The 72,089-nt window shown below is 40.1% G+C and overlaps 1 long non-coding RNA gene across 1 annotated transcript; it reads right to left on the bottom strand.

Annotated features, from left to right (window-relative positions):
* Positions 1-43,500: 43,500 nt before the first annotated feature.
* Gm34912 lies at positions 43,501-58,736 on the bottom strand. Its single transcript, XR_389314.2, has 4 exons — positions 58,414-58,736; positions 46,369-46,512; positions 44,726-44,852; positions 43,501-43,729 (listed from the first exon to the last, which is right to left on the bottom strand). It is a non-coding gene; the product is annotated as a predicted gene, 34912 (long non-coding RNA).
* Positions 58,737-72,089: the final 13,353 nt, after the last annotated feature.

Here is a 72,089-nt window from a genome sequence, read left to right as displayed (position 1 = left end):
CACTAAGGCTGATCTTCAATAACAAAAAAAAAATAACAGAAAGCCAACACTCACGTGGAAACTGAACAACACTCTTCTCAATGATACCTTGGTCAAGGAAGGAATAAAGAAAAGACTTTTTAGAGTTTAATGAAAATGAAGCCACAACGTACCCAAATCTTTGGGACACAATGAAAGCATTTCTAAGAGGGAAACTCATAGCTCTGAATGCCTCCATGAAGAAACGGGAGAGAGCACATACTAGCAGCTTGACAACACATCTAAAAGCTCTAGAAAAAAGGAAGCAAATTGACCCAAGAGGAGTAGACAGCAGGAAATAATCAAACTCAGGGGTGAAATCAACCAAGTGGAAACAAGAAGAACTATTCAAAGAATTAACCAAACGAGGAATTGGTTCTTTGAGAAAATCAACAAGATAGATAAACCCTTAGCTAGACTCACTAGAGGGCACAGAGACAAAATCCTAATTAACAAAATCAGAACTACAAAAGGCTATACTCAACAAAACTGGAAAACCTGGACGAAATGGACAAATTTCTGGACAGATACCAGGTACCAAAGTTGAATCAGGATCAAGTTGACCTTCTAAACAGTCCCATATCCCCTAAAGAAATAGAAGCAATTATAAATAGTCTCCCAGCCAAAAAAAGCCGAGGACCAGACGGGTTTAGTGTAGAGTTCTATCAGACCTTCAAAGAAGATCTAATTCCAGTTCTGCACAAACTTTTTCACAAGATAGAAGTAGAAAGTACTCTACCCAACTCATTTTATGAAGCCACTATTACTCTGATACCTAAATCACAGAAAGATCCAACAAAGATAGAGAACTTCAGACCAATTTCTCTTATGAATATCGATGCAAAAATCCTCAATAAAATTCTCGCTAACCAAATCCAAGAACACTTTAAAGCAATCATCCAACCTGACCAAGTAGGTTTTATTCCAGGGATGCAGGGATGGTTTAATATACGAAAATCCATCAATGTAATCCACTATATAAACAAACTCAAAGACAAAAACCACATGATCATCTCATTAGATGCAGAAAAAGCATTTGACAAGATCCAACACCCATTCATGATAAAAGTCCTGGAAAGATCAGGAATTCAAGGCCCATACCTAAACATGATAAAAGCAATCTACAGCAAACCAGGAGCCAACATCAAAGTAAATGGAGAGAAGCTGGAAGCAATCCCACTAAAATCAGGGACTAGACAAGGCTGCCCACTTTTCCCTACCTTTTCAACATAGTACTTGAAGTATTAGCCAGAGCAATTCGACAACAAAAGGAGATCAAGGGGATACAAATTGGAAAAGAGGAAGTCAAAATATCACTTTTTGCAGATGAATTGATAGTATATATAAGCGACCCTAAAAATTCCACCAGAGAACTCCTAAACCTGATAAACAGCTTCGGTGAAGTAGCTGGATATAAAATTAACTCAAACAAGTCAATGGCCTTTCTCTACACAAAGAATAAACAGGCTGAGAAAGAAATTAGGGAAACAACACCCTTCTCAATAGTCACAAATAATATAAAATATCTCGGCGTGACTCTAACTAAGGAAGTGAAAGATCTGTATGATAAAAACTTCAAGTCTCTGAAGAAAGAAATTAAAGAAGATCTCAGAAGATGGAAAGATCTCCCATGCTCATGGATTGGCAGGATCAACATTGTAAAAATGGCTATCTTGCCAAAAGCAATCTACAGATTCAATGCAATCCCCATCAAAATTCCAACTCAATTCTTCAACTAATTAGAAGGAGAAATTTGCAAATTCATCTGGAATAACAAAAAACCTAGGATGGCAAAAACTCTTCTCAAGGATAAAAGAACCTCTGGTGGAATCACCATGCCTGACCTAAAGCTTTACTACAGAGCAATTGTGGTAAAGAACTGCATGGTACTGGTATAGAGACAGACAAGTAGACCAATGGAATAGAATTGAAGACCCAGAAATGAACCCACACACCTATGGTCACTTGATCTTCGACAAGGGAGCTAAAACCATCCAGTGCAAGAAAGACAGCATTTTCAACAATTGGTGCTGGCACAACTGGTTGTTATCATGTAGAAGAATGCGAATCGATCCATACTTATCTCCTTGTACTAAGGTCAAATCTAAATGGATCAAAGAACTTCACATAAAACCAGAGACACTGAAACTTATAGAGGAGAAAGTGAGGAAAAGCCTTGAAGATATGGGCACAGGGGAAAAATTCCTGAACAGAACAGCAATGGCTTGTGCTGTAAGATCGAGAATTGACAAATGGGACCTAATGAAACTCCAAAGTTTCTGCAAGGCAAAAGACACCATCAATAAGGCAAAAAGACCACCAACAGATTGGGAAAGGATCTTTACCTATCCTAAATCAGATAGGGGACTAATATCCAACATATATAAAGAACTCAAGAAGGTGGACTTCAGAAAATCAAATAACCCCATTAAAAAATGGGGCTCAGAACTGAACAAAGAATTCTCACCTGAGGAATACCGAATGGCTGAGAAGCACCTGAAAAAATGTTCAACATCCTTAATCATCAGGGAAATGCAAATCAAAACAACCCTGAGATTCCACCTCACACCAGTCAGAATGTCTAAGATCAAAAATTCAGGTGACAGCAGATGCTGGCAAGGATGTGGAGAATGAGGAACACTCCTCCATTGTTGGTGGGATTGCAGGCTTGTACAACCACTCTGGAAATCCGTCTGGCGGTTCCTCAGAAAATTGGACATAGTACTACCGGAGGATCCCGCAATACCTCTCCTGGGCATATATCCAGAAGATGTCCCAACCGGTAAGAAGAACACATGCTCCACTATGTTCATAGCAGCCTTATTTATAATAGCCAGAAGCTGGAAAGAACCCAGATGCCCCTCAACAGAGGAATGGATACAGAAAATGTGGTACATCTATACAATGGAGTACTACTCAGCTATTAAAAAGAATGAATTTATGAAATTCCTAGCCAAATGGATGGACCTGGAGGGCATCATCCTGAGTGAGATAACACATTCACAAAGGAACTCACACAATATGTACTCACTGATAAGTGGATATTAGCCCAAAACCTAGGATACCCAAGATATAAGATACAATTTCCTAAACACATGAAACTCAAGAAAAATGAAGACTGAAGTGTGGACACTATACCCCTCCTTAGAAGTGGGAACAAAACACCCTTGGAAGGAGTTACAGAGACAAAGTTTGGAGCTGAGATGAAAGGATGGACCATGTAGAGACTGCCTTATCCAGGGATCCACCCCATAATCAGCATCCAAACGCTGACACCATTGCATACACTAGCAAGATTTTATCGAAAGGACCCAGATGTAGCTGTCTCTTGTGAGACTATGCCGGGGCCTAGCAAACACAGAAGTGGATGCCCACAGTCAGCTAATGGATGGATCACAGGGCTCCCAATGGAGGAGCTAGAGAAAGTACCCAAGGAGCTAAAGGGATCTGCAACCCTATAGGTGGATCAACATTATGAACTAACCAGTACCCCGGAGCTCTTGACTCTAGCTGCATATGTATCAAAGGATGGCCTAGTCGGCCATCACTGGAAAGAGAGGCCCATTGGACATACAAACTTTATATGCCCCAGAACAGGGGATCCCCAGGGCCAAAAAGGGGGAGCTGGTGGGTAGGGGAGCTGGGATGGGTGGGTATGGGGGACTTTTGGTATAGCATTGGAAATGTAAATGAGCTAAATACCTAATAAAAAATGGAAAGAAAAAAAAAAAGAGTACAGATCCAGTGAGAGAAGGCACCTGACATTACCTTCGGCCTCAATACACATATATATTCAGATTTCTACATATACACCTCCACTCTCACATTAATATATATGTATATATAATATGTAATTATATATATATATATATATTATGACATGTACACACACACACATACACATGTATTGGTGAAATTTATCATGAGCAGTCTGAATTGAGAGATAAAGTTTCCTTCACAACAACAATCACTTATATAAAGGTTGAAAATCCTCTTTGCCTGACCTGAAGTCTTGTTCAGAGAGAGTATTCAATAAATAGATAATGAAAGGAAAACCAAATGAGTCTCTGAACACACAGAGCCTTGTCCACTATAGCTAATCATTAAAACTCTGCAGAATGAGAACCTAGCTCTTATGTGATTATGCCATACCAGCTTTCTCCTGAGAGAACAAAGACTTTTCAAAAGAGACCTTTGCTCTCCTGTTGTATTTCATTTGACTCCTCTCTTCCATCCTATAGCTCATCCCAATGGCTTCTCCAGTTAGCATGCCTGTTTAGCCCATGAGTTCATTTGTTGAGCTTATACTGGTGTTTAAAAGCTCTCTAAGGGTCTCTGATGTTTTACTTTGAAATAGTATTCATATAGTGCCCAGGTGATCTTCAGACACCAGAATTCAAGCAGTCATCCTGTCTTAGCCTTCCCAGTAGATTCCACTCTATGCCACTGCCATGGTGAACTCTAATATTATTATATTTAATATGAAAAGCATGTTGTACTACATGTGTAGTGCTTAAGAAAGAAAACAATGTTTCTTGGCAGCACCAAAACTTAATACAATTTTAATAGTCCTGTTTGAAGTACTATATGTTTGGTTATAAATGTCAAATAGTTGCATCTTCTTTTTCTCTAAACAAAAATAGAACATCTGTAATGTTTTTATAAAGTTATGGTAACTTAACTGTTGTGAAATTTTTCATTGCTTTATCAAACATATTCTTGCATAAATCTTAAGCACAGCTTACAGACACATGGGTCCCATAGTCTGGAAATGTATATATTGCATTCTGCAAATGTGTTTCCTGCTAAGAATTTACAAACAATTTCTCATGGTAGAAGCAAACAATGAAATTTTTTCAGAGTAAAAGAAACATTCACAAAATTGTGATTAGGTACAAAATTTCTATCAGTAAAATGATACACATTAGATCTCCTTACTAGGCAAAACCCACAAATAATTATTTTCCATACCTGACCTCCAGAACTATGTAAACTTCATCTTGCATATTAAATGAATATAAACTTCTTGTTGTTACCCATGTGTGTTCATGTACTTTGTAGAATGTGGGGGTAACATCATATATTACATTACTTCTCAAATATAAGACTTACACAGAGTAGGTAAGACTTTTTTTTATAAGAAAGCATTCATCTTTGCAAATACACATCAATAAATTTTTAAAAACACATATACAGTTCTGAAACTGTAAAATCTGTTTTTAGATTTTTAAGGGAAACTTCCTTTTCTTACCAGGATCATTTACTGGTCTTATACATTTAGATTTCACACGTTATAAGGGGGAAAACATTTAATATTTAGATATCTTAAAATCAGCCATCTACATACTGATTAGACGATAATCACAGTTACAAGAAAAGTCCATGACAGGGCTCACTATATCAATAAAGATCCTCAGTTCTACAGTATCATTTACCAAGAAAACACCTTAATACCATGGAAATAATTAAAACTCTAAAGATGCTGGCCAAATTGTAGCTAAAGCATTTAGTGCAAATGCCACTAATTACTTATTTTCTTTGTTACAACATCCAGAACAATAGTGGAATGCACAAAGCAATTGTGCTGAAAATGGACCCATTGTCTCTGTAGTCAAAGCCACTGGGAGCACTGTCAATGCTGTATTTATGGTGGTGCAACTGGCGCTCAGGCGGAGGACAATGAGCCGAACTACGGACCCTCTTGTTCTCTTTGGGCATTAATTTTGCTCTTGCTTCTTGGTATGACAAAAACGGGTCGCTGGTCCTCTGCTTGAGAATAGTCAATGCTGTTAGAACCAATTCATCACAGAGGAGAGGCATCTTACACTAACAGAAATGGCAAGGGGCCAGGCCTAGGCGTCTAGTAACATGAGTAGCTACATTTTGTCAGCTACAAGGTGTTGAGCACGATAGCATTGTGTAGACTTGTTTGTTTTAATCGTGGCTCCTTCTCTATTGTGCTGATTGATGTACTGGGCGAGCTATTCTGGGGGAAAAAAGATTATTGTGAAAAGTTTTTGGGAAAATTGGGAAAAGGTTGAATGTGAGGTTTAAATACAGTATCAAGGGAAAGTGTATAAATGTAATAAGAATCGAAGAACCTAGTTACTACTTGAAAATAAATACTAAAATACCTTCAGTGTGTAAGATTTAAAAATTTCCTGAACCATGGTCACTTATCTGAATACAGAATAAACTATCTCTTAGTCCCTCTGAGGTTAAAGCTGTGTACCTTGACAGATTGTTTTTGTTGTTGTTTGTTTGTTTGTTTGTTTGTTTGTTTTTGGCTTTTGGGGGAGGGATTACGTCATAAGTGTCCTTTATGAAGTGAACAGACTTTTGTTCGTGTCTCTCCCGGAAGAATCACGCACCAATTTATCACTAATCAATTGGATATACCTGTCTATGCACTGTACCCATGAGCATATCTAGGCTCTAATACATAGTAAGAAAAAATTCTGTGAGTAAAATTACAGAGAATTTTCCACACTGTAAAATATTTTTCTACATGAAAGCCATTAGAAACAGCCAAAGCATGAAGGCTTTTCTGGTTCATCATGTACTCTGCAAAGTATGAAGAAAGTAGTGTATATAGAAGGAAGGGTATGTTTGTGAGAATAGAGAAGTTTCCAATGCTAGCCTGGTCCAGAAAGCAACCACCACACAGAAAAACTATAGTGTTTTCTGCTGAAACTGCAGAAATGACCGTATCAAACAAAATAAGCCACTGACCATACCACAAAGCTGGCCCTGTTTGCAAGTTGAGAATTGAATGAGTTGAAATCACATGCAGAGTGGTTTATGCGATTTCCCAGGGACTAACACTGACCGATATGGACTCCTCTTACTTTACAAATTACAGACCAGAAAATTGTACTTAGAGTGTTACTGTATGCAAATGAAGTCTCCTTTGAAATGGAGACACCTACAGCCCATCGTCACACTAAAGTGATTCATCTGATACTGCCATGTTCAGATCTTTCTTTACAGGGTAATAAATAAATTTGTCTATTCACTCTATTCTAAACAGTGAATGTGTTAATTAACCCACTTAACCCTCACCATACAATAGTGGCAACAACTCTCTGAACTACAGGGTGTGTGAGAAATTGAGTAGGGCTATAAAAGAGGTAAATGGTAGGAGGCTGAGGACCTTGACTTTGCTTAGAACTTCAACATAAATTTTAGAGCAAGAAATCATAGAAAGATATTCCAAAACTGAAGTCACAAAAGATGAAATATGATAGGAAAATATTTCATGTCCCCAAATAAGTAGAATTTATATTATGAAACTATCTATACTACAACAAGCAATATGCAATACCTATTAAGTTTCTCACATCGTACTTCACAGGTTTAAGAAAAAACAATGGAAGAATTTATGCAGAACCATACAAAGCTACAAATAGGCACAGTAATACTAAGGAATAAGAATAATGCTAGAGATGTTACAATCCTTGACACCAAATTGTGCTAAGAAGAGCACTGCTAAAGACAGTCTGGTGGTCACACACACACACACACACACACACACAGAGAGAGAGAGAGAGAGAGAGAGAGAGAGAGAGAGAGAGAGAGAGAGAGAGAGACTGGGAAAGCAGTGGAATAGAAAGAATACCAGAAACAAACATCAAAACCATGTACACTTAATTTTTGACATAGGAGACAAAAACATACTTTGGATAAGAGATGGCTTATTCAACAAATGATGCTAGCAAAGAAGACTTCTCTCTGCAGAAGAATAAAATTAGATTTATATCTTTTGCCATGTATAAAAATCAATCCAAAATGAATCAAAGACTTTAATTTAAATGCTGAAAACACTGCAACTTTTAGAAGTAAACACAGGGGTACACTTTGGGATATTGGGATGGGCAAAGACTTTTTAAGTAGGACAGCAAATACCGCAGGGACTAACCTCAGGTAACAACATATGAGAGACTACATAAAAATATAACGTTTCTGTACAATGGGCAAAACAATCAGAGAGGTTAAGAAGCAGTCCACAGACTGTGCAAAAATCTTCCTACCAGCTAGACTTCAATCCAAGGTTTAATATCTAGACTTTATAAATAATGGCTGAAATTAAATACCAAGGAAATAAAAAACTGTCAATTAACAAATAGGCAAATGAAATGCATACAGTTTGTTGAAAGAAAGAGAGAGAGAGAGAGAGAGAGAGAGAGAGAGAGAGAGAGGGAGGGAGGGAGGGAGGGAGGGAGGGAGGGAGGGAGGGAGGGAGGAAGGAAGGAAGGAAGGAAGGAAGGAAGGAAGGAAGGAAGGAAGGAAGGAAGGAAGGAAGGAAGGAAATGTAAATAGTCAAAAACTACTTCAAAAGGAGTTCAGTACCCAAAGCCATCAATGAAATGCAAATTAAAAACTACTTTGAAATACTGCCTTATCCTTCTCATTATTGCATATACCAGCAAGGTTTTGCTGACAGGACCCTGATATAGCTGTCTCTAGTGAGGCTATGCCAGTGCCTGGCAACTAGAGAAGTGGATGCTCACAGTCATCTATTGGATGGAACACAGGGCTCCTAATGAAGGAGCTGGAGAAAGTACCCAAGGAGCTGAAGGGGTCTGCAACCCTATAGATGGAACAACACTATGAACTAACCAGTACCCCCCAGAGCTCATGTCTCTAGCTGTGTATGTAGCAGAAGATGGCCTAGTCAGCCATCATTGGGAGGAGAGGCCCTTGGTCCTGTGAAGGTTCTATGCTCCAGTGCAGGGGAATGCCAGGGCCAGGAAGTGTGAGTGGGTGGGTTGGGGAGCCGGGCATGGGGAGTGTATAGGGGACTTTCAGGATAGTATTTGAAATGTAAATGAAGAAAATATCTAATAAAAAATTTTTTTTTAAAGAAAAAAAAAAAAGAAGTGTTACTTACCATCATAGAAATTAGGGGAATTGAGGGCGGGGAGGTGGAAGTGGGTAGGTGGGTGAAGGAACATCCTCATAGAAGCACTGGGGAGGAGGATGGAGTAGGGGGTTTCCGGGAGGGGGGAAATTGGGGAAGGGGTTAACATTTGAAATGTAAATAAAGAAAATATCCAAAAAAAAAAGAAAGAAAGAGAGAGAGAAAGAAAGAAAGAAAGAAAGAAAGAAAGAAAGAAAGAAAGAAAGAAAGAAAGAAAGAAAGAAAGAAAGAATTTGATTTCCAACGAAATCTAATTGTCAGAGCCTACTAAATACAGGTGTGTATGACTGCATGTGTGTGTGTGTGTGTGTGTGTGTGTGTGTGTGTGTGTGTGTGTGTGTTTGTATGCCTATGTGTATGTATACATATTTCTGTGTGTTTATGTGTGTGTGAATCTGTGTATGTCTATGTGCCTGTGTGTATATAAATATATGTGTGTGTTTGCATGAATCTGTATCTGTGTGTGTATATAAGTATGTGTTTGTGTATGTATCTGCGTGTGTCTGTGAGTGTTTGTATGTGTGTCTATGTCTGTGTGTGTCTGTGTTCTGCATGTATGTGTGTGTGTCTCTGTATGTCTGTTTCTCTGTGTGTGCCTAAGTGTGTGCCTGTGTGTGTCTGTGTGACTTTGTGTGTATCTATGTGTAGGTATGGGGTGTGAATTTGAGTGATAAGGAAATGGCATAGCGTATAAGTTACTTTTACTCACAAGAAGAGTGATAACATGCTTTGCTGACTGTTAGTTACTAAGCTACCATCTAAATAATATTTTAAGTGAATCGAAGAAAGAGGAATTATGTCATTCTGATGGAGCTTTGATAATTTTGAGGTTGAAAAGCCTTTTATAATCTACCACTGCTTACATCACATTGGTTTTAAAGTATTGTTTTGTTCTCTCCCTCTCTCTCTCTCTCTCTCTCTCTCTCTCTCTCTCTCTCTCTTTAACAAATCTTGAATGTGATGGCTATAGGAACATGAGTATGTATGTCAGGAAGTCTGTCTTTTGTCATGTTTATTCAGCCAACTCTGTGACAGTAAGTCTGTATTCCTAAAATCAAAGATGTTCAGTCATCCTGCAAGTAGCCAAGAAATGTGCACACTCTATAAGACCCAGGATCATCAGGAAAAAAAAAAGTCAACTCAAACCACAACTGTCTCATACCTCTAAAGTCCCTTCATGTCATAGGTGGCATTTCTCATTGTGCTAGGGAGCCCTTTAAAGATGCTGAATTAGCAGTACAATTTAATGAGGATTAGGCTAATTTGACAGAGGTAGTAGGACATGCTCTCCACACAGACTCACTTTAATTTCAATCTGCTGTCCAGTAACTAAAGGTGAAGGTATGTATGACCTTTGCCAGCAAATTGGAGTCTCCAACTTGACAGAGTAGAATTGCGCTACTTCAGATGTCAGGGTAACCACGATGCATGATGTTGATAGGGGTCAGATTGTCTGAGCTATATATTTTCATTCACCTCCTTAGAGATTGGAGCTGACAAAACTGTAATAGCTTATTGAGTTCAAAATGACAATGACATACTGGATACCTTCAAGCACTTTTATGAATCTGGCTTCCTGTGACTACTTAGGAAAAGAAGCCCTTTATTCCACAGAGTAATTATCATGCAACAAGTTCAAAATAAGTTTTTCACATGTAATTATGAAATGCAATTGTATACCTCACTCCATGCTATATGTACATAAAATACTAACGTCTACAAATGAAAGGCATTCACAGTTGCTCTCTCACTGGTTTAGCTACGAACTATGAGATCAGAAGGGATGGAGGACAACATGAAAATGTGGCCTGCTGAAGCAACTAAGAAGGGCTCACAAAGGCTCACAGAGATGGAAGCAGCAAGCACAGGGCCTGCATGTATCTACACCAGGTCCTCTGGGTATACGTTATGGCTGTTAGCTTGGTGGTTTGGTGTGACTCCTAATAATGGTAGTGGGTATATATCTGACTTTTTTTTTTCTGTTCTTGGGACTCTTTTCCTCTTATGGAGTTGCCTTCTCCATCCTTGGTCTGAGAGCTTTTGCCTTGTCTTGTTGTATCTTGTTTCATCCTATTTGACTGTTGTCTCTTGGGGACCTGCTCATTTCTGAAGAGGAAAAGGAAGGGAAATTGATTTGAGGAGAGGGGAAGGGCAGGTACTTAGGAGGAGATCAGGAGGAGAGAAGAATCTATTTGCAATAAAAAAGAAAATGAGAAGAGTTTCTTCCATATAAATGCCGTCTTGAATATAGATCAGAAACCAGAAGATATGTTCTGTGAAGAGTCAGGGAGTAAACGGTTCCAACTTTGCAGGTTGTAAGGTATGTTAGTGGCTGTGGTCTAAAAATCAAGTTGTAAAATACCATGTATGCTCTAACCTATCCATCTTTTGTTCCAAATTATTTAGGCTTTGAATAGTCTGTCAATGATATTTGCCTTGAAGGACCCTAGTTATGACTCCTGTGATATGTGTTTTTGGTCATCTGGAAAGCAACATTGGATGCAAGCTCTGACTTCACTGAGTAAAGACTCAAGGCCTCAATCTCAAATTCTAAGCATCTCTTCAGTGCTGAGTGTTGAACTCACAGCCTCGGGCAAGCTAGACAAATCCTCCACCACTGAATTGTATCCTCAGCCTGAGGTTCCGTCTTCTCACCAGCTCTCAGTGTGGCTGCTTTTCCAATCCATACTTTAGGTGGTAAGACTAGAGTATATATAATTAAAATCAACCTCGCATCACTATGAATAGCAACCAAACAGACAGTAAGAAATGAGGAACCTCCTTGTGTCCATTTTGCTAGGTGGCAAGGCAGATTCTCAAGATATATAGGATATAATCTTTTCCCACTGGAGCTTACAATCAAGATGAGCACACAAGAGTAAGTAATTGGGGGATAAATAAAGGAGATCTTAAGTGACAAGTGAGTTCAGAGAAACAGGAAAGTAGATGAAACTCAGGGGATGAAATAGAACCGATAAATTCCATCCTGAATCACAAAGGATGAACAGTAAAAAGAAGGAAGACTTAAAGCAGTGTTCACCCCGATGGTAGAAATGGGTAAGATAAGCAATGTGTCTGTAAATAAATGTGTAGCGATGAAGACCATTATTTTGTACCTTAATTAAAAAGGCAGGGGCACAGGGATACAGTGTGTCAGCTCCGGGATTATTTCACAACAATAAGTGTGAAAAGCCACCTGGTTATGTTTATTTTGGGGAGCTGTGGGAACTGCCCCTAGAATGGAGGGGAGATTTGTGGAACTCTGTTAGGAGACACCTCTTGGTACCACTCTGCAGATACCTCCCAGCAAGTCTTCTCTTGACTTCTTTCAGAGCAAGTTTCTTTAAGAACTCATTTCTTTATCCTTTATTATTGTTGCTGGGTGGGTCAGACGCCTGTGGTTTACACTGGGAAATTTATCTGCTCTGAGTACCCATGGCAAAGTACATTTATCGGGCCCGCCATTAGGGCTTAGGCATTGCTCTATCTCGCAAGAAAAATTCTGCCTGTAGCCCCACTTTCAGAGAATGCTTATTTTAGATTAAGACCACGTTTCTCAAGCATGGGAACACACAGTGTGCAGGGGTCCCAGACACTTCCAGGCCAAACAGTGGAGCATCTCCTAACATGCTAATTTTATTAATTCAGCAAAAATAAAATGTAAATAATTTAACTATGTTCTAAGATGTTATTTTGATACTAAAAAACATGAATGCACTGTGAAGGGATTGCAAAATCTACATGTTTTCTTTCTACAGCATAAATTAATCTTTTAAAAATAAGTATAGGGCTTGAGCCTAGAAGTTTGGACTCCCTTTTGAGAGTCAGAAGGCTGTGAAGTCCACAGTCCTTAGCCTTTATTGGTTCTTTGGTGAGAACTTTGCATAACTTTGGATGGATGCACACCTGCAAATACTGTGTAGCAGTTAAAGAGCCACTGTGAAGCTCATGACAACAATGTGCCTGTGAAGGCCACAGAAGAATGAGATTCAATACACAGCATCCTGTTCGCATCCATCCCGTTCACATCAAGGAACGTGCATACAAAGTAGAAATGCAGAGGCAGCAGGGATGGAGAGCAGGCATTGGAAGCATCAAACTAGTTGTACTCCGTGTGGAAAGAAATAGAGAAAATACAGGATATAGAGAAAGTGCTGAAGGAAGTGCTGCTATTATTCAAGTTGTCAGACAGTCTCAGAACCTTAAGAAAGGAATTTGGCAAAGTCACTCAGCAGAGAAGAGACAGCTTGCAGCCTTTGATCATCTGCTTGTTGACCCAAACTAATTATTATTACATACTGCTTGAGAAAGGAGACACTGGGAAGGGGACAGGGACACTGAGAAGCTTGAGGGAGGGGTAACATCAGAAAAAAGGGAATAAAAAGGATGTGGAGGGAGACTCCAGGAGGCAATGAACAGAATGACACCGTCTTCAGCTTTCTTCTTAGTCAGTCTTAAAGGGTATGCTTGTGATTTCCCAAATAAGCTGTAACTTATCTAGAGCTACCTGTAAATAACTAAAGCATCTCTCACTCTTTATTTTCAATTTTGTCTTGAACATATTTAAGCAATTTTCATAATAACCTTTATAAGAAAAAAAGGCAAATTGAGGCAAGATATGAAAAAAATAATCTGCTCTCTAATTGGCAGATTAGAGTGTTTTGTGGGGAATGTTTTAAGCAGAAGTCAGTGAACCTAAACCTAGAAGTCTCAGGTGCCTGGCCTACAGCTTAATGGTGTATAGTGGTTTCCTAAGAAGTCTTGCAAAAATGATTAGGTATCTACCGCTTAGTTACTCAACAGTCATGTTTATGGAGAAAGATCATAGAGATCAATGTCTTATTCCAATGTTACTAGAGAAGCTCCTTGCAGTAGATGGTAATAAACACAGAGAACCACAAGTAGACAATGTACTGAGAGTAAGAAACTTTGGTGCACTCAGCCTTAAATATGATACCTTCATCAAACCCCTTCTCTGGGGCCTAGGGATCTCTGTGGGAAAAGTGGTAGGAAAAATTTTAAGAGCTAGAGGTGATGTTTGACTCAAGTAAAGTGGTACTATCCAGACACAGAAGGACTGATGTAAATTTAACTCACAAAGACTGTGGCATACAAGAGTTGTCAGGAGCTGAAACCATATGAGGTCCCAGTGCTGAGAGGGAGAAGACATGGGCTCTGGCTCATAATCAAAAAGTTCTTTGCAGTTAACATCCACTGGCAAAGGAAAAAATAGTTTTCTCCAGTAGAGTCTCACTGGGTAGATTGACCACACTCTAGGGTAGGGCCCCTGTCCAGGAATAGTTGCCCAACACAAACTTGAAGGTATTTTTGTAGACATTTGTCTCATATTGCTTTGTTTTGCTTTTTTTTTTTTTTGTCTTAGTGGCCATTTGCTTGTGTATTTGGTTTCTTTTTGTTGTTGTTGTATGGAGGGAGTGTGTATATTTGTTTATTTCTCTTTACTGTTTGTTTTGATTTGCTTTTTAAAAGAGGGAAGGAATGCAAGGTGAACATGGAATTGGATGGGGGGCAAGCAGGAAGAATCAAGGAGGAGTTGGGGGAAGGAAAATTGAGATCTGAATATATTGTGTGAAATTTTTTTCAACTAAGAATAAATGAATAAATACCCTTACCAATAAAAGAAGAAAAAATCAAAGAGTGAAAGAGAGGGAAGGAGGAAGGAAGGAAGGAAGGAAGGAAGGAAGAAAGGAAGGAAGGAAGGAAGGAAGGAAGGAAGGAAGGAAGGAAGGAAGGAAGGAAGGAAGACAGGAAGACTAATTCCTTGTTGATGCTAGGAAAAGGTTCAGAGATGGAGAGTTTATGGTACATCAAAACACTGTGCCAGGATATTGTGCTTTTTCTCAGGCATTGTCTTCAGTTTTGCATTTTAAATGAGAGACCAAGACCTAAATGAGGAATTTCAGTTCCCAGTCAGGCTCACACACCCTTTCTTGGTTCTTCCTGAAAGATCACAGCTGAGTTCTCTAAGTTTTGAGAGAATGGATCCTGTTCAATGTGTTTGCTACAGTTCCCTTTCAGTTCAGCAGAGCACTTATTTGTTGAACAGGACATGAGTATCCCAGGGTGTGGACTTCTGCCTTGGAAATGTACTTTAATATCTACTATCATACTTTTATAAAAATTACTTTATTGAAATTTTTCTCGAGTGGATTCTCATGAGAGAATTTTGGCTCATGTGTGTGCTTGTTTTCTTTCTTATCTTCTTTTTGTCATTTTCCATGTATTTAATTATTGGAGAGATCTCTTTCTCTCTCTCTCTTTCTCTCCCATTCTCTCTCTCTCTCTCCCATTCTCTCTCGTGCACAAACACAGGGCTAACACATATAGCACAAGTCTAGAAGTCAAAAGACATCATCTTCTGTAGACTCCAGAGATCAATCTCAGGCGATTAACTTTGACAGCAAATGACTGTCCCTGCTGAGCCATTTACTGCTCCTCTGACCTTGTTAATTTTTGTTTTTCTGTTTAATTTTCAATGAACAGCCTCAAGCATTTAAAATGTTATGCACTGGGTTTTATGAATATTTTGAAACTTTGTCTTCTTTAATATTACAGGTTACCTTTAAAGACTCAAGAACTGGATATTTTTAACATATTTTAACATATTTCAACAGAACAACTAACTCCCTAAACTTCGTGAGGAGCAAGGTTAGTAGAATAGAATTTAGGCTGTAAGTGCTGTTTGCTATGAATTGTTATGTCTTCTGATCCTTGTCTTCTCAAATGAAAGAATTCATAGACACAAACAGTTTAAGTAGTTTATTTAACAAAGCAAGCCAAACAAACTAAAGAGAAATGTAATGATCTGTGACCACTCTATGAGCAGCCAAGTGGATTCTGTGCTCCATGATTTAAAGAAGTTTCATGAATACTTAGGAAATGGATAACATGGTATGCAGTAAGAGATCCAAATTTCCATTCTCAGATATGGTGGACCAGATCATCCTTTTAAAGTATTTCCTCCCCGATCCCCCACCAAACTACTAAATGGAAAATTTTTAAACTACAGAGTTAGTGACATCACAATGAAGTTGGGAACATTTGAGGCTATAGACCCTTCCTTTGTGCATATAAGGCAAGTGCAAAACAAAACAAAACAAAACAAAACAAAACAAAACAAAACAAAACAAAAAAGTACCTTGATTCAAGATCAGTAGAAATAATCTAAGTCCATCTGAAGGAAGTTTAACCACACTCTGAGCCCAGAGGCAAAGCTACCATGATGCTCTGCAGCTGACCTTAGCAGCCTCATAGCTGTCTTAGCTAAAACCTCTCCAAGTGCTAACATTATAACATAAATATCATGAAAGCATGTCTATTAGTATTTTTATTACAAAACATTGTAAGCATTTAAAACTTTTCAACAGACAACATTTTCATCACATTATGTCTGAGATGAAAGGAAGAAAACTCAGATGTATGACAATAATAATAATAAAAAAAGTGATCCAAGCATCAGGGGACAAACACAGGGAAGGCAGAAGTATGGGGAGAGAGGGGAAAATATATCAAAGTACACTGTACACAGCTCTGTGAATATTTTAGTAAATAAAGAATTAAGCAAACAAAAAAGATAACCCTATTCAGCAACACATTTAGCCAAATGTATCCCATGGATTAAAACATGTTTAATATGAACATAGAGCATTTTCTCAGAAAAAGAATCAAGGCAAATGGATTCTGGATTGATGTTTACAAAGCACGTGTTAATTCTGTTGAATGAGAAGAGAGCTGAGCTAATCATCTCCAAAGTCTCACACTTGGCTAATCTGGGAACCGCATTCTGAAACAGCAGATCAGTAGCTCATGCATCTATCTGTGGCTCCTCAACATGGCATACTTTTCAATATTGCAAAGGCTGCAGGAACAGAATGGAGGCGAGCTATTGGCGCCTGCATTTATGCACTAAACATCTGCACACATAAAATAATTCTCCCATTATTTTTTAGTGATTCAAACCTTCATGTCAATTTGCTTTCCTTAATTGCTTTTTTTTTATTTCATTACCAAGACTTTTTGAAGTAATTCATAGTAGGCAGCAGTGTTTGAAGATGTTTGTCATCTTAAGTAGCTTTTTCTTTCACATACCACTCAGAAGCAGAAAGACATTTCAACATATTAAGTAAAACACTAGGGTTTTAATAGATGTAATTAACAGAGAGATGGTGCTTGAGGACTTAACCATTCACTCATCCATCCATCTACCCATCTGTTCCACAAACTTTTTTAAGCAATTACTTGACACTATGCTAAGATAATAAAACGTCTCAGGGCTTTCCGGATCTAGGGGAAAAATACATGAACAATGATTACAATGAAGTCTAAGAAATGTTGGAAGGAAGATTGGGTGCATAGCATGGGAAATAAGAATGAAATTTCCCCATAGAAGCCACAGCTCACTCTCTACACATTATTCCTCTTATTCCAGTATAAAATTCTGTATCCCACCTATTGCTCAGTTATGACTTTGAAAATGAGATCCTAAGAGCAGTGTTTCTCAGGGTATGGATATTGACCCTTTCACAGGGGCCACCTAAGACCATTGGAAAAACACAGGTAATTACATTACAGTTCATAACAGTAGCAAATTTACACTTAAGAAGTAACAACAAAATTATTTCATACTTGGCATTCACCACGATTTAAGGATCTGTATTAAAGGGTCTCAGCATTAGAAAGTTTAAGAATTGCTGTACTAAAAGAAGTCATAAGGGCATTTGTACCATCTCACATGGCATTTCATGGGAGGCTACTCAGAATGGTTATTCTATTTTATAGTTTTGAGTGTCCAAAGTAGGATTTCTTTTCATCCATTTAAATATGTGAGATAGGAAGATATTTAATTCCTCTTTTATTTACTTAATTTTTATGTATACAGTGTTCTGCATAGATATATACCTGCAGGCCAGAAAACGGCACCAGGTCTCATTATAGATGGTTAAGAGCAAACATGTGCTTGCTGGAACTTGAACTCAGAAACTCTGGTAGAGCAGCAAATACTCTTTTTTTTCCACTTTTATTAGGTATTTAGCTCATTTACATTTCCAATGCTATACCAAAAGTCCCCCATACCCACCCACCCCCACTCCCCTACCCACCCACTTCCCCTTTTTGGCCCTGGCGTTCCCATGTGCTGGGGCATATAAAGTTTGCGTGTCCAATGGGCCTCTCTTTCCAGTGATGGCCTACTAGGCCATTTTTGATACATATGCAGCTAGAGTCAAGAGCTCCGGGGTACTGGTTAGTTCATAATGTTGTTCCACCTATAGGGTTGCAGATCCCGTTAGCTCCTTGGGTTCTTTCACTAGCTCCTCCATTGGGAGCCCTGTTATCCATCCATTAGCTGACTGTGAGCATCCACTTCTGTGTTTGCTAGGCCCCGGCATAGTCTCACAAGAGACAGCTACATCTGGGTCCTTTCGATAAAATCTTGCTAGTGTATGCAATGGTGTCAGCGTTTGGATGCTGATTATGGGGTGGATCCCTGGATATGGCAGTCTCAACATGGTCCATCCTTTCATCTCAGCTCCAAACTTTGTCTCTGTAACTCCTTCCATGGGTGTTTTGTTCCCACTTCTAAGGAGGGGCATAGTGTCCACACTTCAGTCTTCATTTTTCTTGAGTTTCATGTGTTTAGGAAATTGTATCTTATATCTTGGGTATCCTAGGTTTTGGGCTAATATCCACTTATCAGTGAATACATATTGTGTGAGTTCCTTTGTGAATGTGTTACCTCACTCAGGATGATGCCCTCCAGGACCATCCATTTGGCTAGGAATTTCATAAATTCATTCTTTTTAATAGCTGAGTAGTACTCCATTGTGTAGATGTACCACATTTTCTGTATCCATTCCTCTGTTGAGGGGCATCTAGGTTCTTTCCAGCTTCGGGCTATTATAAATAAGGCCGCTATGAACATAGTGGAGCATGTGTCCTTCTTACCAGTTGGGGCATCTTCTGGATATATGCCCAGGAGAGGTATTGCTGGATCCTCTGGTAGTACTATGTCCAATTTTCTGAGGAACCACCAGACTGATTTCCAGAGTGGTTGTACAAGCCTGCAATCCCACCAACAATGGAGGAGTGTTCCCCTTTCTCCACATCCTCGCCAGCATCTGCTGTCACCTGAATTTCTGATCTTAGCCATTCTGACTGGTGTGAGGTGGAATCTCAGGGTTCTTTTGATTTGCATTTCCCTGATGATTAAGGATGTTGAACATTTTTTCAGGTGCTTCTCTGCCATTCGGTATTCCTCAGGTGAGAATTCTTTGTTCAGTTCTGAGCCCCATTTTTTAATGGGGTTATTTGATTTTCTGAAGTCCACCTTCTTGAGTTCTTTATATATGTTGGATATTAGTCCCCTATCTGATTTAGGATAGGTAAAGATCCTTTCCCAATCTGTTGGTGGTCTTTTTGTCTAATTGACGATGTCTTTTGCCTTGCAGAAACTTTGGAGTTTCATTAGGTCCCATTTGTCAATTCTCGATCTTACAGCACAAGCCATTGCTGTTCTGTTCAGGAATTTTTCCCCTGTACCCATATCTTCAAGGCTTTTCCCCACTTTCTCCTCTATAAGTTTCAGTGTCTCTGGTTTTATGTGAAGTTCCTTGATCCACTTAGATTTGACCTTAGTACAAGGAGATAAGTATGGATCAATTCGCATTCTTCTACATGATAACAACCAGTTGTGCCAGCACCAATTGTTGAAAATGCTGTCTTTCTTCCACTGGATGGTTTTAGCTCCCTTGTCGAAGATCAAGTGACCATAGGTGTGTGGGTTCATTTCTGGGTCTTCAATTATGTTCCAACGGTCTACTTGTCTGTCTCTATACCAGAACCATGCAGATTTTATGACAACTCCTCTGTAGTAAAGCTTTAGGTCAGGCATGGTGATTCCACCAGAGGTTCTTTTATCCTTGAGAAGAGTTTTTGCTATCCTAGGTTTTTTGTTATTCCAGATGAATTTGCAAATTTCTCCTTCTAATTCGTTGAAGAATTGAGTTGGAATTTGATGGGGATTGCATTGAATCTGTAGATTGCTTTTGGCCAGATAGCCATTTTTACAATGTTGATCCTGCCAATCCATGAGCATGGGAGATCTTTCCATCTTCTGAGATCTTCTTTAATTTCTTTCTTCAGAGACTTGAAGTTTTTATCATACAGATCTTTCACTTCCTTAGTTAGAGTCACTCCGAGATATTTTATATTATTTGTGACTATTGAGAAGGGTGTTGTTTCCCTAATTTCTTTCTCAGCCTGTTTATTCTTTGTGTAGAGAAAGGCCATTGACTTGTTTGAGTTAATTTTATATCCAGCTACTTCACTGAAGCTGTTTATCAGGTTTAGGAGTTCTCTGGTGGAATTTTTAGGGTCGCTTATATATACTATCAATTCATCTGCAAAAAGTGATATTTTGACTTCCTCTTTTCCAATTTGTATCCCCTTGATCTCCTTTTGTTGTCGAATTGCTCTGGCTAATACTTCAAGTACTATGTTGAAAAGGTAGGGAGAAAGTAGGCAGCCTTGTCTAGTCCCTGATTTTAGTGGGATTGCTTCCAGCTTCTATCCATTTACTTTGATGTTGGCTACTGGTTTGCTGTAGATTGCTTTTATCATGTTAAGGTATGGGCCTTGAATTCCTGATCTTTCCAAGACTTTTATCATGAATGGGTGTTGGATCTTGTCAAATGCTTTTTCTGCATCTAACGAGATGATCATGTGGTTTTTGTCTTTGAGTTTGTCTATATAATGGATTACATTGACGGATTTTTGTATATTAAACCATCCCTGCATCCCTGGAATAAAACCTACTTGGTCAGGATGGATGATTGCTTTAATGTGTTCTTGGATTCAGTTAGCGAGAATTTTATTGAGGATTTTTGCATCAATATTCATAAGAGAAATTGGTCTGAAGTTCTCTATCTTTGTTGGATCTTTCTGTGGTTTAGGTATCAGAGTAATAGTGGCTTCATAAAAAGAGTTGGGTGGAGTACCTTCTACTTCTATTTTGTGAAATAGTTTGTGCAGAACTGGAATTAGATCTTCTTTGAAGGTCTGATAGAACTCTGCACTAAACCCGTCTGGTCCTGGGCTTTTTTTGGCTGGGAGACTATTAATAACTGCTTCTATTTTTTTAGGGGATATGGGACTGTTTAGATGGTCAACTTGATCCTGATTCAACTTTGGTACCTGGTATCTGTCCAGAACTTTGTCCATTTCGTCCAGGTTTTCCAGTTTTGTTGAGTATAGCCTTTTGTAGAAGGATCTGATGGTGTTTTGGATTTCTTCAGGATCTGTTGTTATGTCTCCCTTTTCATTTCTGATTTTGTTAATTAGGATTTTGTCCTTGTGCCCTCTAGTGAGTCTAGCTAAGGGTTTATCTATTTTGTTGATTTTCTCAAAGAACCAACTCCTTGTTTGGTTAATTCTTTGAATAGTTCTTCTTGTTTCCACTTGGTTGATTTCACCCCTGAGTTTGATTATTTCCTGCTGTCTACTCCTCTTGGGTGAATTTGCTTCCTTTTTTTCTAGACCTTTTAGGTGTGTTGTCAAGCTGCTAGTATGATTTCTCTCCCGTTTCTTCTTGGAGGCACTCAGAGCTATGAGTTTCCCTCTTAGAAATGCTTTCATTGTGTCCCATAGTTTTGGGTACGTTGTGGCTTCATTTTCATTAAACTCTAAAAAGTCTTTAATTTCTTTTTTTATTCCTTCCTTGACCAAGGTATCATTGAGAAGAGTGTTGTTCAGTTTCCACAAGAATGTTGGCTTTCCATTATTTATGTTGTTATTGAAGATCAGTCTTAGGCCATGGTGGTCTGATAGGATACATGGGACAATTTCAATATTTTTGTATCAGTTGAGGCCTGTTTTGTGACCAATTATATGGTCAATTTTGGAGAAGGTCCCATGAGGTGCTGAGAAGAAGGTATATCCTTTTGTTTTAGGATAAAATGTTCTGTAGATATCTGTCAGGTCCATTTGTTTCATAACTTCTGTTAGTTTCACTGTGTCCCTGTTTAGTTTCTGTTTCCACGATCTGTCCATTGATGAAAGTGGTATGTTGAAGTCTCCCACTATTATTGTGTGAGGTGCAATGTGTGCTTTGAGCTTTACTAAAGTGTCTTTAATGAATGTGGCTGCCCTTGCGTTTGGAGCTTAGATATTCAGAATTGAGAGTTCCTCTTGGAGGATTTTATTTTTGATGAGAAGGAAGTGCCCCTCCTTGTCTTTTTTGATGACTTTGGGTTGGAAGTCAATTTTATCCGATATTAAAATGGCTACTCCAGCTTGTTTCTTCAGTCCATTTGCTTGGAAAATTGTTTTCCAGCCTTTCACTCTGAGGTAGTGTCTGTCTTTTTCCCTGAGATGGGTTTCCTGTAAGCAGCAGAATGTAGGGTCCTGTTTGTGTAGCCAGTCTGTTAGTCTATGTCTTTTTATTGGGGAATTGAGTCCATTGATATTAAGAGATATTAAGGAAAAGTAATTGTTGCTGCCTTTTATTTTTGTTGTTAGGGTTGGCATTCTGTTCTTGTGGCTGTCTTCTTTTTGGTTTGTTGAGGGATTACTTTCTTGCTTGTTCTAGGGCATGATTTCTGTCCTTGTATTGCTTCTTTTCTGTTATTATCCTTTGAAGGGCTGGATTCGTGGAAAGATATTGTGTGAATTTGGTTTTGTCGTGGAATACTTTGGTTTCTCCATCTATGGTAATTGAGAGTTTGGCCGGGTATAGTAGCCTGGGCTGGCATTTGTGTTCTCTTAGTGTCTGTATAACATCTGTCCAGGCTCTTCTGGCTTTCATTGTCTCTGGTGAAAAGTCTGGTGTAATTCTGATAGGCCTTCCTTTATATGTTACTTGACCTTTCTCCCTTACTGCTTTTAATATTCTATCTTTATTTACTGCACTTGTTGTTCTGATTATTATGTGTCGGGAGGAATTTCTTTTCTGGTCCAGTCTATTTGGAGTTCTGTAGGCTTCTTGTATGATCATGGGCATTTCTTTCTTTATGTTTGGGAAGTTTTCTTCTATTATTTTGTTGAAGATATTAGCTGGCCCTTTAAGTTGAAAATCTTCATTCTCATCAATTCCTATTATCCGTAGGTTTGGTCTTCTCATTGTGTCCTGGATTTCCTGGATGTTTTGAGTTAGGATCCTTTTGCATTTTGTATTTTCTTTGACTGTTGTGTCGATGTTCTCTATGGAATCTTCTGCACCTGAGATTCTCTCTTCCATTTCTTGTATTATGTTGCTGATGCTCGCATCTATGGTTCCAGATCTCTTTCCTAGGGTTTCTATCTCCATTGTTGCCTAGCTTTGGGTTTTCTTTATTGTGTCTACTTCCCCTTTTAGTTCTAGTATGGTTTTGTTCATTTCCATCACCTGTTTGGATGTGTTTTCCTGTTTTTCTTTAAGGACTTCTACCTGTTTGGTTGTGTTTTCCTGCTTTTCTTTAAGGGCCTGTAACTCTTTAGCAGTGCTCTCCTGTAATTCTTTATGTGACTTATGAAAGTCCTTCTTGATGTCCTCTATCATCATCATGAGAAATGTTTTTAAATCTGGGTCTAGATTTTCGGTTGTGTTGGGGTGCCCAGGACTAGGTGGGGTGGGAGTGCTGCGTTCTGACGATGGTGAGTGGTCTTGATTTCTGTTAGTAGGATTCTTACATTTGCCTTTCACCATCTGGTAATCTCTGAAGCTAGCTGTTATAGTTGTCACTGTTAAAAGCTTGCTCTTCAGGTGACTCTGTTAGCCTCTATAAGCACACCTGGGAGGGTAGCTCTCTCCTTAATTTCAGTGGGCAGAGTATTCTCTGCAAGCAAGCTCTCTTCTTGCAGGGAGGGTACCCAGATATCTGGTGTTCGAACCAGACTCCTGCAGAAGTTGTGTTCCACTCACTATTGGTCTTAGGATCCCGTGTGGAATCCTGTGTGGGCCCTTGCGGGTGTCAGTCGACTCCGCTGGCAAGGTACCCTGGGGCTCGAGTGGAGCAAAAGGGCTTGTGCCCCAGGTCAGGCCTGGGTAGTCTGCTTCCCTATTTCCCGCAGTCTCAGGTTCCACACGATTGGATTGGGGCAGACGCTGTGTTCCACTCACCAGAGGACTTAGGATCCCATGGGGAAAACTGTGTGGGCCCTTTCGGGTGTCGGGCGAGTCCGCTGGCAAGGTACCCTGGGCCTCGAGTTGAGTGGAAGAGGCTTGTGCCCCAGGTCAGGCCCGGGTAGCCTGCTTCCCTATTTCCCACGGTCTCAGGTTCCGCGAGATTGGATTGGGGCAGGCGCTGTGTTCCACTCACCAGAGGTCTTAGGATCCCGTGGGGAATCCTGTGTGGGCCCGTGCGTGTGTTGGGCAAGTCTGCTGGCCGCAAATACTCTTAATTCTGAACCATCTTTCCAGCCCATGAATCTGTCATTTAAAGAATCTCATAATTTAGTTGGAAAGATTCCATTATAAATAGCCGTAATATGAATATGAAATAATATAATATGAATGTATTATATTAATATAAATACAAAATGCCAAATGTTAGTATTCTGATTGGACCATATATAGATTATATCAGTAGAACACAATAAGACAAACTTAGAGAAATTAGCTGTCTGAATGCCCAACTTAAAAATGTATACTTTGTCTGTAATAACCGAGGAATAGTTAAACATTTTTAAATTACTGAAGTAATATGACGATGTCAAATGAACATAATAATAAAATGTTAAGCTATATATTTTTGTAAGAAATATAATTTAGGAATGATGGGCTTTCCTTTGTCTATCTTAGCATGTCTACTGTTGGTATCATCCTTTGTAAGCTCAAAGTAGAGCCAACTAAGGAAAGCAAAGAGCAAAGTTCAACTGAATCAAATATAAATGGGCATCTGAGATAATGCTTTTAGATGAAATCTAATTCTATAGATACAAGATTGCCAGTTGTAACACTATTAAATAAATTCTACAAATAAGATCCAATTATAGCATGTTTAGGATACTAAAAAGAAAAAGAGACTAAATTTCCTGGGAAGTGGCAGCAACTGGACAACACATGAAGAAATAAAGTCCCCTATGTGTACCTTAAGCAATGTTGGTGTCTCTCTTCAGCCCTTCCCAGTGAAAGCTTCACTGCCTCGGGCAAACCATTCAGAGAAGGAAATGGGAAGAGGAAGCTTTTCCAGTGAGACACATTTGAAGAGCCTGTGTTATGACCCTCACCTTTCTCTTTACCCCTGAATTATCATCAAAGGCTCAGAAGAGGAGAGCTTGCAGAAGACTGAGAGGAAGACACAGTTTATAGCAAGTAAGAAGAGTTGTGGTCCTGCTTCCTCTATGACATTTCCTTGAAGTTGATGTCATAACACACCAACTTTATTTTTCCCATGGATTCTTCACATCAGGAATTTAAATGTGCATACTGAGCAGGACTAATTTCTTTTCCTGTGATATCAGCATCCTCCTCATAGAGGATAAACGACTGTACGGGACTTTGCCAAGTATTTGTGCTTAGGTGTTGCTGATGGCACTATCACAAATAGTCATACAAACACAACTAATTTTCTTTTATTAATAGAATTTTCATTTTAATAAATTGCTTAATGAACAAGGAATCTCATGAGATTTGCCACATTGGCAAAGGCTCCACACTGCAGGATCAACACTTTTAAAAGCATATACAGTAATTAAAAGAGAAAGGATGAAGAAGGTCAATGTTAGATTTGAATATCACACTTTCCTTGATGTTAAAAAAAAAGAAAACTCAGGTATAATACACACCTGCCGTGCTAGCACTGAGAAGGCTGAGGCAGAATTGAGAGTTCCAGAACTTCCTGGATTACAGTGTTAGCATGTCTCAAATAAAGAATAAGAGTAGAATAAAACAGAACAGAGGCCCGAACCGAGAGGTTTTTGCCTCAGGCCCCAGCGGGAGCCTCCTTGGCTCCAGGACTCCGCGGAGGGCAGGCTGCACAGGTGACGGTGTAGAATACAGAGGCCAGCCTTTTCTGGGACAGGCGAGAGCCATAGAGCTTCTGAGGCGGCGCCATCTTCGGCTCCAGACAACCGGCCACCTTCCTGGTGAGAGCACAGGGGTCCGCCCGGCCTGAGAGGTTTCTGCCTCAGGCCCCGGCAGGAGCCTTATTGGCTCCAGGACTCCGCGGAGGGCAGGCTTCGCGGGTGATGATGTGGAATACAGAGGCCAGCCGTTTCTGAGGCAGGCGAGAGCCAGAGAGCTTCTGAGGCGGCGCCATCTTCGGCTCCAGACAACCGACCACCTTCCTGGCCAAAGCAACACAGCTTCTGGGAAAGATCCTGTTTTGGGCCTTCATCTTCAGCCAGGAGGAGGTCCAAACACCAGATAACTGTGCACCTTTACTGAAAGAGGAGAGCTTGCTGCAAAGACTGCTCTGTCCACTGAAACTCAGAGGAGAGAGTTGTCTCCCACGTCTGCTGATAGAGGGTAACAAAATCAACAGAGGAACAATCTCTAAACAAAGACAACTATAACAACTAACTCCAGAGATTGCCAGATGGCGAAAGGTAAACGTAAGAATCCTACTAACAGGAACCAAGACCACTCACCATCATCAGAACCCAGCACTCCCACTTCGCCCAGTCCAGGACATCCTAATGCACCTGAAAAGGTAGACCTGGATTTAAAAGCATATCTCATGATGATGGTAGAGGACATAAAGAAGGAATTTAATAACTCACTTCAAGAAATACAGGAGAACACTGCTAAAGAGTTACAAGTCCTTAAAGAAAAACAGGAAAACACAACCAAACAGGTAGAAGTCCTTATAGAAAAACAGGAAAACACATCCAAACAGATGATGGAAATGAACAAAACCATACTAGACGTAAAAAGGGAAGTAGACACAATGAAGAAAACCCAAAGTGAGGCAACGCTGGAGATAGAAACCCTAGGAAAGAAATCTGGAACCATAGATGCCAGCATCAGCAACAGAATACAAGAAATGGAAGACAGAATCTCAGGATTCAAGATTCCATAGAGAACATTGGCACAACAATCAAAGAAAATGGAAAATGCAAAAAGATCCTAACTCAAAACATCCAGGAAATCCAGGACACAATGAGAAGACCAAACCTACGGATAATAGGAGTGGATGAGAATGAAGATTTTCAACTCAAAGGACCAGCAAACATCTTCAACAAAATTATTGAAGAAAACTTCCCAAATATAAAGAAAGAGATGCCCAAGAACATACAAGAAGCCTACAGAACTCCAAATAGACTGGACCAGAAAAGAAATTCCTCCTGAAACATAATAATCAGAACATCAAATGCACTAAATAAAGATAGAATACTAAAAGCAGTAAGGGAAAAAAGTCAAGTAACATATAAAGGCAAGCCTATCAGAATTACACCAGATTTTTCACCAGAGACTATGAAAGCCAGAAGAGCCTGGACAGATGTTATACAGACACTAAGAGAACACAAATTCCAGCCCAGGCTACTATACCCAGCCAAACTCTCAATTACCATAGATGGAGAAACCAAAGTATTCCACGACAAAACTAAATTCACCCATTATCTCTCCAGGAATCCAGCCCTTCAAAGGATAATAACAGAAAAAAACCAATACAAGGACGGGAACCACGCCCTAGAAAAAACAAGAAGATAATCCCTCAACAAAACTAAAAGAAGACAGCCACAAGAACAGAATGCCAACTTTAACAACAAAAATAACAGGAAGCAACAATTACTTTTCCTTAATATCTCTTAATATCAATGGTCTCAACTCCCCAATAAAAAGACATAGACTAACAAACTGGCTACACAAACAAGACCCAACATTTTGCTGCTTACAGGAAACTCATCTCAGAGAAAAAGATAGACACTACCTCAGAATGAAAGGCTGGAAAACAATTTTCCAAGCAAATGGTCTGAAGAAACAAGCTGGAGTAGCCATCCTAATATCTGATAAGATTGACTTCCAACCCAAAGTCATCAAAAAAGACAGGGAGGGGCACTTCATACTCATCAAAGGTAAAATCCTCCAAGAGGAACTCTCAATTCTGAATATCTATGCTCCAAATACAAGGGCAGCCACATTCATTAAAGAAACTTTAGTAAAGCTCAAAGCACACATTGCACCTCACACAATAATAGTGGGAGACTTCAACACACCACTTTCACCAATGGACAGATCATGGAAACAGAAACTAAACAGGGACACAGTGAAACTAACAGAAGTGATGAAACAAATGGACTTAACAGATATCTACAGAACATTTTATCCTAAAACAAAAGGATATACCTTCTTCTCAGCACCTCATGGTACCTTCTCTAAAATTGACCATATAATTGGTCACAAAACAGGCCTCAATAGATACAAAAATATTGAAATTGTCCCATGCATCCTATCAGATCACCATGGACTAAGGCTGATCTTCAATAACAAAATAAATAATAGAAAGCCAAAATTCACGTGGAAACTGAACAACACTCTTCTCAATGATACCTTGGTCAAGGAAGGAATAAAGAAAGAAATTAAGGACTTTTTGGAGTTTAATGAAAATGAAGCCACAACATACCCAAACTTATGGGACACAATGAAAGCATTCCTAAGAGGAAAACTCATAGCTCTGAGTGCCTCCAAAAAGAAACTAGAGAGAGCACACATTAGCAGCTTGACAACACACCTAAAAGGTCTAGAAAAAAAGGAAGCAAATTCACCCAAGAGGAGTAGACAGCAGGAAATAATCAAACTCAGGGGTGAAATCAACCAAGTGGAAACAAGAAGAACTGTTCAAAGAATCAACCAATCAAGGAGCTGGATCTTTGAGAAAATCAACAAGATAGATAAACCCTTAGCTAGACTCACTAGAGGGCACAGGGAAAGCATCCTAATTAACAAAATCAGAAATGAAAAGGGAGACATAACAACAGCTCCTGAAGAAATCCAAAACACCATCAGATACCTCTACAGAAGGCTATACTCAACAAAACTGGAAAACCTGGATGAAATGGACAAGTTTCTAGACAGATACCAGGTACCAAAGCTAAATCAAGATCACGTTAATGATCTCAACAGTCCTATATCCCCTAAAGAAATAGAAGCAGTCATTAATAGTCTCCCAGCCAAAAAAAGCCCAGGACCAGACGGGTTTAGTGCAGAGTTCTATCAGACCTTCAAAGAAGACCTAATTCCAGTTCTTCACAAACTATTCCACAAAATAGAAACGGAAGGTACTCTACCCAACTCATTCTATGAAGCCACAATTACTCTGATACCTAAACCACAAAAAGACCCAACAAAGATAGAGGACTTCAGACCAATTTCTCTTATGAACATCGATGCAAAAATCCTCAATAAAGTTCTTGCTAACCGAATCCAAGAACACATCAAAACAATCATCCATCCTGACCAAGTAGGTTTCATCCCAGGGATGCAGGGATGGTTCAATATACGGAAATCCATCAATGTAATCCAGTATATAAACAAACTCAAAGACAAAAACCACATGATCATCTCGTTAGATGCTGAGAAAGCATTTTTCAAAATCCAACATCCATTCATGATAAAAGTCTTGGAAAGATCAGGAATTTAAGGCCCATACCTAAACATGACAAAAGCAATCTACAGCAAACCAATAGCCAACATCAAAGTAAATGGATAGAAGCTGGAAGCAATCCCACTAAAATCAGGGACTAGACAAGGCTGTCCACTCTCGCCCTACCTATTCAACATTGTACTTGAAGTCCTAGCCAGAGCAATTAGACAACAAAAGGAGATCAAGGGGATACAAATTGGAAAGGAAGAAGTCAAAATATCACTTTTTGCAGATGATATGATAGTATATATAAGTGACCCTAAAAATTCCACCAGAGAACTCCTAAGCCTGATAAACAGCTTCAATAAAGTAGTTGGATATAAAATTAACTCAAACAAGTCAATGGCCTTTCTGTACACAAAGGATAAACAGGCTGAGAAAGAAATTAGGGAAACACCACCCTTCTCAATAGTCACAAATAATATAAAATACCTTGGCCTGACTCTAACTAAGGAAGTGAAAGATCTGTATGATAAAAACTTCAAGTCTCTAAAGAGAGAAATTAAAGAAAATCTCAGAAGATGGAAAGATCTCCCATACTCATGGAATAGCAGGATCAACATTGTAAAAATGGCCATCTTGCCAAAAGCAATCTACAGATTCAATGCAATCCCCATCAAAATTCCAACTCAATTCTTCAACGAATTAGAAAGGGCAATCGGCAGATTCATCTGGAATAACAAAAAACCGAGGATAGCAAAAACTCTTCTCAAGGATAAAAGAACCTCTGGTGGAATCACCATGCCGGACTTAAAACTGTACTACAGAGCAATTGTGATCAAAACTGCATGGTACTGGTATAGTGACAGACAAGTAGACCAATGGAACAGAATTGAGGACCCAGAGATGTATCCACACACCTATGGTCACTTGATCTTTGACAAGGGAGCTATAACCATCCAGTGGAAAAAAGACAGCATTTTCAACAAATGGTGCTGGCACAACTGGCGGTTATCATGTAGAAGAATGCAAATTGATCCATTTCTATCTCCTTGTACTAAGTTCAAATCTAAGTGGATTAAGGAACTCCACATAAAACCAGAGACACTGAAACTTATAGAGGAGAAAGTAGGGAAAAGCCTTGAAGATATGGGTACAGGGGAAAAATTCCTAAATAGAACAGCAGTGGCTTGTGCTGTAAGATCAAGAATCGATAAATGGGACCTCATAAAATTGCAAAGCTTCTGCAAAGAAAAAGACACCGTCAATAAGACAAAAAGGCCACCAACAGATGGGAAAGGATCTTTACCTATCCCAAAAAGATAGGGGACTAATATCCAATATATATAAAGAACTCAAGAAGGTGGACTCCAGAAAATCAAATAACCCCATTAAAAAATGGGGCTTAGAGCTGAACAAAGAATTCTCACCTGAGGAATACGAATGGCAGAGAAGCACCTGAAAAAATGTTCAACATCCTTAATCATCAGGGAAATGCAAATCAAAACAACACTGAGATTCCACTTCACTCCAGTCAGAATGGCTAAGATCAAAAACTCGGGTGACAGCAGATGCTGGCGAGGATGTGGAGAAAGGGGAACACTCCTCCATTGTTGGTGGGATTTCAAGCTTGTACAACCACTCTGGAAATCAGTCTGGCGGTTCCTCAGAAAATTGGACATAGTACTACCGGAGGATCCCGCAATACCTCTCCTGGGCATATATCCAGAAGATGTCCCAACCGGTAAGAAGAACACATGCTCCACTATGTTCATAGCAGCCTTATTTATAATAGCCAGAAGCTGGAAAGAACCCAGATGCCCCTCAACAGAGGAATGGATACAGAAAATGTGGTACATTTACACAATGGAATACTACTCAGCTATTAAAAAAATGAATTTATGAAATTCCTACACAAATGGATGGACCTGGAGGGTATCATCCTGAGTGAAGTAACCCAATCTCAAAGGCACTCGCATAATATGTACTCACTGATAAGTGGATATTAGCCCAGAAACTTAGGATACCCAAGAACAAAGATACAACTTGCCAAACGCATGAAATTCAAGAAGAACGAAGACCAAAGTGTGGACACTTTACCCTTTCTTAGAAATGGGAACAAAACACCCATAGAAGGAGTTACAGAGACAAAATTTGGAGCTGTGACAAAAGGATGGACCATCTAGTGATTGCCATATGCAGGGATCCATCCCATAATCAGCTTCCAAACTCTGACACCATTGCATACACTAGCAAGATTTTGCTGAAAGGACCCAGATATAGCTCTCTCTTGTGAGACTATGCCGGGGCCTAGCAAACACAGAAGTGGATGATCACAGTCAGCCATTGGATGGGTCACACGGCCCCTAATGGAGCAGCTAGAGAAATTACCCAAGGAGCTAAAGGGAACTGCAACCCTATAGGTGAAACAACAATATGAACTAACCAGTACCCGGGAGCTCTTGTCTTTAGCTGCATATGTATCAAAAGATGGCCTAGTCGGTCATCACTGCAAAGAGAGGCCCATTGGACTTGCAAACTTTATATGCCCCAGTACAGGGGAACGCCAGGGCCAAAAGGGGGCAGTGGGTGGTTAGGGGATTGGGGGGGTGGGTATGGGGGACCTTTGGGATAGCATTAAAAATGTAAACGAGGAAAATACCTAATTTAAAAAAAAAACAGAACAGAGCAGAACAGAAGAAAATCAAATCACGTGATATTTCTAGACCTTAATTTCCTAGATTTAAGATGGGTTGTAAACATAGTTTTCCTTTCTCCTGTTGACTCTACTATGCATCCAATGACTATCGTTCAGCTCTTAAATCACATCCATACAAGTGGCACTAAGTGGACTGAGCAAGTTATATTTTATATATTCTGATGGAGGAAAGAAAAGGGGACAATGCAAGGAACAGGATGCACACTAACTTAGATTTTTTGGTCCTCCCCCCCCCCATTTGTTGGTTGTTAACTTCTGGAACATTGGAAGCAATTGTGATTCTGACACTTGTCAGTGTCCCACTTTGGGAAGCCTGTCTAGTGCCTCCACACTTCAGGATGGATTTAATCTCTGTAAAAGAAGAAATGAAAGTCATGAGGTAATTGTTTTTCTAGGAGCAGCAACAGTATTAATCAAGAGCACAGCCAAATATTCGTGCTTGCTCTCCTCAGCATGTGCATGCCTCTATGTAACAAAGCTTAGAGTTCTATTTTTTTACTTTTCTTTCTTTTTTATTAGATATTTTCTTTATTTACATTTCAAATGTTATCCCCTTTCCCGGTTTCTTCCCCTGGGTCCCCCTATCCCATCCCCCCTTCCCCTGCATCTATGAGGGTGTCTTAGTCAGGGTTTACTATTCCTGCATAAAAGATCATGACCACGAAGCAAGTTGGGGAGGAAACTTTATTCAGCTTATACTTCCACATTACTGTTCATCGCCAAAGGAAGTCATGACTGGAATTCAAGCAGGGCAGGAAGCAGGAGCTGATTCAGAGGTCACGGAGGGATGTTCCTTACTGGCTTGCTTCCCCTGGCTTGCTTAGTTTGCTTTCTTATAGGACCCAATACTACAAGCCCCAGGATAGCACCACCCACAATGGGCCTTCCTCACTTGATCCCTAATTGAGAAAATGCCTTCCAGCTGGATCTCATGGAGGCACTTCCTCACCTGAAGCTCCTTTCTCTGTGATAACTCCAGCCTCTGTCAAGTTGACACACAAAACCAGCCAGTACAGAGAGTGTTCCCCCACTCACTCCCACTTCCCTATCCTGGCATTCCCCTACACTGGGTCATCAACCCTTCACAGTATCAAGGCCCTCTCCTCCCATTGGTGCCTGACAAAGTCATCCTCTGCTACATATATGGCTGGAGCCAGGAGTCCCTTTATGTGTACTCTTTGGTTGGTAGTTTAGTCCCTGGAAGCTCTGGGGGGTCTGGTTGGTTGATATTGCTGTTCTTCCTATGGGGTGGCAAACCCCTTCAGCTCCTTCAGTACATTCTCTAATTTCTCCATTGTGGACCCTGTGCTCAGTCCAATAATTGCAAGAATCTGCCTCTTGAGTTCTACTTCTTACCAGGAAACAATGTTGAAATTAGCATCTTGTCCTTCACTGGCATTAAAAATAAGGATTGCCTTGATGCCTCTGACACCCTCAGTCATTCCTCCCAGTCTTCTACAAGACTCCCCAAACTCTGCCTTGTGTTTGCCTGTGGGTGTCTGCATCTATTTCCATCAGCTGCTGGTTGAAGCTTCTCAGAGGACAGCTATGCTAGGCTCCTGTCCAAAAGCATAGCAGAATATCATTAATAGTGTCAGGGGTTGGCTCTCTCCCATGGGATGGGTCTCAAGTTGAGCCAGTCATTGGTTAGCCATGCTTTCAATCTCTTCTTCATCTTTATCTCTGCACATCTTGTGGGCAAGACAAATTTGGAGTCAAAGGTTTTGTGGTAGGTTAGTGTCCCACTTCCTCTACTGGAAGTCCCAACTGGTTAAAGGAGGTAGTCACTTCAGCCTCGATACCCTCTGCTGTGAGAAATTTCAGCTAGGGTCACCCCCATAGACTCCTGGGAGCCTCCCCCATGCCAGGTCTCCAGCTTGTCTCAGAGATGCCCCTCCCCGTTCTCCTCAAACCGAATCCCCCTTTTACCCTCTCAACCCCCTCACCTGCCCAGCTCCTTCCCTCTATCCATCCATCTTCTATGTCTTATTATTCCCTTCTCTGAATGAGAGTCAAGCACCCTCCCTTGAGCCCTCCTTGTTACTTAGCTTCTTTGGGTCTGTGGATTGTAGCATAGTTATCCTGTACATTATGGCTAGGTCTGTGGTGGTTCACAGAGGCTAAACCACCGACCAACCAAAGGGCATGCATGGGCATGGGTTGGAACTACGCTCTCTCTTCTCTCTCTCTCTCTCTCTCTCTCTCTCTATATATATATATATATATATATATATATATATATATATATACACACACACACAGCATAGACTTTACATGGGTTCCCTAACTAATGACCAGGGCTGATTCTCACTGTATTGCCTGGCTTTGGATCTCTTTCCCCTAGCTGCCTTGTCTGGCCTTAGTGGAAGAGGATGTGCCCAGTCCTGCTGAGATTGATGTGCCAGGGCTGGTTGGCACCCCTGGAGGTGGGATGGCTTCCCTTTTCAAAGGGGAAGGAGAGGGGGAAATAGGGGAGAGAAGAGTGTAAGGGTGTGACTGACAGGAGAGGAGGGAGGGGCCTGTAATCAGGGTGTAATGTGAAGAAAGAAAGAAAGAAAGAAAGAAAGAAAGAAAGAAAGAAAGAAAGAAAGAAAGGAAGGAAGGAAAAGAGAAAGAAAGAAAGAAAGAAAGAGAGAGAGAGAGAGAGAGAGAAAGAAAGAAAGAGAGAAAGAGAGAGAAAGCAAGGGAAAAATAAAGAATAAAAACAAGGAAGTAAATGCTCATTGGAAAAAAAAAAAAGAAAGGAGAAAGCAGAAAAATAAGGATATCCACCTTGAATTTTATACCTCATTTCAACCATGTCAAGTTTCATCAAGCTCAATATTTAAAGTTTTCTTGTCACCTTCTAGATGCAAACCCTCTAGGGAATCCTGTGGCTTTAAATGCTGTTATGTTCCAAAATTACATTATATACCCCTACCCCTCAAACCTCAACCTCCACTCCCACTTCCTCCTTGCACCCCTCATACCCCACCCTCAACCCCTACTTCCTCCCCACACTCTGTACCCCTTACTCCTGCCCTCCACTCCAACTTCTCTGAACCTCTCACTCTTGCCCTCCACCCTCACCTCTTCTCTGTCCAATTCAAACCATCTTCTCCAAAGGTCCATTGTCAGTGCATGGCCTGGCCTCAGAGATTGCTGCTTGCTTTGCTTTCCCCTTGTTCATTTTCTGCATTCGTCTCGTCCCCTACTCTGTCTATCATCTAGGCATTTTCTCAGACACTAAAACAAAAAACGCTCTAATTGATCCTTTCTAGAGCTTGACTTACCAAACCAGTAAAACAAGGAAGATACTTTTTTTCAAACTTTTTTCCTTCATCCTCTTAAAAGTACAGTAAAAAAATCAGTTTCTGTCTCTGCACTTTACTTAGAGAGTTCGAAAACCACTGCTGTCTATGCAATCTGTCAATGCATCCACATATGTGTGCACATACACAGGCTGTTACCTTGTGTCTCCAAGGTCCAGCACTAACACATTTGCTAGACTTTCCTTCCATTTACTTTACAATATACTAAAATTAATTTGAGATTTAAAACACCTTCTACTGTCACAGTTGCCTTAAAAAATGAGAGGCTTTTAGATAGGCAAAAGTTAATAACAAATAATTCAGGATTTCTGTTCTCTCTCTGAAGCACAACTGTCATAAACATATACTTTCCACTCAGGGTTACCGTGAGCAACGTATTAAAATGACAAGCAGGAAAATGGATATGCTCCCAGCCAAACATTTTCATCATTAACAATAATAGAAATGCTGTTCCCAGCAAAGCCCCTGGGTATCACGAGTGCTCAAACTGGGAAGTAATTGCTCATCGATGGGGCCAGGCAGGTAGCAGAGCTACTAGGACTTCTTTTTTTTCTTAAATAATGATTACATAAAACCAATTCAAACATTCCTCCATGAAACGTGTGTGAGAAGACGAGGGATAGTTCTGGGTCAGAAAAGTTACCTTGAGACAGGATGCTGTTCAGGAGCTTGTAGGGTGAATTCTGCTGTGGATTTTCAAGCTGTAATGCCTTTTTTACTATTCCGAATTGTGGAATCAAACTAACAGAAGAATAGATAGAGAAAACACGATCTGTATACACAGTGGAGTTTTACTCAGCCTAAGGGAATGAAATTATGCCCTTTGGACAAAAAATCTTGAACTGCAGATTACTCTATTGAGTGAAATAAGCCATTCACACAAAAACAAATGTGTACTGCATGCTGACATTCACGCCATGTGTCTAAGCTGCAGGAGGAATGAAGAGGGAATCATTCAAATGGGAGGTGCTGGAGGCATGGGACTGAATGTGGGGAAAGGGGAAAGAGGAATAAGAGACTGTGGTGGGAAGGTGAATATGACCCAAGCAGAAATGCATGCAGATACTTAAAGGTAAACTTCACATATGGTAATGAAAACTTGTTCCATGTGTCAAATAAATCAGTGAATAAATGAATCTCAACGCTAACTTTACAAAAGAGGCAGTATATTCCATTTCTTCATGGTAGCATCCGAGAGACCATGGAGTAGGTAACTTGATGGTCTGAATGCACACAAGACTCTTAAAATCCAAACACACAATGAGAGAAGAGACTGGACAGGGAGAGGGAGAGAGCAAGGGTTTGGGAAATGCTTCTTTGTCCACAATCCGTTCTATTATAGGAAAACTTGAAATATTCCCTGTATCTCTATAAAGATTGAGGGGGTAAAAAGCTGAGGCCTATCAACATTTGTCACTAGATTAGCATATGTTCTGGGCCAACATATAGGAGTTCATAATCCAATTCCAATGATAAAGGAGTAAATTCTTATTACTATAAAACCAGGACATTATTTCATAAGAAAGAGTTAACTTCAGATAATCAAAATGAGAGAAGATGCTTTTGATTGGTCTGTTTTGTCGTTGTTGTGGTGGTGGTGGTGGTGGTGGTTGTGGTTTGGTTTGATTTTGGTTATTTTGGTTTGGTTTGGTTTAGTTTAGTTTTCTTTGAGAGGGATATTCCCACCCATCATTGCAGGAAGGACACAAATAAAATCCACCGTGGAGACATCACCATTGTCCTCTATTTCCATCAACAGATCAGACAACCTCTTCCTGTGCCCCAGATGCTCATTCCTAGGGATATCGGTCAGTGTTGCCATGTTCTCTCAGCCACCTGGATTGCAGAAAGGCTACAATCACATCTATGATTTATTAGATTTTTGTTCGACTTACATTCCCTTGAAGTGTCCAAAGCATCCTTGTGGGATATAGAATACTAATAGGAACCTTCCCTATAAACTGCTTATCAATATGGGCTAAATACTAACCCTGAACTATCACATCTGAACAAAGTCACACAGAATTTGAACCAAGGTGCCTCACTGACCACTTGAGGAAGGACAGCAATGGATTTTATGATATGTATATCTGTTCAGTTGAAGGGGAAAAAATTCAATTAACTCCTTTTTCATAGGCCAGCATATTATTCCCATGATCATTACTTAGTTAAGCTACTTAAGATAACTGTCCTTTAGAGAAAGGACTCCTAGTCTCATTAACTAGATTTCTGACCCATAGAGGAGTATTAGCATTTGCGTTCAGGTTCCTTGGCTTTTATATTTAAATTTAGCACATCATCAAAATTGAAAGTACTAGTGTGATTTAATATTATTTTTGTTAAAGATCGTTATTAGTAAACATAATCAAAACACTAGATTATGTCCAAAAACTGAAGTTGGAGCTTCTCAAGATACTGTGCTTTATAGCTTTATAAACTACAACAGGCTGGCCTATTCCCTGATCTGTTTTGAAATTTGGGGAATGACCACAATCAACAGTCCTTGTAGTCCCAGATACATAAGCAAGAAGAATTAGTTGAAGCAGTACATCTGAATCATAGAGATTAGGAAACCAGTGTGAAGGAAAGGCAAAAATCAAATACACGTCAGTTAACCTAGAACAAAGGACCAAGGACATCGTCTTTGAGCTGATCAAGAGCTAATAAAGCCAGGAGTGACAGTTATATATTCTGCTTCTAAAAAAATAATAACTGGTCATTGTATTAGAAGAAATATTAGCACAACATTTTCAAATAAAAACAATTCAGATTTTTAAACATAGCTTTCAAACAACTTAGTTAGCTTAACTAAATTTCTGTACTTTTGTACACCATGCAAAGTAGCTATAAAATTCAGTGTCTGCTGTGTTTGGCTTTACTACTTCCAGCAAGTGGTTTCCCACACTGACACAGAAGGGAAGAGGCTAAACTGCGGCAAAAGCATAAGAAGGAAGAAGGTCGCAAGCAGGGAAGTTGCTATTAGGTCTTGGATGAAACTGAGAGGAAAGAGTCACGGGTGCATGTGCAAACGGATAGAAATAAAGAAGAAAAAAAAAGCAGTGTATATCCACACTCATGACTGTCAAGATTTTTAAAAAGTTGGAAGCAACTGTTTAAAAAAAAAAAAGAAAAAAGAAAAAAGAAAAAAAAAAAAAAACCAAATAAGAGGCCGAGAAGCTGAGAGGCTGAATATCCAAGTCAGAAGTCTGATCTGCCTAAGGAGCTTGGACATTATGCCAGAGTAGATAGGGCCAGTCAGAGTTTCTCTAAGGGGATGCTGTGCTCTGGGAAAGGAGTATGTTGAAGTAGGGCAGAACATTTAGAGGCCACTGAAATAATTTGTGGTAATATGAAATTGTTCCAAACAAGTTTATGGCAGCACAAGTGGCTGTAAGCAGGGCTCTGGGAGCTGTTCAGAAGGCAGAGGTGGCCAGATGTCATGATTGTCCGGGACACATGGAAAGAAGGCATTAGGGCTTCATTACAGCTTTTCCCTCTGCCAACAGGAAAGGAAAAATCATGTTTCCGGGGGTTCCTCTAGAATGTCTTGTGGTGACATCACAGTGTAGCCTGAAACAGGTCAGAGCTCAGCAAAATGATCTGGACTGTAGCTAGAGCCCCACTTGGAAGACATGTTTCCTCTGGAGTTCCAGAGCAATTTGTATTTTATTTTCACTTTTACTAAAATTATATATTTGCTCTCTGCCTCTTCTATTATGCTTGAATCCACTGAGAGCAGAGATCATTTATATTCATCTCTCTAGTGCCAGTGTCTAACTAACAATTATAATAGCTAACTATGATTGAAAGTTCATCATTCATCAGGTTTAGCTCTTACATTCATCGGGTGATTTAATAATCAGAACAGTGTGAGATGATGGTTTTTATTTTGCTCACATATACTGCTAGGAAAATACTGAAAATGGTCTGGTCATATGTGTCATGCTCACGTTCACCATGTTACCTTAGGGACATGGTAGGCAGGTAAGGATTCAACCAAGTTGATCTGAAGACTGTATGCAGAATATACTGGCAAAAGTAACTTGAGGAAAATGAGGAAGCATTGTCAATACGTAAAACCAGTTCCCAGAAATGAGGTGATGACCAAAGACATCAGCTATAATGAATGTGTATACTATTCTCTAAGTGTGATGGTAATCAGGGTAGTATATCTGATTTTGGTGACTTCTCTACCCCGTATAGCAAGCTGCTACTAAAACCTAGACAAAACTGTGGTCAGGTTCAGTTCTGCAACATATTCTTTTTTGTTGTATATTTTCTTTATTTACATTTCAAATATTTCAAATGTTATCTTATTATTATCTTCCCCGTCCCCACCCCACCCCCCACTGGAACCCCCTATTTTATCCCACCTCCCCCTGCTTCTACCTACTCCCACCTCCCCGCCCTAGCATTCCCCTACACTGGTACATCAAGCCTTCACAGGACCAAGGGCCTCTTCTCCCGTTGATGCCCTACACTGAGATTCCACCTCAAACCAGTCAGAATGGCTAAGATCAAAAACTCAGGTCACAGCAGATGCTGGCAAGGATGTGGAGGAAGAGGAACATATTCTAAGAGTCAGATGGTATGATGGTTTAAATGAGAAATGGCCCCAGAGGCTCTATATTTTATGGCTGAACCCATGATTCACTACTGGTAGCATCATGTGGGACCATTGGGTGATGAAGCCTTGCTTGTGGAAGTACAAGGCTAGGAGCTGGCTTTGAGAGCATCTGTATCATCAAACTAACTTGCTTCTTGATTGCTTCTGGCTCTCTGCTTCTTATTCTAGCTGCTTGTGGCCATGCATTCCCTGTCACTGTGCACACCCCCTCTGGAAATATATGCCCAGATAAGCTTTTGTAAGATGCTTCTGGTTGTATTCTATCACAGCAACAGATAACTGGGTCAGAGGGTTAGTGTCTTTGCATGCCTACAGTAAGCAGAGCCCTGCCAGGTTCCTGCTATGTGGATGGCAAAATCTGACTCACTTGCCTTCAATGGTCTTGCTCGAAGGCAGTTTTAAGTCTCTTATAATCACCTCCAGTGAGTTCCTTCATCTGTGAGCCAAGTCCCCACATGATGTGTGCTATAGGCCATCCCTGGAAAGGATAAATCCTTTTATTCTGATTGTTCCTCCCCCCACCATGGCAAGCCCTATTTCGCTGAGCAATTAGAGCCATCTTTCCAACATCCAAATACACTCCCAGTACTCCTTTTAAAAAAATCTCCCAGTGGTTCAATATAAAGCTCAAATCCTAAAAAAAATTATAAACTCTGCATAATCTGGACTCTGCCCACCCTCTTCTGTTGCACCCTGTCCTTCTTTAAAGTGTTTCAGTTACAATTGTTTGCTTCTTGCTCCTAGAACATTCTGAGGCCCACGAGTTACAGATAAAGCAAACTCAGTAAGTTTAATTCTTGGTGAGTGCAAAGCTAAAACAAACCTGGCCATGAGATAAGAAAATGGACAAAGATTTATCACCTATAGCAGGTAAGGAAAGTTCAGGTTTTAACTCTAAGGACTGCTCACCTCAAACAAAGCTAGCTCAAAAAATTTATTCGGAGGTGGGGGTTATGTAAATGTATGTGGGGAAAGCATTTCAAAGTGGACACATTCCCAATTGTCTCAGTTTGATTTCTTGATGCATTTTACCTTGAAAAAAAAGGTGGGGAAAGGGTTTGTTTTAGCTTACAATTTCAGATTACAACACCATGATTGAAAAGAAGTCAAGTCAGGAACAACTTGAAGCAGCTGGTCACATCCACAATCAAGAGCAGCGCACACAGCTGGGCACTTGAGAGGCAGAGACAGGCTGATTTCTGAGTTTGAGGCCAGCCTGGTCTACAGAGTGAGTTCCAGGACAGCCAGGGCTATACAGAGAAACCCTGTTTCAAAAACCAAAAGAGAGAGAGAGAGAGAGAGAGAGAGAGAGAGAGAGAGCGCAGAGAGAGAGCAGAGATAGAATGAATGCATGCATTCTTGTGTTCAGCTTGCTTTCTCCCTCTTACATAGCTTAGAATCTCCTCCCTAAAGGGTGGTCGCACCCACGGTGGGTGGGCCTTCCCATGTCTATTAGTGTAATTAAGATAATCAGTCATAGACTTGTTCATAACCAAGTCTAATCTAAAAAAATTCTTCACTGAGAGAGAGCCTCTTTTCTCAGATGATGGTAGATTGTGCCATATTAGCAGTGAAAACTACCAATCAAGCTTAAATTGGGTCGAAGACAGTGGGTGGGGATACTCCAGTGCAGTGTGGAGATGGAGCATCTCTCCTGGTGCTCTAGTGCTGGGCTGATGGTCAGGGGCTAGGTGCTGCTCAAAGATCTTCACTTAGCATAGGTCCATAAGTAAAGCAAACGAAGCAACCTCAGATTTCTCAGAACCAAAGTTGTTCTGGCTTCAGCTGAAAGAAAGGAATACTTGGAATATGACTTGATGCAGTCTGTCCATCCTACAGATGCTTGACTTGTCAGAGACAGGGAGTCAGCACACTGTTGCCTCTACCTAACTCCGTATCCTGTCCTTGCTTTCCAAGTGACAGTCATCTGCTGCTCCAGGTACCAGTCAATATAAGATGCTCCCTGATGACCTGTTCAGATCATCTAAGCCACCTTTTTTTCATGGATCCCTACAGCTTTTCCTGTATCATTTTAATTTGCAGAACTCTTCTCCATTCCTCTGTTTTCCAACCACCAGATCAACATACTCTGCTATCTACTGCTCTCTCATATGCTTAAATTGGTTCACAGTAAGCCTTCTAAATGTAGTTCTATGTGACTCCACCTGTATGTTTTGGCATCCACAATTTTCCAGCACAGGGACACAAAATAGTTTTTCAAACGGGACACTGTAGATAGGAAAATATACAAAGTTATAGCAATTCCTAGTATCTGTAGGCCCTGGCCACTTACAAACAAATGCTTTACTTCCTCTACAGTATATTCTTTTGAAACTTCTTTTGATAAAGATATGTTAATATTTGCATTCCTAATATAATAACCCTTTGGAATTTCCGATGTTTCTTAGATTAAAATCAAGACAATTATGCTCTCCTTTATGGAATTATCTATATATCGAATGTTTATCTTTTCTTCCATCTCTGCTCCATCCTTCCCTTGTCTGTCGATATCTCTCCTCTGTTACCATCTTAGAGGGTCTTTCTGTTGTGTTTAATTTTCCTCTTGTCGCTTAGCTGATATCTTATCATTTTAGCCATAAACAACACTTAAATTGAGTACCCAGGACGGTCAACAGAAAGTTGGTACTCAAGACAGGACTTGGCCTGGGTGGTCCAGCCCTGCTCTACTGGTCTCTCATCCCCCTGCAACCACAGGGCTAACCAAGGTGTGTTCTTCTCATGATGAGAGCAGAGCAAATCAAGCCCAAGTGACTAAATCTCAGTAAGCATTTGGTCACATGGCATCTGTTAATATAACATTAACCAAGTCAATTCACACAGAAAAACTCACCTAGGCACCAGGGAACACTTCAAATTATCATGGCAGATGATGTGGTTCTGAAGAAAGATGAGTGAGTCCACTCTAACCAGCTGTGCCCCTATTTTAGTTATCAGTATTTCCAGTCCCGTTATCAATTCTCCGAGTCTCCTCAATATGTTTTATTTTCTTCTAAAACCAAGAATGAGAAGGATCCTGCTTGAGCCAACAAGTGTGGTGATAAAGTAATATCCCAGTGCTCTGACACAAAGCCTTGCCTAGTAATATTCAAGGCATGTGATAAAAGTCTACTTATCAACTTCTGATTTATAAATAGAGTGATTTGTCCCCCGACACTGCTGTGTAACTTCACTCAATTTTCAGGAAAGATCTTGCTTCACTCCTAAACAAGAGAAATAATTATCACCATTTTTAAAGCCTTGGTTGTACATTTTGCTTTCTCATATTAATCATTTTCTATGAATGGGAAGATTGTAAATGGTCAGCATATATAATAACAATCAGATACACAAGAACTAGAGTATCACGTCTACAATGTTTCTTTATTAAATGCAGAATTACAATACAAATGGCAATAGAAGTCAGCCAAAATGACACAAAATCCCTTTTGCAAGATGAGTGATACCAGTGATAACTACGCCATGTATCACGTATCCACGTGTGCATCTAGATACTAATGGTGTTGAGTTCCAATGAGACCAAAAGGCTTCTCGCTTTTCAGGTTCAGCTCTCGTTCTGCTATTAGGATTCTGGATCGCCCACAGGGAAACTCATATCTGCTTTAAAATTGGAAAAGCCCAGAGTGTTAGCCTCTTCCACGTCTAGTAAACAGACACAGACTTATAATATAGCCTGTTGTCCCAAGCAAAAGTAATGAAAGGGTTGAAACAGACAACCTGTGTGGGTCAGGCCCTCTTCTAGGATGCTTGCTGCTTCTTACATCTATTGTATCAAGCACAAGAGCAACACTGTTCCTCTTCCTTCCTCTTCTCCCCAGCTTCTACCCACACTAGATATATTAAAATCCATCTCCTAAACATGACTTGACCATTTTTTTCTGTCTATCCACTGCCATAGTTTTAGTTCAGATTTCCTGGGGAAGGAATGATTTTCTATTTTATTTGGTTAGTTTGTATAAAATATCACTTGGCTCTAATCATTTTACAGACTGAGTGATCTGATTGAAAAGTAAATCTAAAGCTGGCCATGGTGAAGTGTGATTATAATTCCGACTACCCAAGAAGCAGAGGTAAAGCAAGCTCAAGCTCATGTATGGTTAAGTAAGATCAAGGTCAACATAGACAAATTGGTGGCATCCTGGTTGGAAATAAAATTTAAGGAGGGGGAGCAGGTTGTGGTAGTTGTGACCTATAATTACAGAAAGAAGATGAACCCCAGAAGATTGGGGGTTCAGGATCTTCGTCTGCTGTGTAGTGAGTTGCTGACAATGCTGAGCTATATCACAAAACACCCCACAACAGGCTCCAAAAATGCAGAGAAGGACAGGAATACAGTGCAGATGTAGCACACTCTTTGGTTTGTTTTTTTTTTTTTTTTAGCATGTGAAAGTCCCTGGGGGTTCAATCCATTCCAACACAAACACACACACACATACACACACACACACACACACACACACACACACACACACACACACACACACACACACCTAGTTTTCTTCTCTCTGGATGAAATTTTATACTTTTAATTTGTTTTGTTGCTACAACAGAATATATGAAACAAGTAATTTTTTTTAAAAAATTGTATTGAACCTGACTTAGCTCTTCAGTGTTGGGGACTGCCATCTGTGCAACTCTTGGTAGGCATCTCCTGGGGGAAGGTCAGGCGGGCACACTACGAAAGGAAAACAGGATGCCAGACTTTCATGGTAGCTGACTCCTGCGAGAGAAGAAAGCATTGATCCATTCATGAGAGTGCCGTCCCCATGCCCAAACCTCCTCTACCTAGACTCAGCTCTGAATATTTCCTCATTAAAGAACTAAGCCTCAACATTACTTTTGGCATAGGCAAATGAGGAGCAAACCACAAGACCTTGCCCTTGTTCACAGGCTGCATTTCAAAATCCTCCATCTAGACCTTAGGTTCATTTGTCAGGGTGACTGATGGTTGAGAAACAGAACAATTTATTAAAGAAACTTACAAAGTCCTTAATACCTTAAGCAGTCTCCCACATCTGCCAAGAGCTCACTTTTACAAGTGGTCCACTCTGATAAAAAGGAAAGGGGCTACTCATTAGACTTTCTCCCTTAAAGGCATTGATTGACAGAGAAATCTGTGGAGTTCCCTGGAGCCTCCCAGAGGTCTAATACTCAAATGTCCCTCCCATCTGTGAATAAGCATTCTTCACCATTAAGCAAAGGGGCAACAATAAAAATATCATTATCTTTGCATCATAGGAAAAGAAATTAAGGTTGGTTAAGTGACTTCCCAAAGAGAGGAGAGCTCGATGGGGAGACAGCAACATTTGCATCCTGCCTTGCCTTTTGTGTGTCCTTTGCCAGAGACTACAAAATCCATTCAGTCAATTGTATGTGCTCTCTAGCCTCCTTCCCTTCTACACTGCCCCAGATAGTATCGGAAGACAAAGCCTATAAGAGAGTTATATTTAGACATTACAGAATCAGTAGTACTTGAAGTTAAGGACTATTGGAGGCATTTCAGAAAAGAATCAAAAATAAATTTTTTTTTCAATTCACCAAATGCCTACTGTAGCTATAGATGGAGAAGTCTGTGATCTGAATGGTCATGGATTACAGTCCAGCAGAGAAGATAGGCATGTACATAAATGAGCCTAGTAAAATATTGTGAAATGTTAAGTGGCATTGGGAACAAATATATGACCCATGTGTCTGTCTTGTGTGGAATGAGAGTACTTTAAAAATCAGACCAGTAAGGCTTAGACATTCTGCAACACTCTATGGTAAGATGCATTTATCCAATAGGCTAAGTCTTAGATAAGCTGTGATGTTCTGAAAACCAGTGACTTATGGCCTCCATTATAGTCCAGCAAGATATATTGGTAATTTCAGGAAAACTTAGTAGATGTGCATCTTTGAATAAGGAGTACCTCTGAAACATTGGGCTTCTCGTTTATTAATCATGGTGGTGCTAATAAATAGCCCTTAGAGTTCTTTACAGTTAAACTATAGTAATGGTCACATTTATGGAGTTCTCACAATATGTCAGGCACTTTTGCTGATGCATTCTTACAGTACCTCATTGGAGCCTTGCAAACACTCTTGGCAGCAAATACTATCATTAAGCACACATCACAGATGAAAACTTGCCATACAGTGAACTAAGTAACTTGTCCAAAGTAGCAGGGTGAGCAGGTGACATGAACACAGATGGTCTAAGATGCCCAAATGTCTTTCATTGCTTCTGGTTTACTCACAGTTAATGATGTCTCTAAAGTTTCAGTATAGACTTGCCACGGAGAAAAAAAAAAGTTAGTTTCCAAATATCAAGCCTGTGGAGTGTTCCTCCTCCTCCAGTCCTTTCACTGCAGATCCTGGATTTGTAGCGATGTGCTCTCTACCTGACAGGAGATTCGTGAGCATGAATGAAGGAGATGAAGCAGAAGTAGAAGAAAAACCTTTAGCTAAAGTCTTTGTTTAGGAGAAGATTTTGGATGGAAGCTAAAAATAGCTTTCTGTATGAGATAGCAGGACAAGACTGTCACCAAACAGGACAAAGGAAGCTGAGTCCTCATTAGTCTGAGGGAGCGTGGAAGCCACCCTTTGAGCTGCCTTGCAAGGTAGAAGTATGGGAAGGATCTTATCTTCTAAATTCTTCCAAAGGCAAGTGGAAGAGGAGATCAAGCCAACTGGTATCAACAAAGAACCCTGGAAACTGCTTAGCAAACACCTTGCAAGCAAGTGGGCAAGACGGAGACAACACTAACTGGGCTAAAGGCATTGGTGGCTCTTGAGGAGGACTGAGGTTCCATTTCTAACACCCACAGATGGCTCTGGACTAGCTGTAACTCCAGTTCCTGAGTATCTGTTTCCTCTTCCAGCCTCCAAGGGCACCAGACATTCCCATGGGACATAGATATCCATGCAGGCGAAACAGCCACACACATTAAGTTTTACGGTCCTAAAAAAAGTCAGTGGTCCAATATGGTTCAGCAGTGCCATAGTGATTCAAATTTTCAAGTCTTATCCACTAGGATGGATCCCAGGACCATAATCATGCCTTCTTCATTCACTGTACACTCAGGCCTTAAAATAAGGTAGAGGTCCCAGATCTTTCTCCTACCTCATCAACTCATTTCTTGCCCAGTGAAAATTGAGATCTGCATAGGTAAAAGAGAATCCAGAATAGGTTAGTTCTAAATTCAAACTGAACTAGGATGCCTGTACTGTATAAGCTAACCTCAGTATCCATTATAAGTAATTTTAAGGAGGAGGGAGTCCTTTGAAGTCAATTACATTCATGCACTGGATCCTTCCTGGTACAAATAATCCCTGTGGAGTCTTTCTTGCTTTCATGCAGTGTGAAAATATAGGACAAGAAACAGGCTAATTTGAAATGGGGATATGGAGGAAGATGTTAGATCAACCATGCTTGAAAGAACTGCAAACGCTTACTATGAATGTACACAAATCCATGAGAGAAACTTCAAATTCAGTCCACCTTAACAGAGTAAAAAATAAAAGATGGCATCAGGTGAAAAACTACACAAACTTTTGTTAGCAAGCTGTCAAACATCCTCAGATAAGCATACGAGTGTAGCTTTTACTGGTATTTTTCTCATAAAGGTGTAATAGCAGTTATCTTTTTATATTTCATTAGTGTTATGAGAATTTTCTACAAGGTATTTGGATCACATTCACCCTTTCCCCCCAACAAGACTTCGCAGATCACCCTGCTTCTGCCATGCACTTAGCTTTGTATCTGACAATTTCTTTAAACCCATCAGTTCCAATTTCTACTGTCCATGTATTTGTGGGTGTGCCATCTTCCATTGGAACTTGGTCAATTTATCAAGCCTCCCTCCCCAACCCTATCCCCCCTCTCTCAGTACCTCATGTCCTTCCCCTGTCCATGTTATGATTTGGTCTGGCTTAGGTTTGCACAGGTGTTGTGCATGCTGTCCTAACCATTGTGAGTGCATGTGTGTGCCTTGCTGTCTAGAAGATACTCTTTCCTTGCAGTCAACCATCACCTCTGGCTCTTACACTCTTTCTGCCTCTTCTTCTGCAATGATTCCTGAGCCTTGGGAGGAGGGGATAGCATACATCGCATTTGGGCTGACCATTTTCGTCTCTTATCCTCTGCATCAGTTGTGGTTCTCTGGGTTAATCCTCATCTACTGCATATTAAAGCATCTCCGATAAGTATTGAGAGATACATTGATCCTTCAATTACAGCTTCACCAACTTTCTGTTTTCCAAGGTTTCCATCACTGTCCTGCAACTTGCCATGTAGACCAGGCTGTTCTTGAATACAGAGATCTGGTGCCTGTCTCCTGAGTATGGAATTATTGTCATGTACTACCACACCTGAACCTAAGCTTTTCTTTAATTCCTTTTCACAAGATGAGAGCTTAGCTGGCTGGGATCTTGCCCTGAGGTCACTGCTCCCTTAATCCCATTTAATATCTTTAATCTCTTTAGTCTCCTTGAACACAGATTTTAGCTCCACTCCACATTCTGGTGCCCATTTAACCCTTGAATCATATATTTTGTATTTTTCCTTGCTAATCTTGCTACATTCCATCAAAATGTTCTTCAGAACCACAGGACAGAGTCTATCTATACTAGGCTGTTTTGAGATTTTGTTTGCCAATACCAATAATCTAAATTTCCTCACCTTAGCCTCAGGCAAACTTTTCAGACAAAGGCAAAAAGCATTCAAATCCTTTACCAAAATAGCCCAGGAACTGTCTCTAAGCCACACATTAACATTCTTCCCCTCTGAAACCTCTTGAACCAGACCCTCCACAGTTCAAATTACCCTCAGCACCACTGTCTTGAATATCTCTACTAGAATGGCCCATTAAGCAACACTTAAAGTGTTCCACTGCTTTGCTAACCCAAAGTCCATTCCAAAAAAAAAAAAAAGGTCAGGCCTATTACAGCCAAATCCCCAATATCCCAGTCCCTCATAATAACTTCTGTCTTAGTGTTTCATGGCTGAGAAGAGACACCATGACCAAGGCAACTCTTATAAAGTAAAATTTAAACCTTTTTAATAATTTTAATTTATTGAGAATTTTCAGCATATGGCTAATAGCATTGAAAAGTAGTTATAAAATTACTAAACTATCCCTACATTTATTAGGTGAAGTACTAATTTTGTACATAATGTCATTGTCTTAATTAGGGCTTCATTGATGTGAAGAGACACCATGACCAAGGCAATTCTTATAAAGGACAACTTTTAATTGGGGCTGAGTCACAGGTTCAGAGGTTCAGTCTATTATCATCGTGGTGGAAAACATGGCAGTATCCAGGTAGACATGGTACTGGAAAAGGAGCTGAGAGTTCTGCATCTTGATTCAAAAGTATCAAAAGGAGACTGTATTCCGTACTTAGAGGAACATAAGAGACCTCAAAGCCCACCCCACACAGTGACACACTTCCTCCAACAACTTATTCCAGAAAGACCACACCTTTTAAATTGCCATTCCGTATGGGCCAAGCACATGAATCTATAGGGAGCATACCAGTCTATGGAATTCAAACTGTGGTGTGTGTGTGTGTGTGTGTGTGTGTGTGTGTGTGTGTGTGTGTGTGGTCTTCATATCTATGTAGCCCTGAAGGCCCTCACACTCAAACATCTGCCTGCTTTCCCCCCCCCCAGAGTTCTGAAATTAAAAGCATAAGCCACTATGCCCAATGTTCAAAACAATTATTTTATCAGTCAGCTGTTGATCATATGGATAACTTCATTGGTCACTGAAAAAGGAAACAAGCCCAGGAATCAGACCAGGATAGAAGGGAAGCTGGTGAATGGCTCTCAAGCCAGTGCTCTGGGATACAGGCAATGACTGTAGTCCACATGAGCCTGTGCACCCAAGGAGTTAGACAGATGGGAAGCTGTGACTGGCTCTCAAGCCAGAGCTCTGTGATCCAGGCAATGATTGCAGTCCATGAGCTTGCTCCTGCAAGGAGATCTGATTCTACTTTAGTGAAGCAGGCCAATCATTGTATCTGTCTCTGGATACCTTTCATCCTAAGACCCTGGTCACTGAGACTCTGTCATGCATACTAGTAGAAGTCAGAAAGTTCAGGGGGAGCCTACTACAGCACTTCCCTTCAGTGAGAGGTCACCTGCTATTCTGAATGGATTGCAGATCGTCGCTCCACAAGAAAATTATGAGTTGAGCAGAAACAAGATCTGAGTTTTGAAGCCACTGTAATAACCCTTCTAACCTGAAGCAAAGGCGTGGACAATTGACTTGCATATTGTATCTCCTCTTTATGGATCAAAGCCATTCACTATTATAGGTTCCAATGTTTCATTCAGCTCCCTCTGTCTCCTATACTAAAAATTCTCAGTGAGAAAGCTCATTAACCCTGGTCTCTGCATGAACACATCTCAAGTCAAACCCACAGTTCAGATCTTCATGTAGAGCCAGAGACCATCTCAATGCCCCATTAGCAGAAAAATTTAATTCAAGTGCAAATCTCTGTCTTCCTTCCCCATTAAGCCTTTACTCCTTTGTGTATGATGTAGGTTGATTGCTACAGAGACCATCCTGTAAGGCACTTTCTTTCATGTATATGAGTGTTTTACTTCCATGCATGTGTACTGACTGGTTCTGTGTGTCAACTTGACACAAGCTGGAGTTATCACAGAGAAAAGAGCCTCCCTAGAGGAAATGCCTCCATTAGATCCAACTGTAAGGCATTTTCTCAAATAGTGCTCAAGAGGGGAGCGCCCATTTTGGGTGGTGCCATCCCTGGGCTGGTAGTCTTGGGTTCTATAAGAAAGCAAGCTGAGTAAGCCAGGGGAAGCAAGCCAGTAAATAACATCCCTCCATGGTCTCTGCATCAGCTCCTGCTTCCTGAACTACCTGAGTTCCAGTCCTGACTTCCTTTGGTGATGAACAGCAATGTAGAAGTATAGGCTGAATAAACCCTTTTCTCCCCAACTTGCTTCTTGGCCATGATGTTGGTGCAGGAGTTGAAACCCTGACTGAGACAGCATGTCTGTGTACCACATGTGTGCATATTGGGTGCATCACATACATGCCTGCTGGCCCCAAGCATTAGATTCCCTGTAATTGAAGTTACAGATGGTCACTGCAAGGCTTGCTTAACCTGGTCCATGTTAATGCTAAGACTCAAATTGATCACCATCCTCACAAGGGAAAATACACCAGACTCCTTAGACTCACCCTTCTCTGCTCACACTCATGCCTGTCACAGTGCCTTAGATCACTTCCTGAAGTGGCTGCCATCCTCTGTAAACCTGTCTCCACACAGTTCTGTGACCATCTATCTATTTTTTCAACTTGGTCGGTGTCAGAAAAGGTTTGAAACGTAAGTGCACTGGCAGTAATTATTCATTACCTGAATTAATGAATGTCAAATTTTAGTATCACTGTGTATTAAAAGTAAAAATCTTGGACAGGTAATGACTTAACTCATCTTTGTTTCCATGCCCTTATCTCTAAAATAGTAGTTATACCCACACCACTAAGACATTGTCAAGATTAAGGAATATACCTGAGGATGGAGAAGAAAATGCCATATAATTTTTGTTTTTCTTTTAACTTTTGTACTTTATAAATCTACTATTTTGAGATGGGTATAAAGAAAACTTCCCAGGATCTATTCAATCATGCAAGAAGCCCTTGAAGCATCTTAGTGAACAAGCTTTCAAGACAGAAGGTTGTTAAGTACCAGAGCCATTGATGTCCTTAATTGCACACCTAAGAAGTGGTGGGATCATCGGGGTGCTGGGAGCACCTCTCTGCTCACTCTACCTCTCGATTTCCATAGGAAAGTGCTCACACACACGCAGTGCACCAGGGGTGGAGATGAAGAAAATGACATGAGGTGTTATAACAAAGTCCACTTTTAAATAATTATAACTTCAGTTAATTACACTGACATTTCTCAGCAAGGATTAAGTAAATCAGAAGGGGGTAAAAGCGATAGAGAAAATAAAAAAGCCAAGGCTGGTCTGTGAGAGCATCTCCTTTGTCTTTCCTTGAGGAGTGTAATTAAATTAAGTGGGATTGATTGAGTGTCAAACATCTGTGGGAGTCATTTCCTAACTTCATTAATGCTATTGTGCCTGAAGAAGGCACAGTGGTAATTTCTCTCACAAGGATCTAATGAGAGGCTGGTGATGTGATATGAAAGCCCGACATGAGCTGCTATATGCTGCTATGCTGCTGTCTGTCTGTGTGCGTGTGAGGGATTTACTAGAAATGCTGGCCTGGCAACAACACAGATACATTATCCGCATGGGAGTGGGACGGTGGGCCTCAGAGAGCTGGTGTAATGGAGTCATAAAGCTAAGAGTTTAGACAGCCAGCATAAAGAAATAAAAATGGGCCTGCTAAGGAAGACTAAATGGTCATAAAATAGATCATATATAATGAGGTGCAGCAGATAATGAGGTGCATTTATATGGAAAATACTAAATGAAAATTATGACCATTTCCTCTTTAACCCCATAACCATTGGGGCTTATCTTTGCATCTGGTTTTGCAAGGTAAACTGGGAAGAATGAATTAATTGGGAGGGAAACTACCTATATCGGCTACTTAATTCATTATTATAAGAGTTTCAGATTGTACAGTAGCACCCAGTAGAATACTTGGCACTGGACAAAGCATTATGAGAGATCTATAATTCCTATCCGTTTTATAGAATTATGATAAAAATGTTCGAATACTGTTGCAGTTATGAAGTAATTAAGTGGGGATAAATGTAAAGTTAGTCCTGTGTTATTCATTTTATCATTGCGATTAGAAGTCGCCTGCTCAGAGCTTTATGTCATTCGCTCATTTATCAGCTAATGAGTAGTTACTCTGTACTGGGACTTCTGGCCAACTCAAAGATGCCAAATTACATAAGGTCAGTCACTGCTTGGTTTACATGCAAAGATTCAGATGTGCACGTACACAGAAAACCTGATGCCCACACCCGGTTCCATGGGAAACTTAGCAGGCATCGACTCTGGCAGAAGTCAGAACTGTGAAAAATGAGTAGGCATCAGCTTATTTTGCAATGCCATCCCAGGTAGAAGAGAGGATCGGGCTACAACCCAAACAAGTACCATTTACAAAGACAACCAAGGCCAGTGAAAGGGCTCAGCTGCTAAAGATACTTGTCTCCAAGCCTAACAACTCAAGCTGAGCCCCCAGCACACACAGGTGAAAGGGGAGAGCCAATTCTAGGAAACTCTCTAGCCTCTAAATATACAAGAAAACAAACAAGCAAAATTAGAGAGAGAGAGAGAGAGAGAGAGAGAGAGAGAGAGAGAGAGAGAGAGACAGATAGATACACAAATAGGTAAATAAACAGAGAAAATCAGAAATAAAATGGCAAGAAAATGATGGAAAGACCCAGAAGAGAGGAGTATCCAGTACAGAATGCCACCTGAAAATCCTATGCATATAAACAACAAAAAACTGACTCATCTGACCTTATTTACATATATTCGTGTGTATACATGCATATATATCTTCAATCTCCTGTGCACACATGCATATGTGCACACAGGCACATATAACACTTTCCATATATATCATATATAACAAATATAACTAAAGAAACAAAGGGCCAGTTGTGGTGGCACACACCGGTAGGATTTGCTGGGGGTAGCAGAGGAAGGAGGATCATGAGTGTGAGGACAACCTGTGCGACACATTTTTCCAGAGCAATTAGACAACAAAAGGAGGTCAAAGGGATACAAATTGGAAAGGGAGAATTCAAAATATCACTATTTGCAGATGATATGACAAATCATGCTTAAGTGACCCCAAAAATTCCCCTAGAGAACTCCTAAACCTGATAAACAACTTCTGCAAAGTAGCTGGATATAAAATTAACTCAAACAAATCAGTGGCCTTCCTCTACTCAAAGGATAAACAGGCTGAGAAAGAAATTAGAAAAACAACAGCCTTCATAATAGTCATAAATAATATAAAATACCTTGGTGTGACTCTAACTAAGCAAGTGAAAGATCTGCATGACAAGAACTTCAAGTCTCTGAAGGAAGAAATTGAAGAAGATCTCAGATGACAGAAGATGGAAAGATTTCCCATGCTTATGGATTGGCAGGATTAATATAGGAAAAATGGCCATCTTGTCAAAAGCAATCTACAGATTCAATGCAATCCCCATCAAAATCCCAACTCAATTCTTCATAGAGTTAGAAAGACCAATTCTCAAAATCATTTGGAATAACAAAAAAACCTAGGATAGCAAAAACTATTTTCAACGATAAAAGAACTTCTGGAGGAATCACCATCCCTGATCTCAAACTGTGTTACAGAGCAATAGTTAAAAAACAAAACAAAACAAAACAAAAAAAAAAAAAAAACAAAAACAAAACTGTATGTTATTGGTACAGTGACAGGCAGGTAGATCAATGGAATAGAACTGAAGACCCAAAAATGAACACACACACCTATGGTCACTTGATCTTTGATAAAGGAACTAAAACCATTCAGTGGAAAAAAGCATTTTCAACAAATGGTGCTGTTCAAACTAGCAGTTAGCATGTAGAAGAATGCTAATCGATCCATTCTTATCTCCCTGTACAAAGCTCAAGTCCAAGTGGATCAAGGACCTCCACATAAAGCCAAATACACTGGAACTAATAGAAAAGAAAGTGGGGAAGAGCCTTAAACACATGGGCACAGGGGAAACTTTCCTGAACAGAATTCACTTATGCTCCAAGATCAAGAATTGACAAATGGGACTTCATAAAATTGCAAAGCTTCTATAAGGCAAAGGACACTGTCAATAGGACAGAATGGCAACCAACAGATTGGGAAAAGTTCTTTACCAATGCTACATCTGATAGAGGGCTAATATCCAAGATATACAAAGAACTCAAGAACTTAGACTCCAGAGAACCAAATAACCCTATTAAACACTGGGGTACAGAGCTAAACAAAGAATTCTCAACTGAGGAATACTGAATGGCTGGGAAGCACCTAAAGAAATGTTCAACATCCTTAGTCATCAGGGAAATGCAAATCAAAACAACCCTGAGATTCTACCTCACACCAGTCAGAATGGCTAAGATCAAAAACTCAGGTGACAGCAAAAGATGGCAAGGATGTGGAGAAAAGGGAACACTCCTGCATTGCTGGTGAGATTGCAAGCTGGTACAACCACTATGGAAATCAGTTTGGCAGTTCCTCAGAAAATTGGACATAGTACTACCTGAGGACCCAGCAATACCACTCCTGAGCATATACCCAAAAGATGTTCCAACATGTAACAAGGACACATGCTCCACTATGTTCATAGCAGCCTTATTTATAATAGCCAGAAGCTGGAAAGAACCCAGATGTCCCTCAACCGAGGAATGGATACAGACAATTTGGTACATTTGCACAGTGGAGTACTACTTGGATACTAAAAACAATGAATTTATGAAATTTTTAGGCAAAAGGATGGATCAAGAAAATACCATCCTGAGGTAACCCAGTCACAAAATAACACACATATTCTGCACTCACTGATAAGTGGATATTAGCCCAGACGCTCAGAATAACCAAGATACAATTCACAGACCACATGAAGCTCAAGAAGAAGGAAGACCAAAGTGTGGATACTTTGGTCCTTCTTAGAAGAGGGATCAAAATACCCATGGGAGGAGATACAGAGACAAAGTGTGGAGCAGAGACTGAAGGAAAGGCCATCCGGAGACTGCCCCACCTGGGGATCCATCCCATATACAGTCACCAAACCCAGATACTATTGTGAGTACCAACAAGTGCTTGCTGACAGACGCCTGATATAGCTGTCTCCTGAGAAGCTCTGCCAGTGCCTGACAAATACAGAGGCAGATGCTCTCAGCCAACCATTGGACTGGGCACAGGGTCCCCCAGTGGAGTAGCTAGAGAAAGAACCCAAGGAGCTGAAAGGGTTTGCAGCCCCATAGAAGGAACAACAATATGAACCAACCAGTACCCCCAGAGTTCCCAGGGACTAAACCACCAACCAAGAGTACACATGAGGAGATCCATGTCTTCAGCTGCATATGTAGCAGAGGATGGCCTTGTAGGTCATCAATGGAGGGAGAAGTCCTTTGTCCTGTGAAGGCTCCATGCCCCAGTGTAGAGGAATGTCAGAGCCAGGAAATGGAGTGGAAGGGTTGATTTGTAGGGGTAGGGGGGAAGGGATAGGGAGTTTTCAGAGGGGAAGTCAGAAAAGGAGATAACATTTGAAAATTAAGTAAAGAAAATATCTGATAAAAATGTTTGTTTGTTTTTTTAAAAAAGGCTATCAAATTGAAAATGGGTGTTTGAAGTGGTGTAACTCGGGGTATAGAAGGAAGAAACAGAAGGAAAAATAATGTGATTTTATTACAATTTAAAACATCACCAAAACAGGAATGTCTAAAATGAGGGAACCTTGAGTTCCGAGGTTAGAGGAGCCATGCATCGGCCATGGTGAGTCTCTTCTGGTTAGAGGAGCCATGCATTGGCCATGGTGAGTCTCTTCTGGTTAGAGGAGCCATGCATCGGCCATGGTGAGTTTCTTCTGGTTGTGGTATTAGAAATTGAGACCAACTGATAGAGTTGTGTCTTGTAAGCTCGCCTGTTGAAGCCTTAAGTCCTAACTTCTCTATCCAGTGAAGTCTTCTGTAAGAGACAGTTAAGTTCAACAAGACCATGGGTCAGAACTTAACCCCATAATTACAGAAAGAGGATGTTAGTACCCCTACCTTTCTTTTCCCTCTACCTTCTCTCCTTTGCCTCCCCTCCCTTCTCCTTCTCCTTCTCTCCTCTTCCTAATCTCCTCCTCCTCCCTCCTTTCTGGCTGTCTTTTCATCATTTGAAATCAGAGCAAGAAGTCAGCTGTCTACAGTCCAGGAACAGAGGGCTCATGAGAAAATGGATCATGATAAAGCCTCATTTATGGGTTTCCCAGCCTCTAAAATCAGTGGGGAAATGGACTTCTGCTATCTCAGCCATTTAGTGTATGATATCATAATATGCACCCCTCACTGGTCACTGGGGAGGCTATATAGAGATGCACATGCAGCACTCATTGCTACAAATGCACCATTTTAGCATCAGCTTCCCACCTGAATAATCTCTCATTTAAACTTTAACTTACCCTATTGAGAAAAACCAGACATGTAAAAGACAGTGCGGTTTTAGTGCAATGGCTAAGGTACTATTTCTCACCACATACAATGCACATCTCTCATTAGCTACCAGATCTATGGCAAGGGAACCTCTCCCTGGCAAGGTGAAAATAGGAAATTTCCAATTTCACTGAATCTACCATTATCCCTTGGTGCTAAATCCTATTTAAAAGCTGCTTTATAATGTAACGATATATGGCACACACACAAAAAATGAACAAAGCTACTCTGAAGTTTTAAGGCGTTTCCTTGTATAAGACTTTGATCCACTTAAAATGGGAGGCTTTATTCGTTCAAGGGGATATTATAGCTCAAGAATAACTTATCTGCAAACTATTACCACATAGAATGTGACAGTCTTATTTTATTTTAAAAGCAGCATAAAATGTAGCGACTTTATAATACCTGTTTTGGCAAATAGTGTTTATATTTCTGGAATTTACTATATGTTATACATTGCTATTTAGAAGGTGTGAGACTTACGGACTTGGGAGGAGCTATAATACAGCCAGTCTTGGAGTTAGCCATTTTATTCCACAACTCAGTGGTCTCATCCTGGCATAGCTTCTCAGTAGAATTCACCATCTTGGAAAATGAAAACGTGGTCTACATATTCAGAGTGTCAGGGTTTGGAGGGTAGATGTCAGCACAGGCATCTCTGGCTTGTGGGTAGACTGTGTGGCCATTGTCATTGTCACTGCCCCCTTTATACTACCTTCTAACCACTGAAAAGAGGCTGAAGAGTGTGTTTCCTTAAACCCCTTGCCCATCATTACTCATCTAGAAGCTGTCAGTGGCCCTCTACCAAGCCTTGTAGTCACCCCTTTAGTCTGGCGACTACAGAATAGCGTGCCCTGGGAAGCACTACAGTTATTCCAGATGAGTGTTTCCGTATCTTCTTCAGTAGGGACCCAGGGCCAGTGATTTCCCTCAGGGTTTCCAGAGCTCTTATCAGTTATGAAAACTTCTATTTTCTTAGACCCTAACACCTTTCCTAAATAACATAGTTGAAGTAGTTTATCATTTCCTTACCTGTGGCGAGCCTAGTGGTATAAAAAAGGAAGGAATAAAACAAAACAAAATAAAAAACAAGGAGGCAGAACGAAGATAGGAAGGGAGGCAGGGAAGTGTGGCTTACCTTCCACAGCTTTACCAGAGGCAGGTGAAGCCACCCCACCGCCTTGATTCTGTGGGCATCATCTGCCAGGAGAGTAGTTCCAGTCCTCAGTAGTCTGGAATGTGACAGTATCAAGAGCTGTGACTGAAAGCCCCCTCGGCATCCACAGGCACCAATAAAGCAAATCACTGGAGAAGCCATCACAAGAAATTGTAACTAATTCTCTACATTATAAAATGTGAGCAGGTTGGCAGACAGATAATCAAAGCTGACAGAATAATGGAGCCACTCAGAGGACAGCGGGTGCAGTGGCACATATGTCCAATCCGCAAGGGGCTCGAGGGATGTGGCTAGCGTCGGGAGCTGTTTTCTTTTCCTAAAGTATTTTCTTCTCTAGATAAAACAGAGGTGCTGCAATTCAGAAAGTGGAACAGTGCTGCTTCTCTGAATCAAATACCTAACGCCTGTGTTTTGTCTCTCTGGAAGAAAAAGCAAAATATGTTAGAGACATACGCTAAACAAAGGTGTTAAGCATGAAATACGACGTATTTAAAACTGAACTAAAACAATTCACTCTTGTGATGAATCCGGCTTCTAGAAAGACAAAGTTCATGATTTCTCTGTGCATGCGTATGTATGCAAATGTATACATTTTCCCTAAAGCCTTTAGCCTTTTAAATTATTGAACCCTTTGTAGTAAGCACAATACCTGTTAGTTTCCTAGCAGACTCAGTGGTCTTGGTTGTCAATGGGACTGGATCTGACACCTACGGACAGGCTTCTCTCTGTACACATCGGCAAGTGTGTTTTCTGGAAGGAGTAACAGGAAAGGAAAGCATTCTCGCAGAGTGAGCTATGCCTCCGAAGCCAGCCCAGATGTGCAGAGTTCCAAGGGAAACGATGTTGCTTTTCCACCTGTCCCACTCCCCTCCTTATTGGTCAGCGTGCTTCTACTCTCCTGTTTCTGGCAGGAAGGCAAGGCAGGAGGAAGTACGACTATAAGAGCATACCTTAGAATGGCATAGCTTCTCTAGCCTCTGCTGCCACTGCCATGGACTACTTGAGACCCAACTCTACTTGCTCTTAGGGGTTGGAGGTGAAGTGGTGCAGAATCAGCACTCCGAACGACGCTTCATTCTCCTTTAATACCCTCCACCAGTGCCCCATTAGTCCCAAGAAAGTATCTTTTCTATACAGCAATTCCCGATTTACTGGCATTGTCTCTATCAGTAATCCTTGGTCTCTCAGGCAGTCTTCAATTAGTCCTGCAAGAGATGCCTTTGCAGCTGCGCGACCCCTTTGCATTTTGGTTTTGGTTTTTGTTTTTTGGGAGTTTATTGTTTGTTTTTGGTTTGTTTGTTTGTTTGTTTGTTTGTTTGTTTTTTGACGTTTGTGTAGAAGAAGCTACAAGCCTCTTCATCAGTGTGTGTATCTGCTTCCCAACTACCACGAGCCACAAGGTGAGTAGTTCTGCTCTATCTCCTCTTCCCACCGTGGTGTTTCTGCCTCACTGCAACCCTAAAGGCAACGGAGCTGGACAACCTTAGACTAAAAACATCTGAAACCGTGAGCCAAAATCAAACGTCCCTCCATTTAAATACGTCTCAAGGGTATTCACAGCAACTGAATGCTAAGCCACGTGCTTCCCTTTCCCTTCCTACAGAACTTTATGTACCAGTCTTCTTCTCTATGCTACTATAGGGAAAGGTGGTTTTAAAAGTAAAGAAGTGTCCAGTGTACATTCCTTTACCTTCTCCTTTCAACTTGCTGGTCTAAGCACTAAACCACTTAGAGTAAACGCTAGTCAAATTATCCTCATACTGACAATCCTCCAGGACACCTTTTCCTGAAGTAGGGCCTCTTTAGCTCAGCAGCTTTGCCACTCACTGGTACCCATCCACCTTGCCAATAGTCTCCTGAAATGATGTCTCACACACAGACCTGGTAGCCAGCCAAACTAAATAATCATCCAGTTTCATATACAATGACTTCAGCCCTTACCAGGTATCATGTGACTTTTCCTAGGCAGTCGTGAGCCAGGATTTGCAGGTAGCATAACCAACCGGTACTAGAGTCTCCTCTCTCAAGAATGGTTACCACTTACATACTTCCTGGAAGGGAAATTGTAAATACTGCTACTCAAGGGCTTCCTGAGGCTTGTAAGTATGATTTACTGCCTGGACCTTTTAAATTCTTCTTGGCTCTTTCAGATTTTTTTTAACAAAGAAATGCTTCAACTTGAATCAGGGAGGAAAGTAGCAACCGCTAAATTCCCCTCTGAAAAATAACCAAATAACCAATTAGGTAATTACAAAAAGTTACAGACAAAATCCACTTATCTTAAAAGGAAGGGCATAGCTTTGTGTATTTGCATTCTCTCCAAGAGAAGAATCAAAACAGAAAACGTTATACATTCATATCCCCTAAAACAGGCCACTTACAATCTGTACAATCTGCAAGCAAACCATGTGCCTCTAGGCAAAATCAGATCAAAGGCTCTTTTTGTTTTGCCTTCAAGCTGAAAATGAGTGTCATGCTTTTAAATTATTGAGAAAAAATGTAAATATCAAATACTATGTAACTGCACAAACATTACTCATTTATTGGAGCAATGTCGTGTTCATTCATATATGTAGCTAGTTTTGTGTCCAACGACAAATTTGAGTAGTTGCAATAGAAACTGTACAACACACAATACTTAAAATAATCTGCTGAAGAGACCTTTATAATTACAACCTTTGCCAAGGCTGAGATCATCTCTGGAGTAGGTACAGAGGGGCATTCGAAGACCCCAACCCAAGCAGGGGAAAGGGGGAAAGCAGAAGCTTATGTCAAGAATACTCTGACATCTACAAGATGGCCATTCTCTTTTTAAAATTGGTTGGACATCTGCCAATTATATTTGACCTTTCCCCAAAAGCAAATCTCCCTCTTCCTTTTACTCTTCCACTTATAGGGACGCAGTGCCACGTGAATATCTTTGCTTGCATCAATTTTTAATTAATTTCAAGTTTGACACGATTATCCTTATCTCTCTTTCCCTCCCTCTCTCCTTCTTCCCTCCCTCTCTCCCTCCTTCCCTCCATCCCTTTCTCCTTCCCACCCTCCCTCCCTCCCTTCTTCCTTCCCTCCCTCTCTCCCTTCCTCTATTCCATCCTCCCTCCCTCTCTCCCTTCCTTCCTTCCTCCCTTCCTCCTTCCATTCTACCCTCTGTCTCTTCAAACAAAACAAGCAAAACCTGATTCTCTAGGACTCAGCTCTTGGAATGAAGAAAGCATCAAGCCATATCATTTTGTGCAAGGACATGGTGTTCCTAAATGACAATGTATTCATAGGCTTAATTCTATCCAAATAGAATTTTGGCAACACTGTACAGAAAGAATACACTCTGAGTCTATACTTGAGTGGTAATCTTTTCTATCAATTATAGCACACATATACATGTGTAGACATGAATCCTTCCAAGATGATCAAATGAACAGCAACACAGAATAAAAAAAAATATTGTCATGAAATGTATTTCACACTCCTGGACCCATGTAGATTTTAGCAATAATTTTCTATTCCTTCTTCGTTCTGATTCTCCAAGCCCTGTCTGAGCTGTCAGCAGTGCATACCAATTGTTTACAAAACAGATCTCATTCGCAAGGGAGATAGAAGCCTGATCCAGTATTCTGTGAAGCTGAAAAGAGAAGGTAAAAAATAAAACTGGATGAAACACTGACAGTTGCAGATTTTTATTTGAAGTAGTAAAATTTAAAGGATAAATAAGATGTCAGCAGAATGTACGATTTCCTTTTTGGCCATAGGCTTCTATTCAGAAATAATGTCACAACATTCTTTGAATATGAAACACATTTTTAGTAAGATCCTTGAGATGAAACAAAATTGATAAATAATGGATTATATAACTTCAGCATCTATTGTAATTTCCTTTTGTCTCCTACACTCTCCTGATTTCTGCTGCCCCATTTACATCTCTTAAAATTGGGCTGGCCAATTTAATGGAAGTTCATGCCTAGTCACCCAATGCATTTCAAAAGTTTCAAATTATCTCATTTGGTCTTTCCATATTCGGTGCAAAGAGACTTATGAATACAAATTTGAAATATTTGCCCCAAGCATATAATACACATGTTGTTTGATAGTTGCATTGTCATCAATAAATCTAATAAACAGTTGAGCTGTACAATACAGTATGTTTTAAGTATATCTGAAGAGGAACTTAAAAGAAAATATTCTTTACTACGTAATTTCATGAATAGAATTTTTCAGTCCGTGAAATGTCATTTCTCTCTCCAGATGTAGAGTAGATGGCTATTGTTTCAGATTTTTCAAAATTGGCTCCTCCTACTCTGCTAACAGCACCTCCCACACCCACTCAGCCTTCATTCACAGACCACATGGATTGGGGTGCTGTGTTCATTTCTTTCTGGGGCAGAATGTGATCCAGCCATGGCCATCAGATGATTTCCTTCTTCCAGAATGTTAATCATCATAGCCTCCATCAGAACAAAGTTCAAATAATGCTATGCCTAGTCTGATCATGTGAGATGCTGATGCCACACAGTAAAAGGGGCGGGCTCTTAGTGAATGAAGCCACTATGAACATAGCTACACACATCGTATGAAAATCATTTCAGTTTTGTTTGCCCCAAAGAAATAGACTTTTCATTGTATGGATCGATAAATGCCCTTTAATTCTGGTTTGGGTATGGGATAGATGGCTATTTTTGAAGTCATGATACAAAAGATGAATGCCCTTGACTTCCTTCCCCTGTTTCCCTTTCACAGATTAAAGTATTGAGTGCCTTCTGTCTGTCTCTTCTCAGGCATCTCACTCAGGTCCCTTCCATGAGCAGAAAGCATCACCAACAACATAGGTTAAAGCAGAGATTTCCATCCCTAAAGTAACTTTGGCAAATATTTTCCACCACTTTCCAAATCTTCAAGAAAGCAAAAGAAATGTTGTTGTTGAGTTGCTGATCAAGTGTTCCTCAAAAGATTCATATTCGAGTTCTTTAAAAAAAAAAAAAGTCATTGTATAGAGAAGCAATGATTTCCAAGAGGAGAGGGAAAACTGAAGCCAATCTTCAGGAGTGGCGGTTGATAATTAACTGTCAGTCATTCTTTTTTTTAATCTTTAGTCATTAGTCTTTTATTTTTATTCTTAGTCTGGAAGGGGCAGCAAATTTGATATTTGATTTAAAAGATTTGCTTTTATTTTTAATTTGGGGAGCATGGGATTGTGAGAGTAGGTGGCCCTGGTGACAACAAGAGGAAGTCAGATCCCCGAGAGCTGGAGTTATAGGTGGGTGTCAGCTGCTCAGTGTGCTACTGAGAACAAGATATGAGTCCTCTTCGAGTGCAGTATGCACTCCTAACCGCTGAGTCCTATCTCCAACACACGAAATATCATGGCTTTAAAATAAGTGTGTGTGTGTGTGTGTGTGAGAGAGAGAGAGAGAGAGAGAGAGAGAGAGAGAGAGAGAGAGAGAGAGAGAGAGAGGACAGACAGACAACAGACAGAGATAGAGACAGACAGAAAGTGCACATATGTCTGTGCCCTTGGAAGCAAGATGAGGGCATGGGATCTCTTTGATCTGGAGTTACAGGCAATTTCAGGCTACCAAACATGTATGCTAGGAAATGAACTCTGCTCTTCTGCAAAAATGGAAAGCACTATTGGCTGCTGAGACATCTCTCTTTACCGTAAGTACTTTAAAAGCACTCACTGGACTTCCATGTAAAAGGTCTTGGACAGCAGTTGGTAAACAGTAGAGAAAGTAGATGAGGCATAAACTTTGGAAGATCAGGAAGACTAGGAAGCTAGTACAACACTGGGGACCCATAGACATTACTTTTGAATTATGATTTCCAAATCCATTCTTGGATATTTTTAAAGTTTTAGAGTAGGAGTAAGAATTTTAAATTTGTTTTTTATAAGAAAACCCGCTTCTGACTTTATTTTTTAAGGACTTTTTTCCATCAGTTTTCATACTTCCCAAAATTCTGCTCCCTGAGTCCAGGCTATTCCACCAGCAATAGTCCCTCTGTCCTTGAGAATAATCTATTTAACCATTAGAAATAATCAAATTTCCTGTATCTCACTAACATTAATTACTACATGGTAGATTCTGAACCTCAGTCCCTTAATTTTGAATATTCTGCCAATTCTTTGAAAGAAAAAGATCAGTTTTCTGAAAAGTTCATCTGAAATAATTTTTTCTATAGCACTTGACATACTAGTAAAAAGAAATAAATGGATTTCCCCTCCCTTTTAGACCTTTCCCAACTCTCCTCTCAGAAGATCTCAGAAGAGAGCCCTTTTCCCTTCAGAAAAGAACAGGATAGCCAGGCAGTGGTGGTGCACACCTTTAATTCCAGCACTTGGGAGGCAGAGGCAGGCTGATTTCTGAGTTGAAGGCCAACCTGGTCTACAGAGTGAGTTCCAGGACAGCCAGGGCTACACAAAAAAGCCCTGTCTCAAAAAAGAAGGAGGAGGAGGAGGACTCCCAGAGGTATCAAATGAACATGACACACCTAGATACAATAAGACTAGGTACAAAACCTTTAATCAAGGTGGATCAAGGCAACCTAATAGGAACAAAAGGTTCCAAAGAGCAGACAAAAGACACACACACACACACACAACCACCAATCTTTCAACCATGACGTGTATCCAGAGGACCTAGCACAGATGCATGCAGTCTCCTGATGGCCATTTTAGTTTGTGTGAGCTCCTATGAGCCCTTCCTGGTTGTTGGCTGTGATCTCCTGGTGTCCTCCACCCTTTTACATCAGAAATATTTTGAAGTTGGGTTGAGGAATGTGTATGCTGAAGAGAGGTTAGGGGTGAAGCCTAGCTGAAAGCCTCTTTATTAGGAGACATAACAAATCTCCGAGATGTTAGAGAAGCATTGAGTACCCAAGAAAGCCAGACTCGGCGATCTAGAGCCTGGAGGACATTATCTTCTCTGTGCTCTGGCCCCAGGGCTGTGAGAATCTTCACAGAGGAGCTATCCACCATGTCCTTTCAGAGCTTGCACTAGAATTCTTAAAGGGGGTTTTGCCAGAGAGAAGCCTGTTTCCAATTTATGGCTTAAGAAATTCTCAGCCTGCTTTACAGAAGCTTCGGTGTCGAAATCACTTAATTTCAAAGAGCTGCTGCATTCAAAGATGCTTCTGAAAACTGTGGAACACAATTTGAAGAGCACTTTGAGGCACCCACAGCCATGGAATGAACTGAAACTATAAAACCCACTTTCTGGCATTTCAGTGTGCCTGAGGATGAGACATCTTCTGCCTACACATTAGCCATCCACCAGGTCCCTGCCTAATTCTACAGACAGCTAACCAAATAGGAGAACAGTTCATTTAGGCAATGCTTTACTCCCTCATTTTATATAAAGTTTTAAATTGTTTTCTGATGTTGTTCACTTTCTTAAAGAAACATTTTTCCCAAAGTCACGTGTCACTGTGCTCCCAAATTACACATGTTTTGCCTATATTATTTTGAAATAAATCTATATTTTAAAAATGTAATATTTTTATTAACTCTTTGAGATTGTCATATATGCATACAATGTATTTTGATCATGCTAGTCCCTACTTGCTCTCTAACTCCTCCCAGGGCCATGCCCCCTCTTCTCTCTTAACTTAATGTCTGTTTTCTTTATAAAGGGTGGAACGGGAGATGTACAGATGTCTCACTTAAGGATTAGCACTCCGTGGGCATTTGCTCTCTGTTGTAACCAATCCTGAGCTTCTGTACTAGCCACTACCTACTCCACAGAAACTTACCTGGTGATATCTGAGACCTGCACTGACCTATGTGTTCAGAGATAGAATTCAGAGGGGTATTTGACACTAGGTTCTTCTAGCAAAATGATAGTACCAGATGCAGCCCTCTGCAGCCTAGGAGCTCTGCAGCCATTATTTCATAGTCACATTTACAATACCACAAGTGTTTTATATATTTTTTTTCTATTTGTATGTGTGGTACCAGAGCCTGAACCTGGGGCATCACTCTTGCTAAGCAAGAGCTCTACAAGTGAGCTAGATCTCCAGTCCTCATTTTAATTATTTTACTTGGAAACATAGGCTCAAAAAGTTGCTCACTGTGGCCTGTCAAGTAGCTGGGATTACAGACTTATCTCATCACAAAGCCTACTTAGGCTTCAAATTATTTATAATGAAAACAGTATTTTTCAGTGATAGGAACTCAAGCAAGTAATTAAATGCTGACATAATTTACACACAACCTAAATCTTCAGACCATTCAAAGGTAGCTTTAAAAACAGATTGAGAGCTGGGTATGATTGGCACATAATTTTAATCCCAGCACTTGAAAGGTAGAAACACACAGATCTCTGTGAATTTGAGGCCAGCTAGTATGCATAGTGAGAGGCTATCTTTCAAAAACTAGAATAATATAATTACTTTATAATACTTTAGGTAAAATTGTTAACATACAAAAATAATAATGTCCAGAAATTAATAATGTCCAGGAACTGTGAAAATGGCAAAGTCAATAAGATGCTTGCCTTCAAACAGGGGGATCTGAGTTCAATTCAAAGAACCCATGATTTTTTTTAAAGGATAGATATTTTAGTTTACAAAACTAGGAAAATTCCTAAGTACATCCTAAATGTGTTTCCTTATGCCTATACATCCTCTCCTCTCACCAAGGAAACCTCTTTACAACAGAGATCTTTATAGAAAAATCACAACCAATCAAATTACATAGTTGAATATCCCTGTCCTAGCTGATACATCTGCAAAACAGCTCCTGAACCTCAGACTCAGAGCTCAATACAGAAGAGCAAAAGGACTGTAAAAATCAAAGGGGATCGGGAAGTTTGCTGTGAGGTTGTGTCTCTTAGGAATATCAGAAGCTACACTCATGAAGTCTCACTTAAACATGATCTGAACAAGGACAGCATGAGCAGATATGAAAACATACATGAAGGAAAACTTATGAGACCTCAGCCCTAGACAAAGAACTACATACAACTAAAGAATGCAAGAAAAAACAACACCATTTGTGTAACTAATACCAAGTGGTCAACTGGTCAACCCTGAAAATATGTACATGCAAGTAGCATTACCCAGACTAAGTAGGCTATACTTTTCTATTTAGAGATAAATAAGTGGATGATAGATATATAATAGATAGATAGATAGATAGATAGATAGATAGATAGATAGATAGATAGATAGATGTTATGAATTTGAAAGAGAATAAATTAGATGTGTGGTGACATGGTAGAGCTTAAGAAAAGAAGAGGGAGGAGTGGATGATGTAATTATAATCTCTAACAATTAAAAATTATTTTTAACTTTGGTGCTTCAATTTAGCACATGTAGCCAAGTGGATTTCTAAACATTTATGCTTTCACTCTCAGATTTGGTCAAAGAAGCCTCTGTTTGCAGTGAGCAAGAGTTCATGTGGTCTCAGAGCTGGTCAAAGTGGCGAGAATAAGTGATTGTTATAGGTCCAGCCCTAAAATACACATCTACATCAGGTCTTCCAAGGCACAGGGATATCAAAGATGGGACAGAAATATCACTACAGTCAGAAGATGGAGAAGAGCAATTTGAAACACTGTCTTCTGGATCTAGGATGGGTATCTCAATCATTAGCACTAAGCAGCAGTAGAAGCCCGCAGAAGATGTACATAAAAGCAAAAAAGATGCAGGAGTAGAAGTGGGGAGAGATAGTAGAGAAGAAGGAGGCCAACAAGAATGAAAGAATAATAAGATGATAATGAGGAATATAATTGCAATATACACTAGACATTTGTGTGATTGTCAAATAAAAAATTAAGTGTGGCAACGTAGGTACATAATCCCAGCATGGACAGCTAGATACAGGTAAATCTCTGAGGTCTGCCATCTGGAAGTTTAGCCTACTTGGCAAGCTCTAGACAAGTAAAAACCTCAGTCTCAAGAACAATAAATGAAAGGTGCATCGAGCCTGAGAAAAATGATGCCTAAGGTTGTCCTCTCACTTCTACATGCACACCACACACATAGACACTAATGTATACACAAATGAACATGCAAGCATGTGTGCACAGGCAGAACCACATTCACAAACACAAGGAAAAGTAGCCAATTAAAATTTTTAATGATGCAAGCTATTATATATATATATTGTGTATATTGTATATATATTATATATGTGTATATATATTATATGTGTATGTATATATAATATAAGTATGTGTGTGTATATATATATATAATGCAAAAAAGATATATGCTTACTACTTAATACATAATATAGAGAAATACTATATGACACTCAGTATGAAATAAATTAGAAAAATGTGGCAGGAACTTGTACCTTACCTTTATATTAGCTATTTCTCATTTTAGAAAAGTTTTGTCAGCACTATGAAAATCAGAACACTTACAAGTCAAAACTGAAAAACAGCTAGATGTGAAATGTATAAACCTCCCATCTTATCCAAGAAACTAAACATGTTTTCCTTGCTAATTTACACTTTACTTCACAGTTAAAGGTACCTTAAAAGTGTTAAAGATAACAGTAATTCTGTGATCTGATCAAACTTGAGGGGGCACCATTTTTCCCTCTTTCTTCACAGAGAAATATAAAAAAAAAGGCATTTGAAACTGACATCCACATAAGCTTTATGAAGATGGGGGCGGGGGGATTTGTTTCCAATACCGACTGCACTATTTGCAAAGAGTACAAAGGCAATCATATTTAGGAGGTGCCATATGCAAAACATGGGGCACAATGCCAGGAGCTAAGATCTCACCATGTGCTACTTGTTCCCCTAGAACCCCTGACCCCTGGCACATGAGGCATCCCCATCTGAGGAAGTCCCTGCATCATCCTGTATCCCTGGGGTCTCTGACGTGTCTCATTGTGTACCACTTGTCATGGAAACTACATGTGATGTTTCCAATCTCCAATTGCAGGTGCTCAAGGCTTTGCTTATAGAAAAAAAAAAAAAAACAAGATTGGGTGAGTGAGTCCAGGGAGCACACACAGATACCATTCTTCTCCGGAATAGTGTTTTGTGTTCATGTGCAAAATCAAACTAAAATACTCTGTGGTTTAAGATTGCCCAAGATTGCAATTCTGGAGAGTATTACAAATATTTCTTAGTATTATGTTTTCCTTCTTTGGTGCAATACTATATGTTTAGTCCTAGCTGTTCATTACCAAAATTCATATATAATTTTTGCACACATGCCCACTGGGCCATACCCTAAACCCAATTGACATACTTCTACTCTGTCTCCTGCTGCTCCCACCATGCCTCTCTTGACATACCATGCCACTGCAACTTCCGAGTTCCCTTAAATACTCAGATAATCAAAACATTATTTTAATCTACATTTTCCTCACACCCACAGTAGCCCAGTCTAGAGTCCTCTTCAGCTCAAGTCTGAACAGGAATGTTCACCTCTGGCTAGGCCTTTCTGTCTTCAGTCTCTTCGTTAGATCCCACTTACCCACTGGCAGGCAAATGATTTTCCTCTAACTCGATTTCCTTCAGGTGTCTTTCATGCTCGGTGATCTCCAAGGCTTCAGTGTCACTTATTATGCACACCCCAAGCCTTCCCTGGTCCTCAGAGCATTCCACTAATATTACACCCCCCAGGATCCCTTCCCACTCTCGTTCCTCATTACTTCTCACCACAGCCTCTCCACTCCCACCGGCAATATCTATCTGCCATCTCCCATGTGTGTTTTGCTCATTTTCATCTCTGTATCTTTCCTCATACAATTCCCCACCCTCTGACCTACAGGCTCATTCGTCCTCTTTTCACCAGTATTTTACTCTTTTCAAATGTCTGTTCATCATTCACCTCTTCAAAAATAATCCATCTTAATTAATTGCAGCTAAATACTGTATTCATATTACCTTTTACCCTTGAAAAGTAGGGTCAGCACCTAGAGGTGTTACAGATAAGGATATGAAAGCAAAATGGATTCAGGACAAAATACACAGCTTGGCTGCCAAAGTCACAAATAGTTTAGCCCAACTTACAAATAGAGAAAACGTCTTGCAGATAAAGACAATGATTAAAATTCCAAGTAAACAAACAAAGCTCTCTTATTTGTGGAAGCCTTTATGATGAAAATACCTTTGCTTAATAGCAATAGCAACCAATTAATATGTGTTTTGTATATGCTAAGGTCCATATATTCATTGGCTACCTTCATTTCTGTTATAAGGAAGACAGATACTTTTACACTTATATTATAGAGGAGATGTTAGATGGTCGAAGCAGTAATGGGAGTTATGAGTGAACATAAAAACAAAAAGATAAAGGCAAATTCAAGATCTGCCATTCCCCCTGAATTTGTGACTGGCTACCTATGCAAATATCCCTAACGGTGTTCACAGAATCTGTTTTAAGAGAAGTGAGGGGAGAAAGAAAAGGAAAGAGAAGAGAAGAAAACATGTTTGATTCTTCATGGCATAACATTCAAAACAATAATTCCTAATATGTAGCAATACCTTACAAGTTGATCTATTATTTTCCAAACTTGGCCTCTGATGTTACCTCTCCCATGTCATCAAACCAGTTAGAAGATAAATTGAATTTGAGAGTGCTAGTGTAAATTCTTATGAGCCAGACCCAGAAGCAGGAAACATCATTCAGTACGTGTTCTGTCAGCTAGAATTCAATGACACAGATGCACCTAATGCAAATGAGTCTAGAAAATACAGTCTGGTTATGAGTCTTCTCTTCCCTCCCCTCCAAAAAAAAGCTTCAATAAACAGCTAACCTGCAGCTGGCAAGCCTGTATGAGTGAAACAGCTGTATTTTCCTTCCAGGTAGAACTTACTGGCAGAAGAGCAGCCTGCTGGTTGGAGCTTAAGTAGCACTGTGCACTGGAAAAGAAGAATAAAAGATAACATCACTAAACGTCAGTTCCTTAGGGTTGTCCATCAGCCAACAGAAGAAACTACCACAAAAGTGCTACTTTGTCTCCTGTTTTGGGTTACTCTGCTCTAAGCCTGAGTTCAAGCCCTTTAAAATTGAAGGGTGTTTGGAATGAATGCGGCCCCTTCAATCATAATTAAACTCCTTCCCAGATATTATTGCTAATATGGATGGAATTTTGCCTGGCATTCTGAAAAATGACCATAGTTTCTTGAGTCAAAGAGATGACCATATATTTATTGCAAGTAATCATATTAAAGCTTTGTTTCTAAACAGAGGTAATCACAAGTATTGTCTTACCAAATTTAGTTCTGTGCATTGTAATGAAATCCACCCCCCCACCCACCCACCCATCTCTTGTTTCTGTTAAGAACTAAGTATTTGTGTCCCTGAAAAAAACAAAAAAACAAAAACAAAAAAACCTGATACATTGAAGTTCCAATCATCAAATGTATTAGTATGGGAATGGGACTTTGGGATGGAATTAAGTTGAGGGGTAGAACCCTCATGAGTGGAATCGGTATCGTTTTAGAGATTCAGTAAAATTCTACTGTAGCTCCAAATCATGGGAAGACGGTGTAGAGATAATCCTTTATAAAAGAGCCCTTGCTGGGAGGCAGGTAGCTCTTGACCTTGAACTCTACGCCCTCCGGAAATATGAGAAAGAAATGTCTCTGGCTCCTGAGTCTACAGTATTGGCTGTCATTGCTGCCTACACTGAAGACTCGCTCCTTCAGCTTCTCCTACTTTGGATGTTTTTC

Source organism: Mus musculus, chromosome 5 (genome assembly GCF_000001635.26).
Source record: "Mus musculus strain C57BL/6J chromosome 5, GRCm38.p6 C57BL/6J".
Taxonomy (NCBI): Eukaryota; Metazoa; Chordata; class Mammalia; order Rodentia; family Muridae; genus Mus; species Mus musculus.
This window is presented reverse-complemented; position numbering and strand designations above follow the sequence as displayed.